The sequence below is a fragment of the Nicotiana tabacum genome, chromosome 6 (genome assembly GCF_000715075.1).
Source record: "Nicotiana tabacum cultivar K326 chromosome 6, ASM71507v2, whole genome shotgun sequence".
Taxonomy (NCBI): Eukaryota; Viridiplantae; Streptophyta; class Magnoliopsida; order Solanales; family Solanaceae; genus Nicotiana; species Nicotiana tabacum.
In genome coordinates, this window is record NC_134085.1 from 77,951,280 (window position 1) to 78,023,368 (window position 72,089).

At 38.9% G+C, this 72,089-nt stretch overlaps 2 protein-coding genes across 3 annotated transcripts; one reads left to right on the forward strand and one right to left on the reverse strand.

The window, feature by feature from the left end:
* Positions 1–323: 323 nt before the first annotated feature.
* On the forward strand, positions 324–6,630 carry LOC107779634 (uncharacterized). Its single transcript, XM_016600086.2, is given in 9 exon segments — positions 324–725; positions 1,329–1,813; positions 2,229–2,414; positions 2,490–2,588; positions 2,733–2,804; positions 2,922–3,035; positions 5,098–5,373; positions 5,486–5,851; positions 5,853–6,630. Coding segments are annotated over 9 exon segments (2,370 nt in total). The 5' UTR covers positions 324–499; the 3' UTR covers positions 6,399–6,630.
* Positions 6,631–7,106: 476 nt separating this feature from the next.
* On the reverse strand, positions 7,107–19,535 carry LOC107779635 (tubulin-folding cofactor E). 2 transcript variants are annotated; one of them, XM_016600090.2, is made up of 15 exons: positions 19,121–19,535; positions 17,940–18,110; positions 13,777–13,823; positions 12,645–12,791; positions 12,495–12,569; positions 10,891–10,907; positions 10,665–10,807; positions 10,520–10,581; positions 9,394–9,501; positions 9,278–9,312; positions 8,430–8,495; positions 7,876–7,967; positions 7,710–7,786; positions 7,552–7,629; positions 7,107–7,446 (listed from the first exon to the last, which is right to left on the reverse strand). In XM_016600090.2, the coding sequence occupies exons 1-15, from the start codon at positions 19,467–19,469 to the stop codon at positions 7,348–7,350; spliced, it is 1,566 nt and encodes a 521-aa protein (XP_016455576.1). In that variant the 5' UTR covers positions 19,470–19,535; the 3' UTR covers positions 7,107–7,347. The 2 variants fall into 2 exon arrangements, with proteins under 2 accessions (XP_016455576.1, XP_016455574.1); XM_016600088.2 differs by having other exon boundaries at positions 10,891–11,000; positions 19,121–19,533.
* Between the last annotated feature and the right edge of the window lie 52,554 nt (positions 19,536–72,089).

Consider the following 72,089-nt stretch of genomic DNA (forward strand, 5'->3'; position numbering starts at 1 on the left):
AATGTGAAGTATAATTGAAACTTCACTACTTATGTTGAACAACATACTCCATAATATGCTGGAGTATTTTTCGGATTTTAAATAGTGTTTTCGTTTGAATTTTTCAATTACTTTTGAAACTGTAACTATTTTTAAATAACTACTTGTAAGTCTGGCTATTTTTGAATTTCTCCCCTAATTTTTTGCTAGTTGAAACTATTTCTGGGTAAAAGCCATGGGCCTACTAAGAAAAAGCCCAAGTAACCCATTACGGATAGCCCAAATATCCTATCACCAACATGGGCTACAAACCCTAGTAACCCAACCCTAATCAATCTCGACGTACTGACAAAAAAGAAAAGAAAAAAATCTACCAACTTCCCCTGTATATAAAAATCTCATAGGCATATCTTTATTTTGCTGTCTCTTCTCTCTTCAACCAATTTTTTTTCGGATTGCACTTTTGCTACACAGTCTGATATAGTGAAAAGCATAGTCGTTAGATTTCGGATCAGAGAAAATGGCAGAGGAAGAAGTGATGGTGGAAGCAACAACAACAAGCGGCCCGGTTCCATCGGATCATCACAAGAGAAAGCTGGAAGATTTCGAACCTGAAGAAGTCGGGTCGGACCCGAAACCGGAAGCGGAGTCGGATTCCGTGCAAAAACCTCCTGCTGATGAGGAAGATGTTGATGGGTCTGAAGCTAAAAGACCTCGTTTGGAGGATAACAAAGCTAATGGATTAGGTATTAGAGCTAACCCTTGGTAGAATTTAGTTTGTTTTAAAGTTTTGCATTGTGATTTTTGTGCAGTTTCTTGGGTGTTTTTTGGTCGTTATTGGTTTTTTTTTTTTGCTTGTACAGAGATAAAGCTGATCATTTTGGTTTATTTTCTTATGTGGTTTGCTTTATGTCTTGCATTTCTTGGAGCCTTTCAGAGATTTATACGTTTAGAAAATATACAGAACTTCTACGACTTCTTATTTGCATTTTGCATATATGAGTTTAAATGGGATAACATGCTCACTGATTCATATAGCTGACCTCAACTTATTTGGGACTGAGGCGTAGGTCCTTATGATATTGTGGTGGAAAATTGTTTTGACGAACTACTTTTGATCTTTCTGGGAAATGCTTGAGAAAGGGAATTGTTTTTCGTGCTGCCCACTTGAAGTGGGCTGTGTAGAAAGAGTGGATATCTGTGTAGTGAATGTTTATAGTGAGTTGATATTTTATGGAAGAGTTCTCTTAGGGATTTGGAATTGTTGTAAAATGTGAGAAATATCAAAGACTGTGTATGGGAAGTCTGATGTGTTAAAGCTTGTTTCCATGTTTTTACTGTTTTTTCAGCAGCCCAAAATGGTTATGAGGAGAAGATAGAGGAAGAGCCGAAAGAAGATGACAATGTGCAGCCGTCAGAGGCTGAAAAGAATGATACTCACCCAGAGGTGTCTCAAGAAGTAGCCACGGAAGCTGCCGAATCAGTTAGGGAACAACCTGCTGATACTGATCAGAAAACAGGGGATGTTGAACATTCTGATGCTGAAAAAATTTCTGAGGCAGAGAAGAGTTCACAGGTAGATGAACCATCTAAAGGTGACATTCAGGAGCTTGATGTAGAGAAGAGTACACAGGTCGATGAGCCATCTAAAGGTGAAGGTGACATTGGGGAGCCTGATGCAGAGAAGAGTACACAGGTCGATGAGCCGTCTAAAGGTGACATTCAGGAGCCATCAGCTGAAGCGCCTGAAACAGAGGGTGTTCAGCTCGATCAAGAGCATCCAGCCTCTGATGATCAAACATTTACACGCAAAATGGAGGTCCCCAATAATAAGGTGATGAGAAGACGACATCTTGTTGAAAAATTTGTTTTATTAATTATGAAGTCTGAATTTATATTCTCCTAGTGGGGAGTAATCAGCTAGGCACGTGGAGAACTCCTGGCGTTTCGTAACATAAGCAGCCAGTTTAACAAGCTCTAAAGTATATCAATTGTGTGCTGAATTGAGTCACTTTCATGTGGGAAATGATTATTTCTTTTGATGTTAAAGAGTGCAGCAGAAATGGATATTTTCTGAGCTACACAAGGTGAAAATTTTAAATCAAGAAAACCTGGTGATAATATTTGGTTATGATTAAGTTGACCCTTGTAGAATTTGCAGTGGATATTATTTGGTCCTCCTGTGTGCTATTTCACCTTGTCCAGCATTTGACTTGAATCTTATAGAGTTCTATGTAAAACTGGTACAGGTTGGGGTTCTTATTGGAAAATCCGGGGATACTATTCGATACCTGCAATACAACTCGGGAGCTAAAATTCAGATAATGCGTGATGCTGATACAGATCCACATGCTGCAACCAGACCTGTCGAACTGATTGGAACATTAGAAAATATAAATAAAGCTGAAAAATTAATAAAGGATGTCATAGCTGAGGTATGTGGTTTGTCTTGTGACCATTTCCTTTTGTCATCTTCCCAACTTTTATGGTTCACAATGTTGGCTCTCTAGGCGGATGCGGGTGGTTCTCCTGCACTTGTGGCTAGAGGCTTTGGCACTGTGCAGGCTGTGGTTGGAGAACAGATCGAGATACAAGTTCCAAATGAGAAGGTTGTATTTGTTACTTGTTCCACTCTCTTTACCTTTCGTCCCTCCCCAATTCGACTGGGGACTTTGTGGGGGCAGAGGAGGTTATTATTTTTGATTCTTTAGTTTCCATGATTGACAAGGGCCTGTCTTCTCCTCTTGCTCTAGGTTGGTTTAATTATTGGAAAAGGTGGGGAAACTATCAAGAGTCTTCAGACAAGATCAGGGGCACGAATTCAGGTATTGATAACCCTATGATTTCTGTTGGCACATATTTTGTGCAAAGTAGTTTTACTATTAGAGGCAATCAATTCACTTGGTTAAATTATCAAAATTAATGCTCTACTATTTCCCTAGCTGGTTCCACTTCCTTCTGATGGAAAAGAATCTAAAGAAAGAACAGTGCGAGTGACTGGTGATAAAAAGCAAATTGATATGGCAAGAGAGATGATCAAAGAAGTCATGAGTCAGGTTTGTTTGGATGTTCTGCCTTATTCTTTAAGTGCGCTTGTGTGAGGTCCATTTAGGTGTATTCAATGCAGTTTAATATTTCAGATCAGTATTTCTGATATAAGCGTATTTCATTTCATTTTTGTTAATGGCCATTTCTTGAACACTTTTTCTATAAGTAACTGTTTCTTGAATACGCATAGTTGATACTGTGACATGCCTACAATCAGGTTTGAGCCTGGAATTTTGGACAGAAATGTATGTTTTAGGAACTATCAGTAAATTTCAGATGCAAATCTCGGACTTAAGTAACATAAAGCAATGTGTTCTTTATATAACATAGTATATTTTGAGCCCTCATGGCTTTACTTTAGTGGTAAGAGCCCAATGCATGACGTGTGAGTTAGGCGTATGTCACGAGCTCAAACCCTGATACCGGAAAAAGCCTAATGTTTAAGTTGAGAAGGGTAGATGATGGACGGCTGCCCTGAGTTTACTCAGTTATCAAAAAATAACTCAGTATAATTTGTTGATGTGCAACATCTGTTGAATTTGATGTATGTGTTATGGAAAATCGTGTAGAATGAAATTATGCCTCCTGTTTTCTGTTTAGCAGTTGATTTATTCTCGTATAAAATGACAATTTTACTAGTTCAATTAGAAGTTACATGTTAAGAATAAACGTATTTAGCTGATCTTCTGAAGTAATAGTATGGCTCTTACCAGTAGGAGGGTACCAACGAGTTTTTGGAACATTTGCATGTTTCTTAGTGTCACTAAGGGGGCATAAAGTTCTCTGCTTACAAGGGGTCAGTGTGAAAACTCTCTTAATGGTTTTACTTGAGGCACTTGTTTAGGTAGAATATGGTGCTGTACTACTGCCTTGCTATTCATTGTTTACAAGTTCCAGTTGGTGACTTTGCTAGATCTGAACTGCTGAAGGAATGTATTAATGTACTCTTAGGATTAAATTAATTGCCTATCTTGTAGTGGTTACTCTGTTATGTGTGGTGAGTAGGCGTTTTGCATGAGATGAAGAAAAATGTCACATGATGGGAGCTTGTTTCTTAGTGAACGTTCATAAAAGTTTGTGTGCCGGGTCAATTGAATACAGTTAAAGAGAATGTTGTGTTGAAATGGGATGTCGGTTGCCGTGATTTATATTTGTCAATGGGTGCCAATTTCGAATTGGTTGGCTTTAAAAATGCAGATTTGGATTTTGTCTTTGACATCACAGCATTGCGTTGGTGTAGCCATAGACAACTACTATTCACTCTCGACCACCGAAGAGAGGTATCAAGCATTAACCCTCGCCATTGCAGATGTTAATAGTTTTGGTAAGATTGCTTCGAGACTTAAAAACTAAAAATGATAATAATAGCAAGGTTATTATATTAGAAGAGTACTCTCTGGATACCATGCTCTATGCAAGACACCATGTTGCAGAATGCCATCACTAGTTAAATCATCTTTATTGAGTGTACTATATCCATGATGCAATCTGATCTCATAATATCTTAAACATAGGAGAACTGAATAGCCGGCCTTTTGACTTGCATTAACACGTGGTGTTTGGAAGTAGTATGACTACCATGGTATTACACAATTGAATGCAATAAAAAAGATGTTCTTTTATTCAAGACTGGATATTGATAGTTCTGCTTCTTATGTGCATGTATATTTTAAGATGCTTGATATGTATCAAGAAACATCAATTTCTTTTCCTTGATAGTGTTATGGGAGACTCATCTGATCCCATTTTGGCAGTTGTGTTTGATATTTTCTTGAAGCGTCATTAGATTGCTAATTCTGCTTTTATTCTTTACATTTTCATCAATGCTCTTGCTATCTACTATTCATGTTTTATTATAACTCAATGCAAGTACAATCTTTGGATCTGTGTATGTGTGTTTTCTTGCAGTTGTCACCCTGCTACAGTTCAAGCATCTACAAGTTTCATTTACTTCGTTTCCTGGCAGCTATTCCTGAGCTTGTCTTATTTTTATGCTTATATTTTCTGTTTAAATCTGCAATCATGTGCTAACTTCTCTAGATGTCTTTCTTTTTCACAATGGCGTGATAGCCTGTTGTAAGGCCATCAACACAATCTTCGGGTTATGGTCAGCAGGCATTTCGCCCACGTGGCGGAGCTGCTCCCCCACAATGGGGACCCCGAGGTGGTCATCCTGGGCAGTTTCCAGGTTATGATTACCATCAAAGAGGACAATATTCATCTCGCAGCCCACAATATCCACCTCCTGCTTATGGAAATTATCCTCCACAGCAAGCACCAAGAGGCGGATTTGGTCAGGGTTGGGAGCAAAGGCCTCCAGCCTCTATGCAGGGCCCTCAGTCACAGGTTAGTGTTTATAATTATTAATTGCACTATATAGCCAATGCCTCAGCATTTGCTTCCCTCTTTAAAATTCGTACTCATTCTTTCTGGTCCTTTAATGGGTCTGTCTTCTCAGGCAAACTACAGCTATGGGCAGGCACATGGTCCAGATTATGGCCAGTCATACCCTCATCATCAAGCACAGCATGGACAAGGCTATGGGCATGGATACACTGATGTAAAATATGATCACCAGATGGCACCACAGAATCAGTATGGAGGACATGGACCTTCTCAGCCGACATCTTACCCTCAAAGTGCTGCACATCCCAGCTATGGCACACATGAACAATATGGTAAACCTCCTTCATATGGTATGCATCCACAGGCTTCCCATTCGCAACCTTACAGCCATCCCAGGGCTAATCAACCTGGAGAAGTGCCATATCAGCAGGGTCCAGCTCCATCAACTCAAGGATATGGTGCTAGTATGCCGCAGCAGCAGCAGCAATCAGCAATACCCCTATGCATCTAGTGGGCAAATGCAACAAACTTACCCTGCATATGGATCCACCGTTACCGCCGATGGATACAATCACCCACAAGCTGCTCCAGCTTGTGGTCCTGGGTATCCTCAGCAGAGTGCCCAGCCTGTTCCTGGATATGGTCAGCCTGTACCACAACAACCTCCTGCTTATGCCCAAGCAGCCCCTGCTGGAGGTTACAGTTCCTACCCTTCACAGCCCGCTTACACTGAACAGCAGGCAACAAATAGTGCAGGCTATGGTTATCAGGCACCAGTTGACCAAACTTACAGTGGTGCTCAGGCTTCAACTACTTATAGCGCACCATATACTGGACAGCAAGCTTATGCTCAACCAGCTACAGTTCCTGCTGCAGCCCCGGCTCAGCCTGGTTATGATCAATCCATGGCTCAATCAGGTGGTTATGCAACTGTACCTGCTGCTGCTGGTTACGTGAAGAGTGTCTCGCCCCAGCCTGGTTATGCACAGTATGATGCTAATCAGATGTATGGTGCCCCAAGGTGAACTTGTTATCTGATGAAATTGTTTGAGGGAATGTGTTCTGGCGTTCTTGTTCACAACTAGGCTGTTAGTTCGTATTAGTTTGAATTTCAGATCATTTTCATGGCACATGGAATATTTTATTAGTGCAATGTGTACTTTGTTTTTGCTTTGTCAGCTTCATACACGCCTAATCATAAATGCTAAGAATTTATGTGAAGTCGGTATTTTCTGCTTCACAAACTTTTTGTAGGCATATGGAACTCTTGTGCTAGTTGTAGAAATGTATTTTCGAAGTCTTGCGTTGGTAGATTTTCAAATCTATTGTAGGTTGATTTCCTCGCCAGAGTGCAATTTCACCATATGATTGTGTGCAAAATTAAAAGAGTTTCTGTTGGTTGAAAACGAGTATTTGAAAGTTATATGTGCATGTACCTTCTTCAAGTCTAGCGTGCCATTATTTTTCCAAGGTAAGACAATTTTGGATCTTCCCTTGCGTGGAGGCAAAACGTGAGATTAAGTTGTCTTTGTAATTACGATAACTTTGTATCTAATTTACCCCCAGGAAAAAAAAAGGGAAATATATTAGTAGGAAGAAAACTGGTTTGATGTGTACAAAACTAGCATGGCACTGCAGATTTGACTCGCGTGAAGTCAGGTTAATCAAAAGAGATTCATTAAGTGCTAAAATTTTAGCGGTTCCAATTTGTAACTTTCTCAAATGCTCCCGTCTTTGTTGAAATAGGTTAAGTGTTTACTAATGATTGTGATTAACCAAATCTAGAATGTTGGAATGAAGGTAAAAATAGCACGGTATAACCAATTTTCGAACTGGTCATTCAAAAATAAAATAGCCACTATTTTGCTGCAACAGAGACTGGTCCAGCATAATATACTGGAGTTCGGTGCACCTATGTATGAACTCCAGCATATTATGTGACAATGACTGGACGTTCCAAGATTTCTTATGACATTAACAATCTTCATCCACAAGAATAGTTGATTCACTGCCAACTCCAAAGTCAATTAATGATGCCATATCATCATCAAGCAGTGTTGCGAATGGGGAACCCTGGGAAAGTCCAACAAGAAGATTCTAAACATAAAATTCTGAAAATCTTAAACACTGATAAATCATGACAACAGTGACTGATGTGACCATTATTAGCATACGTACCTCTTCCTGAAGAAATAACTTTGGCTTAATAGATTTTATCTTGAAGAAACTCTCACATAGGATTTTCAGCTTGCCCACCTGAATGGAGCAGAGATAAGTAGAAAGCTTTAGACCATAAAGCAATCAAATGCTTGTCTAGTAAAGGAAAAGGATCATACCGTAGTTGTCGCAGGCAGCTTTTTAGTCAATGGGGCCTTTTCACCAATTGACGCCGCAACACACTTCAGAGTAATAGCTGCAGAAGGCAAGCATGAGCGGTAAGAGCATTTTCATGAATCCGATTAGGATCTAAATTTGGCAAAGTTTAGAGGTGACAGTCAATACAAATGAGCCCTGATGCCATTTTTTGTGGACCCGTAGATCCACTTGCAGCCTTTTGATCCTCAATTCCGTGAAAAGATTTCAGCTCTGCAAATCTGCACCAATTAACACATACTTAGAGTGCTAGATAGGGCTTATAGTTAATACTCTGAGTTGCTTAAGAAACAGAAGGTGACTAAAGTAAATGTAGTATTCAGATAAAAAGGGCAGCCCGGTGCACTAAGCTCCCGCTATGCATGGGGTCCGGGGAAGGGCCGGACCTCAAGGGTCTATTGTACACAGCCTTACCCTACATTTTTGTAAGAGGCTATTTCCACGGCTTGAACCCATGAGTATTCAAATATAAGCGAGTAAATAGAAAACAGAGAATAGGTTGAGGTATTTATTTCCAATGTAGGTACTGCAAATTTTTCAAAACATCCTCTAAACAATCAGTACCAATGGCACAAGCTAACATTTGCCCAAGCCAAAGACAAAATATACCAAATATTGGCTTATATACTAGCCTCATAAAAAATATTTGAAGATATATGTAACGTACTAAATAAAATAAATACCTGGGGTGCAGCTTCTTAATTTCCTCTGCATTATCATGGCTTTTAGACATGACCAATCTGACATACCTGCAGAAGGATTTGAAAATCTATTTATCTGAACAATGACTGGACTAGAGTCTAGTAAAGTGTCTCAAGTTGGTGTATTTTTCGAAGAATCAATCAGCAACAACATAGACAACACTAGCCTCATCCAGCAATGCTTTGCAAATGGAAAAGGAAAAAAAAAAAGTTAACATCAGAATAACCAACAAATAATGTGTCTCAAGAGTTAGCGGAGTTTAAACAGAACATATGCCTAGACTTCTCAAAGAACAGCTGATGCAGGTTTAAGAGACATAGAGAATAAGAACTTTCATTTAGTTTTTGGCTTCTGTTTAGAAGTTTTCGTAATTCTCTTCAGTAAATATCTCAAATAAGGCTTACAATTTAATATGCACATAGACTGAACACATTTTCGGTATATTATGAGGACCCAGCAACATATTTCCCCCCCACCCCTCCGATAAAGAAGGGAACAAAAAAGGACAGAAAAAGAAAGAGGAACTAAAATAGGTGATTAAATTTACAAGTCCAGGTGCCACCTTTCCACTAATGATTTAACAAAATTTAGTTAAAGCATGGTTCTCAACAGTAAACCAGCTACATAATGGATTTAAGATTATTCATCAAACAATAGAAGTGAAGCTAAAGAAGATGATCTGAAACTAAGTTAAAGATAAGAAAACAGCCAGCGAGAAAGGTAACTAATTGAAGTCAGATTTCTAGAGGCATAGGTAAATAATAATATGATCTAGATGTAATCACTCCGAGTTCATTAGGACATGCTACATCAGAAAGAGAGAAAATACCGAATTTCAGAATCCTTCCTCTCTCGAGGACTAACCTGAAAGAAAAAGAAGGCATGAAAAACTTGAGCAACTTCAAATGCTTGCAAAAATGAATCAGTAGAATATGAAGAATTTACCTGGCTTCCGTTTAAAGTTTCAACTTTAGCAAGGCGAGCAATCAAAACAAACCGGGGCACACCACCTTTCCCTGGATCTGCTATAGGATTCTCAGAAAGCCTTATATCCTACCAAAAGTTTGACCAAATAACATGAATTTGAAACAAGATTCTTAAGCTTGTAGCGAGTTACATTTTCTAGGTGCTATACTTTTATAGCTAGCAGGCAAGTAATTTTTTAGATTACAGTTAGCAATCCCTTGGTTTTTAATGACATAAGAACTTCGGACAACAGAAGGCAATAGGACTTCATTTTCTTCCTTACGGGGTGATAAGAATTGCACATACCCACCCCCTTCTGACTATGTCACATTAGTTCTTCCCGTATGTTATATCAAGTAGACCAATGCAATGTTTTGAGCAGTTAGCGATATTTTTTTAGAAATTTCTTCATTTTATTTTTTTGACTATAGTTATTCTGATAAATACACACTCAAGATTCAACCGCATTCTTCAGGAAGAACGTTAAATGTTGGAGGGAGGTGAAACAAAAGCAACACAAACCATAACGTGGAAACACAGAACCCTTGCTCAAATTAGTGACAAAACGTACAGCTTAAACATCACTGTAAGCTTAGCATGCACTTAGCTCATTGCGACTTATTGATGGAAAAACTAATTTATTATGACAATCCAAGAACTTTCTCAAATATGATTATACAAAGGTCAGCTACAAATAAAGTAAAATAAAAACCACTCTGGCTTATAGTTCTCACAAACCCATAATAGATGCAAAGAGAACGATTTATCCCTCGAGTAAAATGCTAAGTTCTAAATTACAAAAACCATTTGGATACAAAGTGAGATCCAATAACAACCACATTAAGCCCACTACCATACCGGCAACGTATTCCGGAAGATAGAGAAAAGGACACACATGTAGTGGTTGCATAGTTTCATGATATGCATCTAATGTGTAACACCATAATAGTTAGATCACACATAAGAAGCTCCAACACAAAAATTAGATCCAAACACCAGTTTATTACATCCGAAAGTTTTTCCTATAATAACAAATCTTTATCCAGTTAATTCATGAAAAATTCGTGATCAAATCAAATGGTCTGTACTATAAGAAAAATCTTACCAACAAATTAGGGAAAAAATTAAGAGAATCAATAGAAGCAAGATCTTCAATTTTGTTCCCACCTGTAAATGTAACACAAACTACCAGTTATATCTCAATTAAATATCCAGGATTAAGGTTAGTTCTCAGAGAGTTGTAGTATTACCCACAAGAAGGCAACGGAGATTCTGGAAAGGCCTAAAGCTTTCCCCAAGAAGTTCATGACCGTTGGGTGGTTCAGAAGATGAATTATGATCAGGGTACCAGATACGGCCGACACAGTTGTTATTCAAAAAGAGCTGTTCCAATCTGAATGCAAGACGACAAACTAAAATCTCAATGAGATGCAACATAAAAATAATGTGTTTGAAGAGGACATTAATTTGCAGCACCTTTTTAACTGTGACAGCTTCAAGATTTCATCCCAAGCGACTATAAAGTTATTCTCCAAATTGAGAAGACAAAGATAATCAAATCCATGAACAATATCTGAAGATAATGGCTAGAAAAGGAATAAAAATTTATAAGCAAAGATTCAGTGAATAATTTATAGATCATATATGAAGAGATGCATCCTTGTACTTCATATGGGAAACTCATTTATTACTCTCTTGGTTACAGACGTAATAGTAGTACAATAACTAATTGTTCTTGATGTCAGTTACTAGGAAATGAAGTGCGATCATTGATGAACACATTACTCAGAGGAGAGAGCTAATAGGAACTTTCAAACAGTATATATGCCTTTCATCTGAAAGTTTCAAATTTTGCTCTTGTAATTCTGGAACCGATACTTGTCTAGACATAATCTGTTAAATTGGTTTCAATCCGGTTAATGTTCTCCACCCTAATGGGTGAAGGCAGTAGCAAATTTCATTGCCCCAGTTTTCAGGTGGAAAACAGAACTAGAAAAATACTTGCTATCACCATGCAGAATCTCATAAAAAAAAAACTAAGTGATCAATGCGAGATATATGGGTTTTACTTTTCAACTTTTGAAGAAATGGCATAAAAAACCTAAATTGGCATTCTATTTCTATTTGGTTTTGTATCCAAAATCATCTTGTGACCATCGCTAAGAGCAGCTCCCCGAAATCCTCTAATGGCCAGCAGTCATCCTCTATCTCGCATATGATCTATGCCCCCGTTGGAAAATGATGATGATCCAGGTACAAAAGCAAAAGTAAAGGTTGGAGTCACAACAAAGTATCTGCCAGATAAGATGAATCCCCATGCAAACTCACGGGCTTCAAATCGCAACTTTTTTTTCAATAGTTCCTTTAGTTTTTGTAATAGCTTCTCTAGCATGATTAAACATAAATCGACAAAATTTGAAGGATTTTTACTGGCTACTGAGTATACACTAGTTTGCTTTGTTATGTGACAAGTTTTTCCGGTCTAACAGCTTATTTGGATGGTTGTTACCTATTGTACTGTATTGTATTATTATTTTAAATATGATGTTTGTTTTGGTTGTTACTTAGATTTTATTGTATCGTATCGTTAAATTCGTTGTTATATGACAATGAAAAGTGCTACTTTATGTAACAGCTGATTTGGTGTGGTTGTTACCTTATTTTTCTCTCATCTTGCCCTTCCTTCTTATTAAATAATCCTAATTTATCCTTTACCCTACCTTTTTATATAATAATTCTACCTTGTACCCTACTTTTTCTTTGTAATATTACAAGTTTATTCTTCATATGTGTGTGACATCATGAAACGACGACAAATGATACAATCTATTCAAACATTGTATTCATCAAAACAATACAGTACAATATAACATCATACAATGCTATACATTATGAAATGATATCTAACAACCATCCAAACAAGATGTAAGAGCGAGAGCACAAAAGATACAAAGAAGATGAAAATATAATGTCATAACACAGCTATTTATCTTCACTAAACAAGAATTAATAGAACTTGTGGATAATAACATAGAAATTTGAGATTCAGCTGCAAATAACTCTAATAAGGGAAAACACACCGCTATTTCTCTCAGTTTGTTTCCCATCAGATGAAGCTCTTCAACAAGAGGGAGAGAGTCTTTAAGCATTTCAACCTGCCAAATGAAATACATCACACTCAATAAATGATTAAGTTACATGGAAGAAGACAGCAATAGGTCCACTCTCACCTGTTTCCAGCTTATACCAGTGTGATTCAAAACCAAAACTTTGATGTGGTTTAGCAGGGGCATCCCACTTATATCGTGAGACATGATGTTGTATGATAAATTCAGAGTTATGAGAGCCGGTAACTCTTTACAGATTGCAGCAATTTCCTGCGAGGATATGCTTGCTCAGATAAACAGTATTTGATGCATGGAGAGAGAATGCACTGGTATCACAGTTCTGCATACTACGATGCACAAAAATGAAATACAGTCATGCAATCAATGATATGACTAGACTTTTCGACATCGATTCTCTACATTCTGCAGTCCAACTAGGTATTATGACCAATAAGCTGGACTCAAATGCTTTGTTGAGACTAGGTCAAAGAAGAATTGTCCCTTTTAGAGTTGAAAATCCAACATATCTAATGAAGTACAATCTGAATCGAAAGGTTTTATGGAAAAGGAAATCAGCATGGCCTCAATCATCCCCTCTCCTTCCATGTTGATATCTAAACTTCCTCCAACCAACCTCCAATTCACATGACAAATTTTCAGTCTAATGTTTGAGACACTTACAATCCAACAGACCTTTGAAACTATTCAGACTTCAGATGCAACTAATCATTTCAGATTTAAACCACGATCTGATATTCTTTTTGAGAATGGTAACATATTTCTGTGTATATATGTAGACATCAGCACAAAGTTTGTGCCGGAAACCAAAATGTGGGTGTTACATAAAAAAATGGAACATTAAAAAAAAACATTCCTTGCTCTTCTTACAAGGAACCTAATATCTTTAGACTTGCCTCAGGATCATCTATGTGTTCCGACTTACACCAAAAATTGAATAGAAGAATACAATTCCCCTTAATTTTCTGTAAAGAACTACTTGTGTCTTCAAACACCTTTTTAGCTAGTTCACCATTTTTACTACTTATCAGAAAAGTTTGCCTTCTTTGAAAAGTATGTCAGGTGGTCAAATTAACTTCTTAATCCACATCACAAATAAAAATCACCACAAAATTGGATACAGTGAAAACCAAAACGTCGGGTAAACAGTCAACAAGTAGAGAATGCTTCATAGAGAGGATCTGATTACAATCAAACAGAATATGATCTGACTTCATTCAGAGAAGCAATGCATTACCCTCCAGTCAGAAAGCAGGTTTCCAGTCAAATCAAGCTCCTTTAACCCTGCAACAATGGCATGCACAATTCAGGCAACATTTTGCTTCCTGTCCGAAAGCTCACAGGGTTGAATAATAACATTGAAACAACTAACACGTAAGCATTTGCTAGAAGATAAAAAGCAACAAAAACAACAACTAAAACAGCAAAATAAAAGAAGAACCATGAGATCTTTAACAAGTTAGGTTGGCTATGAATCCTTAATATCCATTTGCTCCATTTGGACACAATGCACTCCAATACTCAAAAACTTGTCTTTAAGACAAATTAACGGTTCTCTAACACTAGAGTTTCTCGATATTTTATATTGATATACTGATATATCTATATCATATTAAAAGTGGGAAGCCCATAACTAAAAAGTTGAATTACATAACTGCCCTTCTAAATCACTTAAATATCCTATATTATTACTTATTTAATTCAATAATAATGTATTAACATAAATATTTAAAAGTATCAAAGAAGAAAATCGAATATTTGAAAGGTTGTGTTCCTTCTTCTTTGTGATCAGCTTACTTTTGAATTCATTCAACCATTGGCTACCTTTCAAAACAAAGCCTATTCATTTAAAGGCTTTAAACTTGCATCAAATATGGTACACCAACGAATGAATAGTCATTCCCTTCAAAATATTCCGCCAGTTCTTTCTTCGTTAGATATACAAAGAATTATTCATTCTTCTTAACCTTCTACCAATTCTTTTTTTTTTTTGATGAAGTAACTTTCTACCAATTCGTTTTCACGGTCAATTCTTCTAAGATTTCTTCTTTCTATTGGGTTGAGTTTCATTATAGTACATTCTAATTCCAAATATGATTCTTCAATCTATGTGTATTTTTGTCTGATTCTGATAATATGATGTTTTCTATAAATTTTTTTGGTACTTTTTTTTTTTGTAATCAATTTGTGTATGGAATAGTGATTTAGAACTTGAAAATTTGGGTTAGTGGAAATTTGAGAAAAGTGCGTTTGTAGATGTTGCAAGCATTGTTTTACTAATATTCAATGGATGTGTGTCAAGGAAAGCATAGAATACTATTTTTCTACTTAAGGCGAAGTACTTTTCTATTAGTTTGTCTGATAGTTGCATTAATTGCCTCGATGTGTGATAATGAACAACATGCACAAGGTATGACATCAGCATAGATATTACATGGAGGGTTTAGTGTTCTTTTTCTTAGTCGAAATATACTTTTCCATATTGAGCTCTAGATGCAACAACTTCATTTATTCTACAGCATTTATCTCCTTCTTAAAACTAAGGTTAATAAAAAGATAGTCTAACACTCTTGGCCTTATTAACTGTAATATATTTTTGCACTATTACAATTTGATTAAAAAAAAGGAAAAAGCAAGAGTTAACATATATATTTGAATATTTGACCAGAGGACTACCTATGGCTTTCCTCATTTGTATGGACGATATGTCCCAGGTTCACTATTTTGGAAGATTAGATCCATTTACACGATGACATATAACACTCGATGGATAGAGATTCAAGATGAATTTTTCAAAGTTCAACTAGTCCAAACTTGGTGACTCAAGTTTAATTTTTAAAGCAGAGTTGCATGATCTTAAGGACTAAATTTTCAAGAAAGAAATATTTTGGCATGTTGCAGAGGACATGGTTTTTAAATTGAATTTTTCAAGGGAGGCAAAGGAACATACATCAGGAATATCATCTATCAGAAATTATTGGTACACTTTATTACATGTGTATACCTCATAAAAATAAAATTAGTAAAAAAGAAACATGTATCTAATTAAAAATTTAATTGTTCATCTTCGTAGGTTCAGAATCTTCATACTGACCTCGACAAACAAGTCCGTACACATTGATTGTTTACAGAAAGTTGTATTATTCTTTCATGCATATTTATTTACTCAATTTTTTTTAATAAGGTAAAGATTTCATTAAATAAGTACCAAGATGGTACACAAAAGTACATGAAAGAAGGCTTGAGAATAGCCAGTTACAATACTTTCCAAGCATCTCAATAAAGCCCAAATATTGATCTACATTCTCCAAAATAATGTTCTTACACCAGAAATACAAATTATGCAGACAATTATTCTTAATTCTAGAGATATGTTTTCTTTGTCCTTCAAAGCATCGCTTGTTTCTTTCCAGCCATAAAGTCCAAAATTTTATTTTAATACTCAGACATACACGTCCAACGCACGTGCCAAAAAATTAGTAATTCTAAACACTCCTGGCAACACCGCACCTAATTTAAGTGTACTAACATGCTAACCCTTAATCCCGATTAGCTGGTGTAGCCTGTATGGATCTTTTGTTTCATTATGCTACGTTTTTCCTTAAAACCACATGGAATTTAGAGATTGTAAGTCTTTTGAATCTTAGGATGAAAATCCTAATATAAATAGTATGCAGGAGATGTGTAAGTATTTTACAACTCAAGAGGACAAAATAAACTTGTTAGTCGGCTTTCTTGCTTTCAGTTCAATAGGTCATGTTCAATTTCAGAAGTATTGAATGTATTTGCGATTTTCACACCGTTATGGACTTCTTCTAAGGTAGGCTGTAGACTTAACAACTTCAAAATATGTAAGGCAAATAACTACCCAGGGAAGCAAGACTACTTACCTCAATATTGCAACCATAACCTGAATATGTTTGGTTGCATTCCCATCTTCAGATAATAAAACAAGAAAAGTTCAATGTAACATAAGTTTCTTGGTCATATTGCTTAAGTTTTCAGCCATTTGGCGCTCTGTAGTCTTTCCTTCGAAATTGCTTTAAAGCCATGTTCGACTAATTCCCAAACCTTTATATCACTAATACCTGCTTCCATGGATACCTAAAACCCCAAACATAACTGATCAGCATGAGACAGTCCTAGTTCTTTCAACCGTTCAACTCTCTACTGTCTTATCCTTGATCACCCAACCCAACCTTTAGCCTTAGCAGGACTCACTTCATTCATCTGCAATGTTCTCATATATTTTTAAAGATTGATCCTGGATCTTAAAGAACACATGCACTTGAGGAAAAAGAATGACAAAAGTATGGAAATTAATCAAATAATGATACTCTGCAAATGAATATTACTCAACTACAAATGCAAAAACAAGCTTTCTTGTCCTCTCAAGGTGCCATCTTCAGTTATTGAGGGATAGAAGAAACAAATACGAGATCCTAAGTTCAAATTTCATCTACAGGACTCAGTGTGAACAAATCAGCTCTAACCTTGGTGCATAGGTTTACTCGACATCTATGCTTGTACATTGTAGCAAGCTTGGATGTTGTAGAAAGCCCTCGATGGATTAGTATATGTGAGCGCAAGCTGGTCCGGCTAATCACCGTCATGTAAATAAAAAGAACCCAACTACTATCATCTATTACTTCGTTCACCCCAATCAAACATCGACATTTCATCTTTGTTCCATCCCAAAAATGTCCATTTTCCTAAAGAAAATTTCACAATACCTTACATAATAGTCTTCCTGAGTCACAAGGTAGGGGTAAGGTCTGCGTACACATTACCCTCCCCAGATCCCACAGGGTGGGATAATACTGGATATGTTGTTGTTGTTTACATAATAGTCAAGGATGTGTTGGTCCATCTTCTACATTTCTCAAAGTTCTTTATCCCTTTTCTATCCTTAGATTCTGCGGCATATATTCAAGAATATGCAATTTCAACTCTCATTCTTTAAACATGGAACTACTTTCCCACATATATATTGATATTGACACATCACACTTTGCAGCAATTCTTCTTTTTAATGATTGTATCAATCAAACATGGACACTCAATTTGGACAACTTGTAAGTAAGAAGCTTTCTAGAAGATGGACAGCCAACTATAAATGTGAAAGTTAACAGGAGACAACTTCAGAAAATAAAAAATTACAAACTCATCATCTTCTTTCCTGGCCAAACTTTAATAAATCGGTAATCAAACTACTGAGCTAGGATACAACAGAAGATAAGAAATTTCATAATCTACCTCATAATTAAAGTCAAATACTTCAGTTAACAGAAAATGAAAGTAAAGCACAAGAAGGAGAATGACACATCAAAACTTTAATATATGAAGGAACAATCATGTACAGTTAGGAAAAACTAGGCAAGTGGAGAAGCCCATAATTACTTGGTATAGTGGTATTGATATGCCCTTGGGGTCCAGCTGAGCTAACCCCAAAATAAGCAAGTGATGCACTTGTCAACTCCTCAAACCGACTCAGCCTGTTTTCAATTTTATCTTTACCCAGTAACTGAATAGATACCCGTTTGTTTGTCGCAGAAAGAACATACATCTCATCTGAAACATTATGCAAAGGAAAAGATTAAAGAAGTATATAACTGTTCAAGGAATGATGTCTTTGTTCCACAAGCTAGGAAATAATTGCAAAATTAGGATAAAAGATGGAGCCAAATAGAACCCATCATTGAACATCCCAAGAAACGAACAACCCATGCTTCATTTAGCAGGTACAATCGAGATAGCACCAGAGTCCTATGGTTTCTGAAACACACAATGCTGTTGGCTGGCTTTTTCACTTTGACGGAGCTATTTTAGTTGTTTATTCAGATTTCGTATTATTTACTTAACATGGTTAAATCACATATCTTTCAGCTCATAAGTTCTATTTTGCCAAAAGGCTAGTCTTAAAGCATCTTACTTTTTTTTTTTTATAAGAAATGCATTTTATTTACTAAAAATAACCAGGAAGATAAAATAAAATACACACGTGAAACACATTGATAACAAAGAACACAATAAAGTTAGTGCCCGTTTGATTTCAAGCATAAAGGGTGATAATACCCGTACAAATTCAGCATTACTTATACATTGTTTGGTCGTCATTTTTGTTGCTAACATAAATAAGTACATGTATAAGTTATGCAGGAATCTATGTATTCATTTATTCGGGATAGAAAGTGGAATAAGAATACGTTGATTAGTAATACATGGATTAAAGCAACTAAATGACCAAAGCACAATCCATTACCCATATATTTAAACTATACATTGTATAAGAAGTAATACCCATATAATAATCAATGCCTTACAATCCTTGCAATTTTTTATCCCTATATTACAATCTCTGCATTATTGTTCCCTGCGTAACTTGTCTCTAAAGTCTAAACCAAACGACCCCTACCATACTACTACAATTCCATTTTCATCAAGCACCAAAACAAATCACCCTCTAGAGAAAGCAAGAGTCTTTTGCACCCAGGTAAAATATATTGAATAAAAAAAAAGACTTTTCAATATCACTAAGCACAAGAAACCACCAAAAACTGACAACAATTATCAACTATTACCTTCTTCTTCTTTAGTGGATTCTCCATGATATCTAATCTCAAGGGCCTTCAAGAGTGGTATCCCGGAGCTAAGATTGTGAGGTCGAACAAACGACGCCGTTTTTGGGCCTTGAGCTTCGAAATAGCGAACCCCATTATGTGATCCATCGTGCTTGCCATATCCATTGTCCCAATCAACACCGACCCACTTTCCCTCATAGCCTTCTACTGCTCCCACGTACTTTACTGTTCCAATCCGACGAGTATCTCCGACGAAATGGACCCTTTGACCCACCAAGAGCTCGGACAAGTCTGACCCAGATTTGGATCCACTTGAAATGGGGTTTTCAGTGCCCACTGAACTCTGCATTTTTCGCACGAAAGCTCTTTTGAGTACTAAAGAGGTGATTTAAAGCAGAAAAGGAGAGGTTAGTTTTACTCTGTTTATTAAATTAAATTAAATAATCTTGTTATTCTTAACAAAAAATAAATTTGTTTATAAAATCAAAACATTTGTAGTCTGAATTCTAGTGAAATCAAAATATGTATTAAAAACTAACGTTGCTGGTTAGCCTAATAGCCTTTTTCTTTTTCGTTTTTCCCTTTTAAAGTTTCTAGAGTCAGGTTTGCCAATTTTTAATAGTATCAATTACTCTCCATTTTCATTTATGTGAACCTTTTGGGGACAACAAGAGATAAAATAACTAATTTTTGGTATAAATTCGTACCTGAAATTTTAAATTTTTGAAACAAAAACTTGCATATTTAAAACCTACATAAAAATATTATAAGTTACAATAGTTAACAATTCAAAATATTTAAAGAGTATTATAAAAAAATATGTCAAAAACTTTTTATTTGACTCCTCAAATAATAACATGTTCACATAAAATGAAACATCATGAATAATATTTTAAATGTTGTTAAGAAAATTGTAAAAAAAAAAAAAAAAAAAGGCAAAAATATTGATAATTTTACTATTGTAGTATGTTTACAAAAGTTTAAGAGATTTTGGGCAAAATTTGATATTGACCACTATCAATAAGGTTTACAAATATATTAAGATAGAGAAGACATCTACTACTCTTTTCGATCAAGTTTAAATTATCTATTTTATACTTTGAAAAATTATTTTCAACCGCATTAGTGAACAATGAACTTTAGAGCAACAAAAAAAGAAAAAAAAGCTCTCGAAATCATCTTTACACTTCATTTGTTCTTTGCATAGCCAAATCCCATGGCACATGCCTGTCACGACCCGGATTTTCCATTTTCGGAAGTCGTGATGAGGTCTACTAGTGAAAGCTAGGCAAACCAACTATTCCGATTAATTTACCCTTTTTATTTTTAACCTCTTAACAATTTCAAGTCAATGTATCATAAACAACGGAAAATAATAATGCGGAAGAAAGAAATTTAACAATTTAAGCTAATACCAATGTGAATCTATAAACATAAACCACCCAGAACTGGTGTTACAATCTCACGGACTATCTAAGATAAACTAAAAATAGGGTCTGAACAAGAAAGTACATGTCTGTCTCTAAAATAGAAAGAATAGAAAGAACTAGAGAAGATAGGGACGCCAAGGCCTGCGGACGCCTGCAAGACTATCTCGGATCTCCGATGGACTGAAGGCAACAACCCCTAGTTAAGGTTCCTATCCTCCAGTACCGGAATCTACACAAAAGAGCGCAGAGTATAGTATTAGCACAACCGACCCCATGTGCTGGTAAGTGTCGAGCCTAACCTCGACGAAGTAGTGACAAGGCTAGGACACAACAATTAACATAACCTGCAGTTAAATGTACCCAGCAGAATAACAGTAATAGAAGCAATTCAAAAGTAACGGGGGAAGGGTAACATGCTATGGGGAAAATACCAACATAATGAATCACAGTAATAATGGAATAAGACAATTAAGGTACTTGAACCGAAACAACAAGAAATCATAACAAACAGGCAATAAGTGCACGGTATCACCATTCGTACTTTTACTCTCAGTGCTCACCAATGCAATCAAGTAATGAAAATGTGCACGGCATCACCCTTCGTGCTTTATCTCTCTTCCTCACCATGTAAATATTAGAAATGTGCATGGCATCACCCTTCGTGTTTTATCTCTCTTCCTCACCATATGCATCAATATCAATGAAAACGTACACGGCATCACCCTTCGTGCTTTATCATTCTTTCCTCACCAAATGCATAAATATGAATGTGCACGGCATCACCCTTCGTGCTTTACTCTCTTTCCTCACCCAAACAATAGCAACAACAATATCCCGGCAAGGGAATCAACAACAAAAATAAACACATCCCGGCAAGAGAACCAACAGTAAGAAATAAATACGTCCCAGCAAGGGAATCAACTATAACCAAACCGGTACCAACATTTAACTTCACAAATGAAACCTCAACTGGAGCCCCAATGCTCAACAATAAACAAATACCACGAAGATAATCATAACTCTTGCCCAACACGGAGAATCAACAATTTAGGCATTTGTAGTACTTATTAAGAAACACAACAATTACAATTTAAGACTCACGAGCATGCTTGACAATGACGTATAGATACTTGTCACCACACATATACGTCGTACACTACACTAGCATATAGCAAATAAAGCACAATACTTATTCCCTCAAGCTAAGGGTAGGCCAAACACTTACCTCGAACTTTCACGGCCAACTCAAGCCTCAAACACCGCTTTTCCTTTAGAATTCGCCTCCAATTTACTTGTATCTAGCCCAAATTAATTTAACAACATCAATAAATGCAAAAGAATTCATACCCAATGCTTAATTATAGGTTTTCTATCATTTTTCCCAAAAAGTCAAAAATCGACCCCGGGCCCGCTTGGTCAAAACTCGAGGTTCGGACCAAAATCCGATCACACATTCATCCACGAGCCCGAATATGCAATTAGCTTCTGTCACGCCCCCCTTTTCCTCGTGGAAGCGGGTTCATGACATTTAGGAGGACAACTCGTTCCCTTTCGGGAATTGGGTTTGAATTGAAGAGTCGCTACCTAATGATTTGAGTGCATTAGGACTCTAAGAAGAATTTGATTTAGGAAACCAGAGATTGGGTAAGGACTTGAAATTATCCCGAGTGGAAGGTGTTAGGCACCCCTCAGGATCCACTAGTATGGTTCCCGGCCAGTCTATGGTTGTGACTTTAAGTGTAAATAACATGAAGGCGAGTAAGACTTCAAATAAGAAGGGATTTGCATATAAGGGTTACAAATAGATGAAATCAAAAGAAAACCAAAGAAAAGCTGAATTTTGAGAAAATAGTTGGAAATTTGAAAGTAAACAATGAGATAAACAAGTAAAGGAAAGGGGGTCCTAGGTTTATAAATAATATGGATCACCCCACACAACATCCGGTAATCACCTCTCAATGAGGGGCTACACGAGATGTTATCGCGTGGTCATCATATCCATATCTACCCTTTCTCCCCCCGTTAAGGTATTAAAACGCGGAATAGTCTCGTTTACTTATTGCATGCTATTACCCGGCCCAATCTTATCAGCCCCAGAGGTACTTGGGACTACTAATCCTAAAAGGGAGGAAAAGTTGGCTTATTTGTGGTTTCAAAGATAAAAAATGCTAGGACGACAACCAAAAACATGTATAACAAGTATGGGGAGGCACATAAACAAATAAGGCTCAAACAGACCTCCTTAAATCAAAGAAAACATATAGTTTAGCATGTCTTGCACGTACTGATTAAGGTCAGATTAAACTTAAAGGGTTGAGGCAGACTGATTTATTACATATTTCAGATAAGAAATCCGAATTAAGCCTGTCTGTTGATTGTAATTAACAAAAATCTGATTCAGTTTACAAGTTTACTTTATGGCTTGCCTAAGTGTTAGACGAAACCTATAGGCATGATATCTACTGGTCTAAAAAAAGAAGTATGCTGATTTTAGGAAAAGAAATTGTCAGTCAATCAGGAAAGGCTAGTTTTGGTAAAAGAGCATAAGTTCCGCAGACGTTAGGCATCATTGTTACTGATTTTAGACTTATAAGCAAGTGAAACGATTCAGGTTTGGTTGATAATTCCTAGGCATGCTTTCTAGGCGTTGTTGATTTTAAACGTTTTTACGGACGTAGTAAGAGTGCAGAAAACCCTATAGGCATGACATCTAAATGTTGTACTTCATTAAACCTATGAACACATTTACCTAGTGACAGATGTATATGCAAAATTCAGAATGGCCTATAGACATGTTTTCTAGATGCATAGGCAGGATTCAGGTTTCGAGTAATTACAGACATGGTAACATATGAAAGTGCAGAATTCTATAGACATGGCATCTACATGAAGGTGCAGAGGTTCTTATAACCATGATATCTATATGTGAATGTGCAGAACTCCTTATAGGCGTGGTATCTACGTATGAAAGTGCAGAACTCCTATAGGCATCATGTCTATATGAATGCAGAATCATGTAAACCTATAAACAGGATATATACAGATGAGAGTGCAGAAATATGTAAACATATAGGCAGGATATCTACCCTTTGCACACAGTTACCCCTCCCTCTTTTCACTAGCCATCCCCAATAGTTTATTACAAAGTTATTACAGCCCAGAATGAAATAAGAAAAATACATCAGAAATTGAAAAATCACAACCAAGGAGAGCCTGATTCAGACTTCCTGTCTGAAGCATGAAGTAAACCAACTCCAAAGATCAAGATCCAAAGCCTTCCTCTCATTTGGAGGTGTCAGAGTTCCCTAAGAGCCTCAAATGGACTCCGGGCAGTGCTCATACCCAAATGCATTGCAGGATTAAGTCATAGTGCAGTGTGGAAGGTCCAGCCCTCAAGTGTCCAAGTTCAAAGGGAACTCAAGGTCCCAAGGCAAGGCTCACAGGAGGGGGGCAGAACTTAGAAGCTAAGAGTGAGTGCAAGTGCAGATGGGGAATTATGAAAGGGGAAAGGAGAAGGAAATAACTTAAAACCAGTGCACATAGGGGTATAGGGGAGTGGGGAATTTGCAGGAAGAGCAGGCAAAGGGGCATACCCAGCAATAAGACTTACTGGCATGCCCTCCAGCCTACTTAGAGGTTAAGACCTCAAGGGTTCAAAACTCAGTTCATGGACAACAATTCTTGTTGCCATGCCCTAAGTCTCGACTTACAAACACATAAGGGTAATGGGATAGGGATCAAGTGTTCACAAAAAAAGGCAAACAGTAGCACATAGACATATTAAGTTAGATGCTAAACTTATAAAGTAGACGTGGATACAAAGACTTCAAGTAAATACATTGGGGTGATGCTGAAAATTAAGTTAGGACATACCAGTTTCAAAGGGACAAGTAAAGAAGAAAACAGTAGTCTTGTAAAAGCCAAAGTGCAGACAAGAAGTAGGAACACTCTAAGTATGAATTCAGAAGAGGTTGTGAGCTTGTGAAGTCTGAAGTGTATAGTGGTGAAAAGGGGTCGTTCCTTTTATAGTGTAGAAAGTAAGCAGAAATAAGGTAAGAAAATAGTTTGAAGACTGATTGTCAATCAATTACACAAGGTTTTTCTTAATTAAGAGATTCAGATTCAAACGGGTAAAACTAATTAAGGAAAGAAGGTAGTCAAACACTTTGTGCAAAGTAGTAAATTAGAGGCAAATACATAAAGGTTATTTAAGGACAGGGTCTTGACAATACACGGTTTATGCCAATAAGGCAAGAGAATCAGTTAACAGCCAGGAAATCATAGATCAAAGATTTAGTATGAATGAACCAAGTCAGAAAGGTGGAAAAGGTTTTAACTTAAGGAAAATCAGTAACAATCAATTAGACCTATTAAAAAGGAATTCTGAATCAATCACTAGTTTGAAAACCTCTTTGAAGAAAGAATCATCACACATATAAAAAGCATACAGACACATTTAAACATGAAAGAGCTTTGTCATGCCCCTGCAAAATCAGTAGAAAGCCCAGTGTAGGAGAGTTTTAGAAAAAGTTCAGAATTGTACGAAAACAAATATGTCCAAACTCAGTTCGGACTCAAAATCAGTCATGAAAGAGTTAAGGGTTCTAAAAATATAAAACCCTAGTTCACATAATCAAACCTCGGTAGAATCCCCAAATTCTAGGGTTTCCACCTTGAATCAAATACAGAGATAAGGAGGCAATTAGTCTAAACAGGCTTAGGGATTTCTTTCAGAAACTCATGAGAAAGCACGCAAACACAATAGAAGATTCAAAGCAAGCAGAGTGAAGAAACTAATTCGAATTATGATGAGAGAACAACTGATAGTAGAAGCAACAATAGAGGAAAACATGCTTAAGCAGGTCTTTAGAAGAAATTTTAAACAAGGTAAAATAGTAAGAACACTTAAGAACATGGTAAAAGGAAGCAATACGCAAAGCATATCAGATCGTAGTGGAAGAAAATAGCAGAGCATAGTGAAAAGCATACAGGCACATAGTGTAGAAACACAGTAGAAGAACATGCGTGGTAAAAGAAGAACATAAGAACACAGTAGAGACAAACATACACAAAGGAAAAGGAAAAGAAAAGTCAGAGAAACACCTTAAGCATTTTCAGAAAACCCTAAATCAGAAAAAGTGATTTTGAAAGTAATTTTTGAAAAAACAGTTGGGGAAATTGTTTGAAAACTCAAGTAGAGCATAGATACATAATAGATCTAAAAAGATCGGAGAAAACCTCGAAGAGTTAGAGTTTTAGAAGAGCCCTAGAAATGAGAAAGGCTTGGGAAAAGGTCCGATCTGAGTCGGAGAAGTCAGAACCAAGCTCAAAACACCATTGTACGCTGGAGCAATGCCGGAGATGGCCGTAGAACCTTGAATCGGCGGATATCTCAGCAAAAACCTTTGAGGTCAGACCTCGAATCTTCAAGTATCAAGTGTATAAGAGCAAAGGGAGGTGAGTTTAAGACTCCCATGGCCTGAGAGGCCATGGATTCCAGTGGTTTCAAGGTTTGAAGACGGTGAAAGGGGCTAGGGTTAGGGAATGTTCGAGAGAGTCTGAGAGAGGAGAGGATTTCAGAGGCGGCGGGTTAGGTGAAAATGATTTTATGGTTGGGTGTTTGTGAATTAAAAAAAAGGAAAGGAATGATTATGGCTATTGATCAAAATGATCAACGGCCTGGATCAAAAGGGGAGGCCGGGCGGGTTAGATTAGTTGGGTCAGCGGTGGGTTAAATTTAAATTGGGCCGGTCAATTTGGGATTTGAAATTGGGTTAATTGGGGGGTTGATTTAGGCTATAATTGAAATGAAATAGGGCTAGCATTTAAATAACCACTTTCTCCCTTTTATTTTATAAAAAATAGTAAAATAATTTCCAAAAATAAATTAAAGGTACTAACTTAATTAATAATATATAAATGTTAAATTAAAAATACTGGAACCAATTTCATAAGTATAAAATGCAATTAAATCTTAAAATAGGCTAAAATTGCAATTATATGCAATTTAGCCTTAAAAATACTAAATAAATTTGTAAAAATGTGCAAAAATTATCTTAGCTATATTTTGGTATAAATATGAGAATAAAATACATTAATCACTAAAATGATAATTTGAGGAACAATTATTGGTTTTTGTACTGTTAAAATAGGGCAATAAGTTGATTTAAAAATCTTTAAAAATTAGGAAAATACTAAAACATTTGGGCATACTTGAAAGTATTTTGCATATATAAAATATACATGAAAAAATTGGGTATCAACAACTTCGAAATCCGACCCCAAAACGAGGTCTAGATTCCAATTATTCAAAAAGCCCTAATTCTACCCAAAACCTCTAATTGTACCATGGAAGAACAATATTTAAGCCTAAAAATCTAATGGGTGTTGATGGAAAATGAAGGAGATGGGTTTAGGAACACATACCTATGATTTGGTGTTGATTTTGCTCTTCAAAAATCACCTAGGTTCTGATTTTGAGGGAGGAGATGTGAAAATATGGCTTATTCCCGTTTCTGCTACTATTTAAAAGAGTTGGGCGATAGTGTTCATCGCGTTCACCTGAGCACTGTCGCGTTCGCGAAGAGCTGGCAGTGGTAGACTTACGCGATCGCGGGAGAAGCTTCGCGTTCGTGAAGGCTTAGCCCAGCCTGGCCTTCGCGTTCGCGTAGTTCTCCTAGGTTCCATGACCAGCCCACCCTAAAGCTACGCGTTCGCGTAGAGCAACCCCCCCCCCCCCCAATGCTCCGCGTTTGCGACCTGGTTCTCACGTTCGCATAGGGCAAATTCAACCCCCAGCCCAATTCCCCTTCGCGATCGCTATGAACAAAATGTTTGTGCACCAGAAGCAGCAAAACCTATAACTTTCCTAAGTGTAAAAACATCTCGTGGCCTATCCAAAACTCACCCGAGCCCTCGGAGCTCCAAACCAAACATGCACACAACCCTAAAAATATCATACGGACTTACTCGTGCGATCAAATCGCCAAAATAATACCTCGAATTACGAGTTTAGCATCAAAATCAAAGAAAAATCTCCATAACTCTTAAGTTCAAATTTTTAACAACCGAGGGTCCGATTCACGTCATATGAAGTCCGTTTCTTACCAAATTTTACAAGCACAACTAAAATACCATATAAGACCTGTACCGAGCTCCGGAACTAAAAAATACGGGCCTGATACCATCAAATTCAAATATATTTAAGTTTCAAAAAACTCTTATAATTTCAGTTAAACAATTTTCTTCAAAAATTCATTTCTCGGGCTTAGGACCTCAGAATTCAATTTCTGGCATACGTCTGAGTCCCATATTTTTCTACAGACCCTCCAGGACCATCAAATTATGGGTCCGGATCCGTTTACCCAAAATGTTGACCAAAGTCAACTTAAATTTAATTTTAAAGGCAAAATTAGGATTTTTATCAAATTTCCACATAAAAGCGTTCCGGATATACGTCGGGACCATGCACGCGAATCGAGGTGAGATAAAAGGAGGTTTTTAAGGCCTCGGAACATAGAATTGACTTGTAAATTAAGTGATTATGTCATCACATCCTTCGCCTCTAAAACAACCGTTCGTCCTCGAACGGATATAGAAAAGAAGTACCTGATTCGGGGAAAAGATGGGGATATCAGCTCCGCATATCGGACTCGAACTCCCAGGTAGCTGCCTTGGTAGGTTGACCTCTCCACTGAACACGAACTGAAGGGAACTTCTTCGATCTTAACTGACGGACCTACTGGTCTAGAATAGCTACCGGCTCCTCCTCATAGGTCAGTTCCTTGTCCAACTGGACAGTACTGAAGTCTAACACGTGAGATGGATCGCCGTGATACTTCTGAAGCATGGACATATGAAACACTGGGTACACAACTGATAAACTCGGCGGCAACGCAAGTCTGTAAGCCACCTCTCCCACTCGATCAAGAATCTCAAAAGGACCAATGAACCTAGGGCTTAGCTTGCCCTTCTTACCAAATCTCATCACGCCCTTCTTGGGCGACACCCGGAGCAACACTCGCTCTCCGACCATGAATACCACATCACGAACCTTGCGATCGGCATAACTCTTCTACCTGGACTGAGCGGTACAAAGTCTATCCTGAATGATCTTCACCTTATCCAAGGCATCCTGAACTAAATTTGTACCCAACAACCGAGCCTCTCCCAACTCAAACCACCCAACCGGCGACCGACATCGCCTACCATATAATGCCTCATAGGGAGCCATCTGAATGCTCGACTGATAATTGTTGTTGTAGGCAAACTCTTCTAATGGAAAGAACTGATTCCAAGAAGCTCTAAAGTCAATAACACATGCTCGGAGCATATCCTCCAAAATCTGAATAGTACGCTCGGACTATCCGTCCGTCTGAGGATGAAATGTTGTGCTCAACTCAACCTGCGTAACCAACTCACGCTGTATTGCCCTCTAAAAATGTGAGATAAACTGTGTACCCCGATCAGAATGATAGACACGGGCACGCCATGAAGACGAACAATCTCCCGGATATAGATCTCAGCCAACCGCTCCGAGGAATAGGAAACTGCCACAAGAATGAAATGCGCTGACTTGGTCAGCCTATCAATAATAACCCATATTGCATCGAACTTCCTCTGAGTCCATGGGAGTCCAACAACAAAGTCCATAATGATCCGTTTCCACTTCCACTCAGGAATCTCAATCTTCTGAAACAAACCACCAGGTCTCTGATGCTCGTACTTTACCTGCTGACAATTCAAACACCCAAGCTACATAGGCAACAATGTCCTTCTTCATCCTCCTCCGCCAATAATGCTACCGCAAATCCTGATACATCTTAGCGGCATCCGGATGAATAGAATATCGGGAACTATGAGCCTCCTCTAGAATTAGCTCACGAATTCCATCCACATTAGGCACACAAATACGACCCTGCATCCTTAGAACTTCATCATCTCCAACTGTAACCTGCTTGGCACCTTCGTGCCATACTGTGTCTCTAAGGACAAGCTAATAAGGATCATTATACTGCCGATCTCGGATACGCTCAAATAATGAAGAACGAGCGACAGTGCAAGCTAACACACGGATGGGCTCAGAAACATCCAACCTCACGAACTGATTGGCTAAAGCCTGAACATCCAAAGCAAGGGGCCTCTCATCGACCGGAATATACGCAAGACTTCCCATACTGGCTGACTTCCTACTCAAAGCATCGTCCACTACATTAGCCTTTCCCAGATGATACAAGATAGTGATATCATAGTCTTTCAACAACTCCAACCACCTCCTCCGCCTCAAATTTAGCTCCTTCTGCTTGAACAAGTATTGCAAACTCTTGTGATCTATGAACACCTCACATCACACGCCATACAAATAATGCCTCCAAATCTTCAGCGCGTGAAAAATGGCTGCTAAATCCAAATCATGAACTAGATAATTTTTCTCGTAGATCTTCAACTGTCGCGAAGCATATGCAATAACCTTGCCATTCTACATCAACACCGTGCCAAGTACAATACACGATGCATCACAATACATTGTATATGGCCCTGAACCTATGGGCAAAACCAACACCGACATCGTAGTCAAAGCTGTCTTGAGCTTCTAAAAGCTCGCCTCACACTCGTTCGACCACCTGAACTGGGCACTCTTTTGGGTCAACCTGGTCATCGGGAATACAATAGATGAAAACCCTTCCACAAACTAGCGGTAATAGCCCGCCAAACCCAAGAAACTCCAGATCTCTATAGCTGATGTGGGTCTAAGCCACTCCTTGACTACCGCAATCTTCTTAGGATCCACCTGAATACCCTCTGCTGATACAACATGACCCAAGAATACAACCGAACTCAACCAAAACTCACACTTCGAAAACTTAGCATACAACTGACTATTCCTTAGAGTCTGAAGAATGACTCGAAGATGTTATTCGTGCTCCTCTCGGTTGCAGGAATAAATCAAAATATCATCAATAAAGACAATCATGAAGGAATCCAAATAAGGCTTGAACACTCGGTTCATCAAATCCATGAAAGTTGCCGGGGCATTTATCGACCTGAATGACATCACTAAGAACTCATAATGCCCATACCGAGTGCGAAAAGTTGTCTTAGGGACATCGGATGCCCTAATCCTCAACTGATGGTAGCCAGATCTCAGATCAATCTTCGAAAATACCTTGGCACCCTGAAGCTGATCAAACAAATCATCAATCCTTGGTAATGGATACTTGTTCTTGATGGTGACTTTGTTCAACTGTCGTAATCTATACACATCCTCATCGACCCATCCTTCTTCTTAACAAACAACACTGAGCGCACCCCAAGGCGAGACACTCGGTCTAATAAAGCCTTTATCCAACAAGTTCTGCAACTATTCTTTCAATTCTTTCAACTCTAGCGGGGCCAACGATATGGCAGAATAGAAATGGGCTGAGTGCCCGGAGCCAAATCAATGCAAAAGTTAATATCCCTGTCGGGTGGCATCCCCGGTAGGTTTGAAGGAAATACCTATGGAAACTCACGAACAATGGGCACAGAATCCATAGAAGGAACCTCAACACTAGAATCACGAACATACGCTAAATAGGCCAAACATCCCTTATCAACCATACGCCGAACCTTCATATATCAGATAACCCTGCTGGTATAATGACCAGAAGTCCCTCTCCACTCCAAACGAGGCAACCCCGGTAATGCTAAGGTCATAGTCTTGGCATGACAATCCAATATAGCATGATATGGCCATCCCCAGAATGACATCGAAATCCACCATGTCGAGAAATAGAAGATCTACATGGGTCTCAAGACCCCCAATAACGACCACGCAAGCACGATAAACATGATCTACCATATCACCCACCGGTATTGACACATATACAGGAGCACTCAAAGAATCACGAGGCACAACCAGATAAGGGGCAAAATAAGATGATACATAAGAATATGTGGACCCTAGATCAAATAGAACTGAGGCATCTCTACTGCACACTGAAATCGTACCTGTGATAACTATATCGGAGGCCTCAGCCTCAGGTCTGCTGGCATAGCATAACATCGGGGCTGGGCCCCACTCTGAACTGCATCCCTAGGATGGCCTCCTGCCTGTCTGACCTCCACCTCTAGCTGCCTGACCTCCATCTCTAGTGGCATGGCCTCCACCTCTAACACCTCTACCCCTACCTCTAGCTGGCTGAGCGGGCGGTGGAACACCCGGTGCTGGAACCATAGCACGAGAACCCTGGTGCTGAGAACTGCTCGAGGCTCGAGGGCAAAACCTAGCAATGTGCCTCGTATCACCACAAGTATAGCAAGACTTGGGATGCTGAGACTGTTGACCCTGAAACTGACCTTGACAGCCTAGATAACCACCCTGAAAACTCTAGAGCGGAGGTGCACTGATAGGAGCTGGTGGTGCACTGTAGGGCAATTGATTAGAATATTGCATATGAGAACCACAACCACTTGGAGCATCGTGAGAAACCTGAAGTGCTGACTGAAATGGCCTAGGAGGGTGGCCTCTACCAAAAGAATCCCTACCTCCAGACGAGGAATCACTGAATCTGCTAGAATGACGAGGCCTCTTATCAGACCCCTGACCGCTCCTTGAGCTAAAACCATCTCAACCCGCCTGGCCACATTGGCCGCATCTTGGAAAGAAATCTCGCTACCTGTCTCCTTAGCCATCTGCAGTCTAATAGGCTGAGTGAGTCCCTTGATAAACCTTCTCACCCTCTCTCTCGGTGGGGAGTATCACAAGAGCATGACTAACCAAATTAATAAACCTCGTCTCGTACTGGGTGATAGTCACAGAACCCTACTGGAGACACTCGAACCGCCTGCGATACTCGTCTCTCTGAGTGACCGGAAGAAACTTCTCAAGAAATAGTTACGAGAACTGGTCCCAAGTGAGAGCTGGTGATCCAAATACTCTGGCCAAACAATAATCTCTCCACCATTTCTTGGCAGAACCTAACAGACGGAAAGCAGCAAAGTCGACCCCATTGGTCTCCACTATCCCCATGTTCCGAAGAACCTCATGACAGTTGTCTAAGTAATCCTGGGGATCCTCTGAAGATGTACCACCATAAGTAGTAGTGAACAACTTGGTGAACCTGTTCAACCTTCATAAAGCATCGGCAGACATAGCTGCTCCATCACCGGTCTGAGCTACTACACCCAGCTGAACTGCTCCAACTGGCTGAGCTGCTAGATTTTGAAACTGGGGAGCCATCTGCTCCGTAATACAGGTAGCGAGAGTCTATACTCCTCCCCCAGCCTAAGAGACGGATGGTGCTACAGGAAGTAAGCCCGTCTGAGTGACACTCTCCATAAGGCTCACTAAATGGACCAGAGCATCCTAGAGTACTGGGGTAGTAATGAACCCCTCTAAGACCTGAGCTGGGCCTACCGGAACTGCCTGGGCCGGAACCTCATCATCAAACTCTACCTGAGGCTCCGCCGCTGGTGCTGCTTCTCTGGGCTGAGCTTTGCCCCTGCCTCGGCCCCTACCACGTCCTCGGCCTCGTCCTCTACACCTCGTAGATGCTGCCGCTGGGGGCTCGGGCTGCTGATCAGCGGATGAAGAAGCGCGTATTCTTACCATCTATGAAAGAACAAAGTAAAAGTTCAATTAGAATTGAGAAACCAAATCGCACGACAGAGAAGAATAGAAGTGAAACTATTCCTAACTCTATAGCCTCTAGGGATAAGCACATACGTCTCCGTACCGATTCCTTAGACTCTACCAAGCTTGTCCGTGAATTGTGAGACCTACGCAACCTAGAGCTCTGATACCAACTTGTCACGATCTGGATTTCCCACCCTTAGGAGTCATGATAGTTCCTACTAGTGAAAGCTAGGCAAGCCAACTATTCCGATTAATTTACCCTTTTTATTTTTAACCTCTTAACAATTTCAAGTCAACATATCATAAACAACGAAAAATAATAATGCAAAGAAAGAAATTTAACAATTTAAGCTAATACCAATATGAATCCATAAACATAAACCACCTAGAATTGGTGTCACAATCTCACGAACTATCTAAGATAAACTACAAATAGGGTCTGAACAAGAAAGTACATGTCTGTCTCTGAAATAGAAAGAATAGAAAGAACTAGATAGGATAGGGATGCCAAGGCCTGTGGACACCTGCAAGACTACCTCGGGTCTCCGATGGACTGAAGGCAACAACCCCCAACTAAGGTCCATATGCTCTAGTACCGAGATCTACACAAAAGAGCGCAGAGTATAGTATCACCACAACCGACCCCATGTGCTGGTAAATGTCGAGCTTAACCTCGGCAAAGTAGTGATGAGGCTAGGACACAACAATTAACATAACCTGCAGTTAAACAGTACTGTCGCGCCCCCTTTTTCTCGCAAAATCGGGTTTGTGACATTTGGGAGGACAACTCGTTCCCTTTTGAGAATTGGTTTGAATTGAAGAGTCGCCACCTAATGATTAAAGTACATTAGGACACTATGAGGGGTTTGTTTTGAGTAACCAGAGATTGGGTAAGGTCTTGAAATTATCCTAAGGGGAAGGTGTTAGGCACCCCTCAAGATCCACTAGTGTGGTTCCCGGCCAAACTATTATTGTGACTTAAGTGCAAATAACACATAGGCAACTAAAGGCTTCAAATAAGAGGGGATTTTCACATAATGGTTACAAATAAACAAAAGTAAGAAAAAGGAACTAAAAGAGTTGATTTTCTTAAAAGAAATGGTATTAAAAAAAAGATTTAAAAGAAACAAAGAAAACAAAGGAAAAGGGGGTCCTAGGTTTATTAATAATATGGATCACTCCACACAACATCCGGTAATTACTCCTCAGTGAGGGGCTACACATGATGTTATCGCGTGGTCATCATATCCATGTCTACCTTAAAGTGCGGAATGGTCTCGTTTACTTATTGCATGCTATTACTCGCCCCAATCCTATCAGCCCCGGAGGCAATTGGGACTACTAATCCTAGAGGGAGGAGGTATTGGGCTTATTTGTGGTTTCAAAAGGTAAAATACTAAGGTGACACAAAACACATATAACAAGTTTGGGGAAGCATATAAACAAATAAAAGGGCTCAAACAAACCTCCTTTAAACCAAAGAAAGCACATAATATAGCATGACTTGCATGTACTATTTAGGGTCTGATTAAAACTTAAACGGTGGAGGCAGATTGATTTATTACATAGTTCAGATAAGAAGCCCGAATCACGCCTGCCTGCTGGTTGTAGTTAATAAAATCTGATTCAGTTTATAAACTGTCCTATGGCTTACCTAAGTGTTAGACAAAAACCTATAGGCATGATATCTATTGATTTCAGAAAAGATGAAGTATACTGATTTTAGAAAAGGTTGTCAGTTATTCAGGAAAGACGAGTTTTGACAAAAGATCATAAATTCTGCAGACATTAGACATTGTTGTTACTAGTTTAGACTTATAAGCGAGTGAAACGTTTCAGACTTGGTTGATAGTTCCTATAGGCATGCTTTCTATGCATTGCTGATTTTAAAAAAAAACCTTTTGGACATAATAAGAATGCAGAAACCCTATAAGCATGACATCTAATTGTAGTTGATTTTCAAAACCTATAGACATATTCTCTACATGCATATGCAGAAGTCACGATATCTACATGAAAGTGCAGGGTCCTTATAGTCATGGTATCTAAATGAGAATGCTGAAGTTCCTATAGACATGGTAACTAAAGGAGAATGTAGAAAATCTTATAGACATGGCGACTAAATGAGAATGCAGAAATCTTATAGGCATGGTAGCTATATGAAAAATGCAGAAATCTTATAGGCATGGTAGCTATATGAAAAAATGCAGAAATCTTATAGGCATGGTAGCTATATGAAAAATGCAGAAATCTTATAGGCATGGTAGACCCTTTTTTACATGCATGGTTATCCTTCCCTTTTCACTAACCATCCCCAAAAGTTATTAAAAGTTATTATAGTCCAAATAAAATAAAGAAAAATACATCAGAAATTGAAATTACAACCAAGGAGAGCCTGATTCAGACTTCCTGTCTGAAGTATGAAGTAAACCTACTCCAAAGATCATGTTTCAAAGCCTTTCTCCCACTTGGGTGTGTCAGAATTCCCTAAGAGTTTCATAAGAACTTCGGGCAATGCTTACACCCAAATATATCACCATATTAAGCCAAAATGCAGTGTGGAAGGGCCAGCCCTCAGGTGTCCAAGTTCAGAGGGAACTCAAGGTCCCAATGCAAGGCTCACAAGAGGGGGGCAGAACTTAGGAACTAAGAGAGAGTGTAAGTGCATAATTCTAAAAAGGGGAAAGGGAAAGGGAAACAACACACACATGGATATAAGGAATGGGGAGTTGCAAGAGGTAAAAAGCAGGCTAGTGGGCATAACCCAACAATGGGAGATGCTGGCACACCCATAAGCCTACTGGAACACATTGTTTAGAAGTTAGGATCCCCTAAGGGATCAAGTTCAATCCATAGACAATAACTAGTATATTGCCATGTTTTAAATTGTAACTCGAAGCACATAAAGGGAAATAAGGAATAGGGATTCATAGCAGAAACAAGCAAAAGGGAATCAACATGCTAGTTTAAGTATTTAACTCTACAGAAGTAGTAAAGTAGATATAGATGCAGAAAGTTGTAAGTAAACACATTGTGGGGATGCTGAAATTTGAAATTAGGACATACCAGTTTCAAAGAAACAAGTAGAGAAAAATGCAGTAGTCTGGTAAAAACCTCAATGAAGATAAGAAGAGAGAGTTCTATTATGTGAGTAAGAGTTTCAAAGAGATTGTGTATTGTGAAGTCTGAAGTGTAGTGAAGAAAGGTCGTGCCCTTTTATAGTGTAAAAACTAAGTAGAAGAACATACAAGAACGGAGTGTAAAAACTCAGTAGAAGAACATACAAGAATGGAGTGTAAAAACTCAGTAAAAGAACATACAAGAATGGGGTGTAAAAACTCAGTAGAAGAACATAAAAGGTAGAAGGAAAACATAGAACAAAGTAGAGGCAAATACACATAAAAGAAAAGGAAAAGAAAGTCAGAGAAACACTTGAGCATTTTCAGAAAACCCTAGATCGGAAACGAAGCGGTTTTGAAAGTAATTTTTGAAAGAAAAGTTAGGGAAATCGTTAGAAAACTCAAGGAGAGCACATATACATAATGGATCTAAGGAAATCGGAGAAAACCTCGAAGGGTTAGGGTTTCAAAAGAACCCTAGAAGTGAGATAGGCTTTGAAAGGTCACCGATCTAAGTCAGAGCGGTCGGAATCAGGCTCAAACCACCATGGTACGCCAGAGTAAAGCCGGAGATGGCCGTGGAACCTTGAATCGATAGAGGTCTGGGTGCAAACATTCGAGGTCAGGCCTCGAATCTTCAGGTATCAGGCGCGTGGGAGTAAGAGAAGGTGAGAATAAGACTCCCATAACCTAAGAAGCCATGGATTCCAGTGGGTTTCAAGGTGGAGGTGGTGGTAAGAGGCGGTTAGGATTTGGGAATGTTCGAGAGAGTTTGAGAGTTCAGAGGCGGCTAATTAGTTGAACTGATTTAGGGTTAAGGGGTATTAGTAAATTAAAAAGGGAAATGAGGGTTTGTGGTCGTTGATCATTTTGATCAACGACCTGGATTTAATGGGGGGTCGGACAGGTTAAACTTAATTGGATCAGGGACGGGTAGTTTAGGAATTGGGCCGGTCCATTTGAAATTGAAATTGGGGTTAATTGGGGGGTCGATTTGGGCTAAAATTTAAATAGGCAAGGCTAGTATTTAAATAGCCACTTTTTCCCTTTTTATTTTATAAAAAATAGTAAAATGATTTCTGGAAATAAATTAAAGATACTAAATCGATTAATAATATGTAAATATTAAATTAAAAATACTGAAATCAAATTTGTAATTATAAACACAATTAAATCTTAAAATAGGCTAAAAATTGCAATTATATGCAATTTTACTTTAAAATGCTAAATAAATTTGTAAAAAATGTGCAAAAATTGCCTTAGCTATATTTTGGTAAAATATGAGAATTCTATAAAGGAGTTACCAAAAATGATAATTTGGGAAATAATTATTGGTTTTTTCTGATAAAATAAAGCGATAAATTGATTTAAAAATCTTTTAAAACTTTGAAAAATAATAAAACACTCGGACATGCTTATATATGCATATGTATGCTATTTTGAAAGTATTTTGCATATGAAAAATATATAGGGAAAAAATTGGGTATCACCAGCTGCCCCTCTTTACCCGGGAAGGGAAAAAACTTGGACATGCTTATATATGATGGCCAATTTTGACCGAACAGAATGGTTTGAAGAATTTGACTGAGATCTGGCTCCTGAGATGCCTACATATCTCTGGTCGTACAGGAATCATGCCATATGTAGTCTAGGATCCGTCGGAGGAATATGCCGATGGAGATTTTCCAAGACGGACGCAATATTTGGGTTAGGATGGATGGTTGACGTCTAATAGGGCTGCGGGAATTGGAGCGTGATTGCTCCTGCTGAGACGGCCGTTGCTTGCCGGTTTACCTGCAAATGAACCATATGTTGTGCGGAAATTTAAACTTGATGCAAGTTACCGCCGGACCATGAAATGTTGTCTTTGGACGGTTAGGATGACATCCTCAGACCATGACGTCCTGGGCCATGAAGCGTATAATAAGGATTCGCATGCCATGAAATGGTGCTCTCGGGCTATGAGAATGATGCCTCCGAACTATGATGCCTTTGAATAATGATATGCAAAAGATAAGAGGGGTCCTCAGGCCGTGGCATGGCATTCTCGGGCTATGAAAATGGTGCCTCCGAACAATGACGCCTTCGAATGATTTGGCGATCTTTCAGCCTATGAGATGCAGTAGGTGGCGATCTTTCATCCAGTGCAAATGTAAATAAGGTGGCGATCTTTCAGCCAGTGCAAATGTAAATAAGGTGGAGATCTTTTAGCCAATGCAAATGTAAATAAGGTGGCGATCTTTCATCCATGCAAGATGTAAATAAAGTGGCGATCTTTCAGCCGATGCAAGGTATAAATGCAGTGGCGATCTTTCAACCAATGCAAGATGTAAATAAAGTGGCAATCTTTTAGCCGATGCAAGATGTAAATGAAGTGGCGATCTTTCGGCTGATGCAAGATGTAAATAAAGTGGCGATCTTTCATCCGATGCAAGATGTAAATGAAGTGGCAATCTTTCAGCCATGCAAGATGTAAATGAAGTGGCGATCTTTCAGCCATGCAAGATGGAGGTAGAGCTTAACCTCGGAAGGCAGAATGGTAGCCTTATGCAATGCAAATAATGAAGATGGAGGTAGAGCTTAACGTCAGAAGGCAGAATGGTAGCCTTATGCAATGCAGAGAATGCAGATGGAGGTAGAGCTTAACCTCGAAAGACAGAATGGTAGCCTTATGCAATGCAGAGAATGCAGATGGAGGTAGAGCTTAACCTCGGAAGGCAGAATGGTAGCCTTATGCAATGCAGAGAATGTAGATGGAGGTAGATCTTAACATCGGAAGGCAGAATGGTAGCCTTATGCAATGCAGAGAATGCAGATGGAGGTAGAGCTTAACCTCGGAAGGCAGAATGGTAGCCTTATGCAGGAAGTAAAAATGGCAATAGAGTTTTCTTACCTGATAGCGGATTGCGATATCGTAATTGTTGGGGATATTAGGCCTGCTGGGGACACTGTTGTGCGGATAGCAGTTGCGAGCAAGTGCAATGGTTCGGAGAGTTGTATTCCTGAACTTTGTGAGTGAGCGTATAGTATATTTGATGATTTTGCAACTCAAGCGCCTGCATCCAAAGAAAAATTGTGAGTTTGTAAAGGGGGAAAGGTTAGTTCGTATCCCCGCGGGCTTTGCTTGACCTGCTCGGCTTTGATCCAGCGATACCGTATATATCACTGGGGTGGCGTTGCTAAACAAGGCAATTTTAGTAATAAACATGCATGATTTAGTAAAAGCATAAAATAAGTACATAATTAAGAATAGTTTTCTTTAGATGAACCGACGACTGCGACGTGGTTCAAGACATTGCAACTTCTCTTGCTCCGGAATTTTGAGGGTCCTCCTCAAAATTCTGTCCCAGTTTACTGGGTTGTTGCTTCTGACGGCTGTTAATGATAAATGGCTGGAATCGACTTCAGAATTTTGAGGGTCCTCCTCAAAATTCTGCCCCAATTTTCAATAGCGGGGGAGATGGAAATTTTATTGAATTGTGACCGAACCCATAGGGCTACCTATGTATCCCCTCTTAAACGGGAATCAGGTAAGGCGTAGTTCAAATTATATCATATAAGGAAAGCATAAAGATTACACATAGTATCGCTTGACTGCATCTCAATTGATCGGCTTTGGCCAAACTTCTCCGTCCATTTCTGCAAGTATGAGGGCTCCTCCTGTCAGAACCCGGTGAACCATGTACGGACCCTGCCAGTTGAGAGAGAATTTTCCTTTGGCTTCATCTTGATGCGGAAAAATTTTCTTTAACACAAGTTGCCCCGATGTGAATTGTGTCGGCTTGACTCTTTTGTTGAAGGCTCTGGACATTCTGTTCTGATAGAGCTGACTGTGGCAAACTGCATTCATTCTCTTTCCGTCTATAAGAGCTAGTTGCTCGTAACGACTCTTCACCCATTCTGCATCTTCAAGCTTTGCTTCCTGTATGATCCTTAAGGAAGGAATTTTTACCTCAGCGGGAATGACTGCCTCTGTACTGTAGAGTAACATATAAGGGGTTGCTCCTGTCGATGTGCGGACTGTGGTGCGGTATCCCAATAAAGCAAACGATAGCTTCTCGTGCCACTACTTATGCTTCTCTATCATTTTCCTTAGTATCTTCTTGATATTCTTGTTGGCGGCCTCTACGGCTCCATTCATCTGAGGTCTGTAGGCTGTAGAATTCTTGTGTTTGATATTGAAGGTTTTACACATGGATTTCATCAAATCACTGTTGAGGTTGGAGCCATTATCAGTAATGATTGACTTTGGAATTCCTAACTGACACATGATACGGTCGCGGACGAAATCCACCACGACTTTCTTAGTCACTGCCTTGTAAGATGTTGCTTCAACCCATTTGGTGAAATAATCAATCGCTACTAGGATAAACCTGTGCCCGTTTGATGTAGCGGGTTCGATTGGTCCGATAACATCCATTCCCCAGGCGCCGAACGGCTATGGCGAGCTTGTTGCATTAAGCTCATTTGGAGGCACATTTATCATGTCTACATGTATCTGGCAGCGGTGACACTTTCGGACATACTGGATGCAGTCTGTTTCCATAGTTATCCAAAAGTAACCAGTTCAGAGTATTTTCTTTGCTAAAACAAAGACATTCATATGTGGACCGCATGTCCCTGCATGAATTTCCTCTAATAGCCTGGATGCTTCCTTTGCGTTGACACACCTTAGTAATCCCAAATTAGGAGTCCTCATGTACATGATTCCTCTGATGTGAAAGAAATTGTTGGATAATCTCCGAAGCGTGCACTTCTTGTCACACCTCTTTTTTCCGTCCCCGCGAGGGGTGAAAGAGTTTTTTCCAATTAAAGGACAATCGAAACGAGATTTGTTTGTTTATTTCAGAGTCGCCACTTGGGAGATTTAGGGTGTCCCAAGTCACCAATTTAATCCCGAATCGAGGAAAAGAATGACTCCATATTACAGTCCGCGAACCAGAAATCCGGATAAGGAATTCTGTTAACCCGGGAGAAGGTGTTAGGCATTCCCGAGTTCTGTGGTTCTAGCACGGTCGCTCAACTGTCATATTCGGCTTATTTATTTGATTTTATACAATTATGCGTTCATGTGCAAGTTTTAACTCTTTAACGCTTTTATTATTATATTTTAAAAGAATATGAACATCGTTTAAAAACATGTCTTTGGATTGCGTCACATGAAATGCACCCGCGATCCGGAACGCATTTTTATTCAATGTTTAGGGATTTGGATTTGAGTCGCATAAATGCGCGCCCGAGTTTAAGAAGGTAAGATTATTAAAATGCGCGCCTAAAGCAATTAGCGTATTATTATTTCTGGGTAAGGCCGTGGAATTTTGCTAAAACGGCTCATCCCGAAGTCTAAGTAATTTTAATTAAACATTTATCGAGGGCCCCGCAATTTGTGTGATTTATTGGGCGAGGCTCATCTCATTTATTTTAAAAGGATAATCCTAAAGTGCCTACATTTTTTCTATTAAAATTGTCTCTACAAAATGATAGAGAAAAAGGTCTTAATTTATTTACATGCTTGAGTTGTTATATTTGGGTTTCGAATATGATTCATAAATTCTAAAAATGATGCAAGCGGGGCAATCTGTTGCCAATGCGGGCCCAGGCTCAATGTGTATGGCATAAACTGGACCTGGGCCATCTTATTCACATGTTACTACCTAGTTACATTATACTAGGCATGTTCACAGTTTGTCAAATTAAAAAAAAACTTAGCAATCTAATTTTAATTCTAAACCATTTACATGCTGAAATTAACCAATAGTATTTAACTAAACAACATTCCTACAAGTTCCTAAATGGTCTATTCGTTTGATGAACTAACGTGCTTTTTAAGATATGGTAATCATCCAACAATAACGAATTAACTAGATGGAGTTACTACACCATTTATTTATTTTTAGGCAATATATAGATAGTTCGTCTATTAAGCTATCGTCAGATGTTCCACTATATATATTAACAGCTACATGATTCTGATTAGAGTAAGCTAAATAATTTATATATACAAATAAAATTCAGAATATAATTAAAATAAATTTAGAACTTCAACTCTTCATTTTTGTATTCATGCTTCATTTTTCAGTTTACAATAATCAGCGTGTCAGTTGTGTACCTGATATTGGAAGCAAAAGAAAAGGGAGATCAGCAGAAATTCAGTAGCATACAACAACAACGACACCCAACATCCAGCAACGAGAAACCAGTGACGGATTTTAAAACTCAAGATAAAAATCCAGAAACACCAACAACAATCAACGGACAGAAGCCAAGGGAATCTTTTCAGATTTGAAAGACTAATTAATGTTCAACCCTTAATTTCTGAATTCGTATATCAGAATATTTAAATTGTATATCGGGTGTATACTACTCTCTCTTTTGATTTCCAGAATGTTTTTCTTTTTATTTTCTGAAGTCTTAATCTTTCAGATTTTTTTTTCTCTCTCTTTAATATCCAACCCTTTTTTTTCTATCTCTCCTTCTTCTCTTCTTTCTGTCCTTTTTTTTTCTGTCCCTTTTTCTTCTGTTTTTTCAAAAATCTGATCAAGTCCCCTATTTATTACCATATTTCAGCATTTTTAAACATAAAACCCACTATCTTCCCACTCATCCCCTTTTAATCCCACTACCTAATGTTTTGTCCCCCATTATATTAAACAAATATATCAACCCCACCCCATTACATCTTGTCCCCCATGCTTAACATAAAGAATTACATTATTCCCCCACTAATTTATGTCTTGCCCCCCATTATATTAAACAATTATATCAAATGTTTAATTCCGAAAATACCCCCCGACCTTACTACAATTACTATTTTACCCCTGAACGTACTGCAATTTACCAAACTACCCCCATCAGCTATAACCAATTCACCTAATCAATTTCAACCAAAATACATCAAATATGACCAATTTCTAAACAAATTTCAACAACAAATTCAAACTAAATGATGAACAACAAAGAAACAACTAAAATTATTTTGATTGAACAATATTTTTAACAACAAACAAACCTACTTTTAGATTCAATCAACAACAACAACAAACAAGTATATTCAGATTTCTAAATTCAATAATCATTTGAACTTAAAATTAAATCTAACAACATTACAACCAACAATTTCTATATTAAAACTAAACAAGATCATGAAGCAAACTGAAGAAATAATCAAAAATGATAATCAACAAACAAGAAGATCAAAATTATACTAATTTCGGATTCAAGAACAATCAAACAAAGTATGGACATAAATGAAAAGATTCAACAACAATAACAAGCAAGTTTTATTCAAATTCGAATTAAACTCAAATTAAGCTTAAACAAAACAAATAAACATATTCAAATCACTAAACTTCAAATAATCAATTGATCTTTTTAAATTAAATCCAACAAAATTATAACAAAGATACATGATTCAAACTAAATAAAAAAAATTAAAAACCAAAACATAAACTCACATTAAATCACTGAATTAAAAACGAACTTCAAACAAAATGAACATGAATTAAACAACAAAACATGACGGATCCAAATGATTAAACCAACATATTTCCATATTACAACTAAATTCTTTTAAACAAATAAAAACAAACCGAAGAAGAAACAACATTAAAATTAAACTAACAACATTAATTAAATTTCAATTTGAATCTAACAACATTAAAATTAAACTAACAATTTTCACATGAACAAACTAAAAATTTAACAAAACGATGAACAACGAACAAAACAAGAATCAAACATTTACCGATTTTAGATTCGAGAAATATCAAAACAAAATACGGACAAAAATAAAACTTAAACCAACTAACCGGATCAGAACGACGATGAACTCGAACGAAAACAAATCTACCCGGAAACAATTATCGCACCAAAATAACTTGACGCCGAAGACAACCACGAACGGACGATCGAAGAAGATGGTCGTTTGGTGTCGTTTGAAGACGAAGCAGTGGCGGTGAGGATGAGGCAAAACAGTAGCAACTGCTACTACTGAACATGGAGCTCGACGAGGCAGCTGGAGGTCGACTGGGCAGTGTCGAGATGGGTCATTCGACTGAAGGAGACGACGACGAAGTAGCAGAAGGAGCAGCAAACGCAGCAGTGGCGTAGCAGCATCATCGATGGGCAACAACAGACACAGCAGCGGCGGAGCAGCAGCAGCAGACGCAGCAGCGGCGGAGCAGCAGCAGCGACGGGCAACAGCAGACGCAGCAACCATGACGACTGTGTGTGGCTGCGTTGCTTGGCGTAGATGGTGGTGGTTTGGTGTAGAAGTGAAGAAGAAGATGAAGACGAGGCAGCCATGGGAGCTTGACAAGCTTGTCAATGGCGGATAGGGGCGGAGGTTGTTGGACGAAGAAGAAGGAGCAGCCAGGGTGGTCGACGAGCAGCTCTGCGTGTGTGAGTGTGTGTGTGTCGACAAGGAAAAGCCATGGACGAGCTTGAGGGGGCATCCATGAATGAGCTTGGAGAAAATGGAGAGGAAGAAAGAGGGGGGGGGGGCGGGTAGCTTTAGGTGTTAGGGTTTTTGGAGAGAAAAAATGAAAAAAATGGGAAGATAGGGGTGTTGGGTCTTTGGGGTTATGGACTGGGTCGACCCGGTTTGATATGGACCAGGTCGTAGGGAAGGTTGGGTATTTTTTGGGCCTGAAGAAGAGGCCCAATTCCGATTTTCTTTATATTTTTTGCTCTATTTTCTTCTACTTTCTAATTAATAAAACTAAAATTCTAAATTAAGTTATAAACTAAATTAACTTATAAAAAATACTAATTAATTCCAAATAACTATTATCGCACATTTAAATAGCAATTAACGATAAAATCGCACAATTTAGACGTTAAATGCTAAAAATGCAACGTACATTATTTTTTTATGATTTTCTCATTTTTGTAAAACAAACTTAAATAAATACTAAATGAAAATGCGACATATTTTATATTTTTATTAATTTAAACAAATAAACATGCACAGACAAAAATACAAATAATTATACAAAAATACCACAAAAATTCAAAAATTGCACACCAAGGAAAAATCGTTTTATTTTTGAATTTTTTTGGGAGTAATTCTTTCATAGGGAAAAAATCACGTGCTTACACTTCTGAGTAGCGTTTGCGAGTTCTGGGTATTCTCCTTTTGCCAAGTATTCCTTGATATCATGAAACCAAGGCTTTCCATCTGCTTCTTCTTTGACATGAGCACAGTAAGCGGGCTGATCATGGATCTTTACCGGAATGGGATCAATGAAATTCTTGTTTGGATGTTGTATCATGGATGATAGGGTAGCCAGTGCAACGACGAATTCATTCTGGACCCTGGGAACATGCTGGAATTCTATCTTTGTGAACCTCTTTCTCAACTCCTGTACATGATGCAGATAAGGGAGTCTCTTGGCGTTCTTGGTCGCCCATTCTTCTCGGACCTGATGTATAAGCAAGTATGAATCCCCAATTACTAGCAACTCTTGGATGTTCATGTCAATGGCCATCTTGAGCCCTAAGATGCAGGCTTCGTACTCGGCCATGTTGTTGGTGCACGGGAACTTGAGCTTGGCAGATACTAGATAATGCTGACCGATTTCTGATACTAGGACTGCTCCTATGCCAACTCCTTTAAAATTTGCTGCTCCATCGAAAAACATTCTCCAACCGTCATAGGATTCTACAATGTCTTCTCCTATGAATGATATCTCTTCATCAGGAAAATATGTTTTCAGGGGTTTGTATTCTCCGTCCACGGGATTTTCAACAAGGTGATCTGCTAGTGCCTGTCCTTTGATTGCTTTCTGAGTCACGTAGACAATGTCAAATTCACTCAACAGGATTTGCCACTTGGCCAGCTTGCCAGTGGGCATGAGATTCTGAAAGATGTACTTCAAGGGATCCATTCTTGATATGAGATATGTAGTATAGGCACAGAAGTAGTGCCTCAACTTCTGAGCTACCCAAGTCAAAACATAACAGGTGCGCTCTAACAGAGAATACCAAGCCTCGTACAGGGTGAACTTCTTACTGAGGTAATAGATGGCCTGCTCCTTCCTCCCCGTTTCATCATGCTTCCCTAGAACACAACCGAACACTCCATCCAATACTGCAATGTAGAGTAATAGAGGTCTACTCGGCTCAGGCGGAACTAAGATTGGTGGTGTTGATAGGTATTCCTTGATTATGTCGAAAACTTTTTGGCAATCATCAGTCCATGTGGTAGCGGCGTCCTTCTTCAACATCTTAAAGATTGGCTCACAGATGACCGTAGATTGTGCTATGAACTGGCTGATATAGTTAAGTCTTCCTAGGAAGCTCATTACGTCCTTCTTGTTCTTTGGCAGTGGCAGTTCTTGAATAGCTTTGACCTTAGATGGATCCAGTTCTATCCCTCGGTGACTCACAATGAACCCAAGTAGTTTTCCGGCAGGAACCCCAAATGCACATTTCGCGGGATTTAGTTTCAGGTTGTATATTCTCAGTCTGTTGAAGAACTTCCTCAAATCTTCCATATGGTCAGTGGCTTTCTTGGACTTTATGATAATATCATTTACATATACCTCAATCTCCTTGTGTATCATATCATGGAAGATAGTAGTCATGGCCCTCATATAGGTGGCCCCTGCATTCTTTAACCCGAATGACATCATCTTGTAGAAGTACATCCCCCACAGTGTAATGAAATCCGTTTTCTCAGCATCTTCTTCGTCCATCCAAATCTAATGATATCCAGCGAAGCAATCTACAAATGATTACAACTCATGCTTGGCGCAATTGTCGATCAGGATGTGTATGTTCGGCAAGGGGAAGTCGTCCTTTGGACTGGCCCGATTGAGATCTCGGTAGTCGACACAGACTCTGACCTTCCCATCCTTCTTCAGCACCAGCACAATATTGGCTAACCATGTCGGATATTCTACTACCCTAAGGACCTTAGCTTTGACCTGCTTAGTGATTTCTTCCTTGATTTTCAGGCTCATGTCGGGTTTAAACTTTCTGAGCTTCTGTTTTACCGGTCGACATGTCGGATCAGTTGGCAGTTTATGGGCCACAATAGATGTGCTCAAACCAGTCATGTCATCATATAACCAGGCGAATATGTCCTCATATTCCTTCATAAGTTTTGTGTATTCTTCCTTTTCTGACGGTGACAAATGAACGCTGATCCGAGTTTCTTTGATATTTTCTACATCTCCCAGGTTAACAATCTCGGTCTCGTCCAGGTTGGACTTAGGTCTGTTCTCAAAATTTTCAACCTCTTTAACAATCTCTTCCGGTATATCATCTTCCTCTGAATCTATGTCTGTTTGTTGCGTTGTCTCATTGCATGTCACAACCATTGGTTCATCAAGATAGGTAATAGTAATGCTGTATATGTAAAGTAATGAGAGAAAATAAGAGTAAGATTTGTAAGGAAACCGAAATGCTTTGATAAATTTCATAACTGTTTTGAACATTGGAAGATCTTATTGCAAAAATTCAAAAATGCGAAAGGAAAATCAACTAGTAAAAATAAAAGACAGTGCATGATGCTTTGTTCAACCTTGATACCCCGAGGCTTTCCGAGCTATGGTGGTTCTGATGGTCCAATTGTTGAGGCGTGCTACTCGGCTTACGGCCTGTATGGAAGGGCCTTCCTCCCCCTCCTCCTCGAAAATGACACAACAATCCATGTCATCTTCTTCTAGGAACAAATTCCTCACTGCTGGCAGTGCTTCCTCTTCTTCCAACCCATAGATAACATTGGCCGGCTGGAAAGTCTGCTCCAAATGTGGTATTGGCTACTCCAGCGGGTAGTATGGGCCGCGCCATGGTGGAGACCAGTTGTTGAATTCCTTCCAAGTATACTCGTATCCCAAACCGAAAGTGGTGCCATGTTTCTTTAGTTTGATCGGCTTGGCGATTCCTTGGAGGTTCTTGCCAAGTCCCTTGCCAGGCTCATATCCGCTCCAATTCAATATGCTTTCACTTTTGTTGTCCCACCATTTGTATTTGTCAACAGCGTTGACTCACTCGATGTGGTGATAGGTTTCCCTGCCTATCTTTATCCTTCATCCAATCGCTGGGATGGTTTGGCAAATGTATATGGTATTGCTACCGTTACCGTGAATGATCACGTCTTGGTGGTTCCACTTAAATTTCACCGCCTGATGTAGTGTTGACACTACGGCCCCAGCAGTATGAATCCACGGCCGTCCCAACAGCAAGTTGTAAGATGCCGACACGTCTATAACCTGAAAATCAATGTCGAACCAAGTAGGCCCCATTTGCAAACACAGGTTGATTTCCCCAATGGTGAATCTTTGGGAACCGTCGAAAGCTTTGACGTTGATGGCCCCGTCCTTGATCTCATTGAGACCCTTTCCCAATGTTTTGAGTGTTACCAACGGACAAATATTGAGGCTGGACCCTCCATCAATCAGGACCCTAGTGATAAAATAATCTTAGCATTCCACGACGATGTGTAACGCTTTTTTGTGACTCAACCCCTTCTGGTGGCAGCTCATCTTCATGAAAAGTGATCTTGTGACTATCCAATACCTTCCCTACCATGTTTGCCATTTCTCCTCCGGTGATGTTGCTTGGTACATATGCCTCACTCAGCACCTTCAACAAGGCATTCTTATGTACGTCGGAACTTTGCAACAAAGCTAGGATAGAAATTTGTGCCGGTATTTTGTTCAGCTGATCAATGACTGAGTATTCCTTGGATTGTATCTTTCTCCAAAGATCATCGAGCCCGGTTTCAGTGATGGTCGGCCGACCAGAGGCCTGCTTACTCATCTAAGCTAAATGCTCCGGAGTATAAACCCTACCGGTTCTTGTCATACGCTGTGCCGCAACTGTTTCCCCTAATTTAGCTTTCCCTTTCCTTCTCGCCTCGGCTGTGTAATCCCAAGGTATGGAATTTTTATGGAACGGTGTTATGACCGACATTGTTACTAGAATGGGCACCTTTACTCTTAACGGAGCATGTATTTTGGAGGGTAAAACCGCAACTTCAAATGGTGCGGGTGCATTTGCTAGAGACCCAAACTCGACCTCAATTGGTGTTGGCGTCTTTGTGGGGGGTGGTGCTTCAAAATCAAATGGTACAGACATGTTTACCTCGGCATCCCTAGAAGGCTGAGTCTGGACTACAATCGGATTGATAGTGACTATTGGCTTCTTTGGTTCATCACCTTCTGTGATTAAATCGATCGATCCTTTGGGATCCCAATCATCCTCTATTTCAATCATGTGAACACCTCCACCCTTATGGTCTGGTAGAGGGTTGTTGTGGACGTTTGGAGTAGGCTCCTTTGCTACAATGATCTTGTTATCAATCAAAGTCTGGATCTTGTCTTTCAGAGAGCGACATTCATCAATGGTATGCCCTTTCATGCTGGAATGGTATGCACAAGATTTATTTGGATTGACCCATTGAGAAGGGTTTTCAGGGGTTATAGCAGGGATAAGGGTGACATAACCAGCAGCTTTGAGCCTTTCGTACAGTTGGTCAATCGGTTCAGCGATGGCGGTATACTGTTTGGGGGTTCTACGGTCAAAATTTGGTCGAGGTCTAGGAAAGTTTTGACGTGTGGGAGGTGATTGATAGTGGGATGGCTGAGCATTGTAGGCTTGGTAGACATGTGCGAGTTGAGAATATCTGGGTGAAGTAGGTTGATCTGTGAGTGGAGGTATCGAATAGGCTTGGTATTTGATAGGGGATTTGGCTCTTTGTGCAACCATTATGGCGCCTACGCCCCTTTTCTTGGACGTACCACCAGACTGTAAAGCCTTATTGGTTGCTTTATAAGCTTCAAAGTTTGTAACCATACCACTTTTGATGCCTTCCTTGATCCTTTCCCCTAGCTTGATGATGTCGGAAAATTTCTGGCTCTCAATCAACATCAGCCTTTCATAGTACTGCGGGTCTTGAGCCCGCACGAAAAACTTATTCATTTGTTCTTCTTCTAAAGCAGGTCTGACCTTAGCAGCTTCTGATCCCCAGGGAGTGGCATACTCGCAGAATGTTTCTGTGGGCTTCTTCTTTAAGTTCTGAATGTAGAATATATCTGGTGTATTTTCTGTGTTGAACCTGAACCTGTTCATAAAGTCGGACACCATACTCACCCAGTTCGACCATTTCTTCGGGTCTTGGCTAATGTACCAAGACAGAGCATCTCCCTTCAGACTCCTCATGAAAAGCTTCATGCGAATCCTTTCGTCTTTCCCTCCTCCGACCAGCTTGTCGCAGTATGTTCTCAAGTGGACTTTCAGATCTCCTATACCATCAGACATTTTGAACTTAGGAGGTTTGTACCCCTCGGGCAGTTTGACATCCGGTTGTATGTAAAGATCTTCGTAGTTCAACCCTTCAATCCCCTTACTTCCTTCGACACCCTGAATTCGACTAGTCAATTTCTTGAGTTTCGCAACCAGGTTCCTAATGAGTGAGTCTTTATCATCAAACTCGGGTGTGCTTGAGACAGGTTGGGTGGAGTGTGGCATGGTTTCCACATAGATGGGGGTGTTATGGTGGAAATAGTCATTTGTGGAATTCAGAGGTTCTGGGATGAGCAGTGGAGTATTGCTGGATGTGTGGCATGTACTGCAGTAGTGGTGAGGAGCGGGATGGTTTTGTGGTTTTGGGATGTTTTGTGGAGGTGTGGGGTTCTGAGCATTTGGAAAATTGATATCTGGAGTGGTGAGGGAAGTTTGCCAGATTCCGAACCTGATCAAGTTCCTCCTGAAATCTCACCAGTTTCTGCTCGAGTTGGGATGCACTTTCTTTGGAGACCTGAGCACCATGAGAGACCTCTACCCGTTCAGTTGAGTTTTCCTTTCTGGTGTTGTTCAAATCTTCCATCTTTCCTTTGTTCCTGCTTCTGATAGGATTAGGAAGAGGAGTGGGTGGAGGGCCCTTTGATCTTATGGAATATGATGACGATTCCAGAGTGCACGAACTAACCTTTGGGGAGGGGAATAAATAAAAAAAGTAAAACAAAAAGGTAACAAGTCAGTGGGGATTATAAGAAAATGTTGCGATATTTAAACACATAGTGAAAGAATGTAAATCGCGTCCTAATTTGGGAGCCTCATTATGCCCGAGGTAGGCCTAGCGACAAATTGATTTGGAGAACTTAGAACGCTAAATGCCTCATTTTATTGATAAAAGTAGACGAATCCTAAAACGATTCTAAATAACAAGGAATAAAATGTCACTAGTGGCCATTGGCCTTATTACATTTCATAAAGTAAAAGAAAACTCCTATCTATTTGGTCCTAGAAGGACCTTCCCCAGACTCGGCATCTTTGGCTCCATCGAACAGCTTCACCAGCTCGCGAAGTCCCAGCAGCAGGTAGGCTTTGGCCAGGTGTCCACCCTTATTTCCTTCAGCATTCTGGCAGTCCTCGATCCTCTTGAGAAACTTCCTTTCCAGTTCCACTAAACCTCATTCCAAGTATCCTAATCGTTGTTGGAGCTGACTGCCATGTCTTTCCACTCTTCAATCAGTTTTTGGTGGGCTTCTTGAATCTCACGGTGCTCACTTTCATATTCCTGAATCCTCTTGTGTAGTTGGTTGTATTTGACCTGTGCTTCAGCCCTTTTATCGATGATTCTGTGACCTCGAACAAACCCGGGTTGGCCCAAACCATTGTGATTATCCTCCAGCCAGCCTGAATAGTATGGGGTGCATCCGATATGGTATCTGTCTGGTTCGATAGTATCTCTTCCCATGATGATCTTGCAATGCCACATATGCTGAGTTTGGCACTTATAAGGACTGTCATCAGCTTGGAAGTTATCCCGGAAGTGACTCATCTTGTCGACCCTTGGTATAACCTGCTTCCTACCAGCCTGTCTCATAACTCGGAGAGGGACATAAGGGTAGGTTCCTCTCAAACCGATCAGTATCAGAAATGGTGCGTCCCTGGATCGGGCAATGAACTCTTTAGTAGGGAAGCACTCGAACATCCATTGTATTTGATCCTCAGTTAGATTTTCAAACAACTCTACCCACCCCTTGGCATCTTCTGGCTGAGCAAACATGTTGGGCATGTAGTTCATTTGCCTTGGTTGATGGAAGGCTATATGATCGTCCCAGTCTCTACGCTGAATCTCTTGCCGATATTCACCCCTTTGAAGATGCTCCATGAGCCAGAGCCGGAGTAGCAAGTTGCAGCCCTCGAAGTGTTGGGCTCCTTGTTGACACTTTTCCAAGGCTCGGTATATCTCTACGATGATCATAGGCACTATGCTAAATGGTTGTCCACCAATTCCCTCCATCAAAGTTTTGGTGACCATGGCTAGTCTGGTGTGGATCCTTGCTTTCTTCATTGGAAACACTATCATCCCCAAGAAGCAGAACATGAAGACAAAGACCCTTCGGTGAATATGCCCCAACGATGTCAGGGCGAACTCATCCTAATATGTACGGTAGGATTTGCTGTGACCGTATCTCTTGTACAAATAATCAAAGTAGGACTCCTTCAAATATGTCAAGTCTAGATTATTCTTTAGGCCCATCATTTTGAGAAAACCTCTACCCTTACGATTTTCCGGAATTAACAAACACGGGGTCTCCCATGGTACACCAGCCAATCCTCTTATTTCCTCTAGCAAGGGTGTCATCTCAATCTCTCCTAAGCGAAACACAGACCTATCATAATCCCAGAATAAAGTAGCAGCTTCTATGATTTTATTGTTGGGTTCGACCTCCAGGAGGGAAGGTAGATTTCCTAGGTATTTCCGGACAAGAGTCTGATCACTGGAATGAAGATCCTCCCACCAGCTTAGCAACCTTGGGTGGATGTTTGTGACCATGCCGAATCTGGGGACTTCGTGCCTCATGTTTCTGCAAGACAAAAGGTTTAGGCCCTTATCCCCACAAGACTCGACTATTAAATACCAATAATTGGCATAAAAGCATTTAGTTCTCCAAATAAATACACAAAACGTGATAGTGTCCGTTTTGGTTTTTTTGGAAACCCAGTGGACGTTAGATAAGGCAATCTTAAAGAGTCATTATGCAGACAACATAATTGACTCGGCTAGGTTTGACCATGATGCATGCACAGTTAAACAGAATAAGGTTTCTATGGGGATTTTAGACTGGTACCCTTGAGCGGACAACTCAAGAGGGAAAGGCACGGAACCGTCGACTACACCGTTGATCGACTGGTTTTACCGCAAAGACGCCTTTGCCGGATTTAAAGGGTGATAATATCGGAAAAGCGCAACCACTCATTATAAGCGTTGTTATGGTATTTGTTTGGCACGAGTGGAATATGATGTTGAAAACATGCTTATGCAATAATTAAAACAAGTTGTCACGTATTTGCACGTTCATAAAGTAATAATTACAATAATTTAAAATAGTAACAAATGAGTGCAGTAAAGGAAAGCAGTGAAAGAAACAAGGGAAAGAAACAAGAGGCAAGTTAGTTTTCGCAGTAGAAGAGGGAATTAAATGTTTAAAGGTATTAAACAAATAAAGCACATAAGAAATGTAAAGTCACAGTAATAGCTTGAAATGGTAAAAGCCTAAAAGTCATCCCCAGCAGAGTCGCCACGCTGTCGCGCCCCCTTTTTCTCGCGAAATCGAGTTTGTGACATTTGGGAGGACAACTCGTTCACTTTCGGGAATTGGGTTTGAATTGAAGAGTCGCCACCTAATGATTAAAGTGCATTAGGACACTAGGAGGGGTTTGTTTTGAGTAACCATAGGTTGGGTAAGGGTTTGAAATTATCCCAAGGGGAAGGTGTTAGGCACCCCTCAGGATCCACTAGTGTGGTTCCCGGCCAAACTATTGTTGTGACTTAAGTGCAAATAACACATAGGCAAATAAAGGCTTCAATTAAGATGGGATTTTCACGTAATGGTTATAAATAAACAAAAGTAAGAAAAAGGAACTAAAAGAGTTGATTTTCTTAAAAGAAATATTTAAAAAAAGATTTAAAAGGAATAAAGAAAACAGAGGAAGGGGGGGTCCTAGGTTTATTAATAATATGGATCACCCCACATAACATCTGGTAATCACTCCTCAGTGAGGGGCTACACGTGATGTTATTGCGTGGTCATCATATCCATGTCTACCCTTTCCCACCCCGTTAAGGTATTAAAACGCGAAATGGTCTCGTTTACTTATTGCATGCTATTACCCCCCCAATCCTATCAGCCCCGGAGGCACTTGGGACTACTAATCCTAGAGGGAGGAGGTATTGGGATTATTTGTGGTTTCAAAAGGTAAAATACTAAGGCAACAAACAAAACACATATAACAAATTTGGGGAAGCATATAAACAAATAAAATGGCTCAAACAGACCTCATTTAAACCAAAGAAAGCACATAATGTAGCATGACTTGCATGTACTGTTTAGGGTCTGATTAAAACTTAAATGGTGGAGGCAGATTGATTTATTACATAGTTCAGATAAGAAGCCCGAATCAGGCCTGCCTGCTAGTTGTAGTTAATAAAATCTGATTCAGTTTATAAACTATCCTCTGGCTTACCTAAGTGTTAGACGAAAACCTATATGCATGATATCTACTGATTTCAGAAAAGATGAAGTATACTGATTTTAGAAAAGGTTGTCAGTTATTCAGGAAAGACGAGTTTTGACAAAAGATCATAAATTCTGCAGACATTAGACATTGTTGTTACTGGTTTTAGACTTATAAGCGAGTGAAACGTTTCAGACTTAGTTAATAGTTCCTAAGGCATGCTTTCTATGCGTTGCTGATTTTTAAAAAAAAACTTTTGGACATAATAAGAATGCAGAAACCCTATAGGCATGACATCTAATTGTAGTTGATTTTCAAAACCTATATACATATTCTCTACATGCATATGCAGAAGTCACGATATCTACATGAAAGTGCAGGGTCCCTATAGTCATGGTATCTAAATGAGAATGCTGAAGTTCCTATAGACATGGTAACTAAATGAGAATGCAGAAAATCTTATAGACATGGCGACTAAATGAGAATGCAGAAATCTTATAGGCATGGTAGCTATATGAAAAATGCAAAAATCTTATAGGCATGGTAGCTATATGAAAAATGCAGGAATCTTATAGGCAAGTTATCTACCCTTTTTTACATGCATGGTTACCCTTCCCTTTTCACTAACCATCCCCAAAAGTTATTACAAGTTATTACAGTCCAAATAAAATAAAGAAAAATACATCAGAAATTGACAATTACAACCAAGGAGAGCCTGATTCAGACTTCCTGTCTGAAGTATGAAGTAAACCAACTCCAAAGATCATGTTTCAAAGCCTTTCTCCCACTTGGGTGTGTCAGAGTTCCCTAAGAGTTTCATAAGAACTCCGGGCAGTGCTTACACCCAAATATATCACCATATTAAGCCAAAGTGCAGTGTGGAAGGGCCAGCCCTCAGGTGTCCAAGTTCAGAGGGAACTCAAGGTCCCAGGGCAAGGCTCACAAGAGGGGGGCAGAACTTAGGAACTAAGAGAGAGTGTAAGTGCAAAATTCTAAAAGGGGGAAAGGGAAAGGGAAACAACACACACAGGGATATAAAGAATGGGGAGTTGCAAGAGGTAAAAAGCAGGCTAGTGGGCATAACCCAACAATGGGAGATGCTGGCACACCCATAAGCCTACTAGAACACATTGTTTAGAAGTTAGGATCCCCTAAGGGATCAAGTTCAATCCATAGACAATAACTTGTATATTTTCATGTTTTAAACTGTAACTCAAAGAACATAAAGGGAAATAGGGAATAGGGATTCATAGCAGAAACAAGCAAAAGGGAATCAACATACTAGTTTAAGTATTTAACTCTACAGAAGTAGTAAAGTAGACATAGATGCAGAAAGCTGTAAGTAAACACATTGTGGGGATGCTGAAATTTAAAATTAGGACATACCAGTTTCAAAGAAACAAGTAGAGAAAAATGCAGCAGTCTGGTAAAAACCTCAATGCAGACAAGAAGAGAGAGTTCTATTATGTGAGTAAGAGTTCAGAAGAGATTGTGTATTGTGAAGTCTGAAGTGTAGTGAAGAAAGGTCGTGCCCTTTTATGGTGTAAAAACCAAGTAGAAATAAGGTAAGAAATAATTGAAGAGCTGATTATCAATCAATTATACAGGACTCCCTTTAGTTAAGAGATTCAGATTCAAACGGGTATAAACCAATTAAGGAAAGAAATTAATCAAACACTTTGTGCAAATAAGGTAAGAAGATCAATTAACAACCAGTAAATCAAAAGGGTCTGAGATTTTGTATGAATGAACCGAGTCTAAAGATGGGAAAGGTTTTTAACTTAAGGGAAATCAGCAAACAATGGAAAGGGAATCAATTAGACCCATATTCAGAGGGAAGTAGGAACTAATCACAAATTCAAAAGCTACTTTAAAGGGGAAGTTTATCATATATAAGGAGCATGCGAACATGTTAAGCATGAAGGAAGACTGTAGTGTCATTGTAAAGTCAGTAGAAAATCCAGTATAGAAAAGTTTAGCAGAAGGTCAGAGTCATATGAAAGCAAGGAATGGGTCTGAAAGAGTTAGGGGTTTTGAAATAAGCCCTAAGTTCAATCAAATCACATAATTAAGCTTGGCGGAACCCCCAAATTCTAGGGTTTCCACATTAAATCAAGTACAGAGATGAGAAGGCAAGTAGTTGAAACAGGCTTAGAGGTTTCAGAGTTGAAACCTCTTGCATGCTTCTTTCATCAACAGAAACTCATGACAAAAACATGATAGCAAAGTAACATGCGGAACACAGTAGAAGCACTCAAAAGAAAAACACTGATAGGAACAGTAAAAGAAACATGCTTAAGAGATTTTTCAGAAGAAACTTAAACATGGCTTAATAGAAGGAAAATAAGAAAACTTAAGAACTTAGCAGGAAAATACAGTAGGAGAAACATGCTGGAACATAGTAGAAGACAAAAAAAAATAAGAACACAGTAGAAAAACATATGAGAGCATAGTATGGAAAACATGGTAGAAGAACATACAAGCATGGAGTATATAAAACTCAGTAAAAGAATATACAAGAACGGAGTGTAAAAACTCAGTAGAAGAACATACAAGAATGGAGTATAATAACTCAGTAAAAGAACATACAAGAACGGGGTGTAAAAACTCAGTAGAAGAACATACAAGGTAGAAGGAAAACATAGAACAAAATAGAGGCAAATACACACATTTTGATGTTCGAGTTAGGGTTTGGGAATGTTCGAGAGAGTTTGAGAGTTCAGAGGCGGCTGGTTAGATGAACTGATTTAGGGTTAAGGGGTTAGTAGATTAAAAAAGGAAAGAGGGGTTTGTGGCCGTTGACCATTTTGATCAACGGCTTGGATTTAATGGGGGGCCGGACGGGTTAAACTTAATTGGATCAGGGGCGGGTAGTTTAGGAATTGGGCCGGTCCATTTGAAATTGAAATTGGGGTTAATTAGGGGTCGATTCGGGCTAAAATTTAAATAGGCAGGGCTAGTATTTAAATAGCTACTTTTTTTCTTTTTATTTTATAAAAAATAGTAAAATAATTTCTGGAAACAAATTAAAGATACTAAATCGATTAATAATACGTAAATATTAAATTAAAAATACTGGAATCAAATTTGTAATTATAAACACAATTAAATCTTAAAATAGGCTAAAAATTGCTAAATAAATTTGTAAAAAATGTGCAAAAATTACCTTAGCTATATTTTGGTATAAATATGAGAATTCAATAAAGGAGTTACCAAAAATGATAATTTGAGAAATAATTATTGGTTTTTTCTGATAAAATAAGGCGATAAATCGATTTAAAATTCTTTTAAAAATTGAAAAAATAATAAAACACTTGGACTTGCTTATATATGCATACGTATGCTATTTGAAAATATTTTTCATATGAAAAATATATAGGGAAAAATTTGGGTATCAACAAGTACCTAGCAGAATAACAGTAATATAAGCAATACAAAAGTAACGGGGGAAGGGTAACATGCTATGGGGAAAATACCAACAAAATGAATCACAGTAATAGTGGAATAAGACAATTAAGATACTTGAACCGAAACAACAAGAAATCATAACAAACAGGCAATAAGTGCACGACATCACCATTCGTGCTTTTACTCTCAGTCCTCACAATGTAATCAAGTAATGAAAATGTGCACGGCAACATCTTCGTGCTTTATCTCTCTTCCTCACCATGTAAATATTAGAAATCTGCACGGTATCACCCTTCGTGCTTTATCTCTCTTCCTCACCATATGCATCAATATCAATGAAAACGTACATGGCATCACCCTTCGTGCTTTATCACTCTTTCCTCACCAAATGCATAAATATGAATGTGCACGGCATTACCCTTCGTGCTTTATCTCTCTTTCCTCACCCAAACAATAGCAACAACAATATCCCAGCAAGGGAATCAACAACAAGAATAAACACATCCCGGCAAGGGAATCAACTATAACAAAACTGGTACCAACAATTAACTTCACAAATGAAACCTCAACTGGAGCCAATGCTCAACAATAAACAAATACCACGAAGATAATCATAAGTCTTACCCAACACAGAGAATCAACAATTTAGACATTTGTAGTACTTATTAAGAAACATAACGATTACAATTTAAGACTCACATGCATGCTTGACAACGACGTATAGATACTCGTCAGCACACCTATACGTTCGTACACTACATTAGCACATAGCAAATAAAGCACAATACCTATTCCCTCAAGCTAAGGTTAGACCAAACACTTACCTCGAACTTCCACGGCCAACTCAAGCCTCAAACACCGTTTTTCCTTTAGAATTTGCCTCCAATTTATTTGTATCTAGCCCAAATTAATTTAACAACATCAATAAATGCTAAAGAATTCATACCCAATGCTTAATTATAGGTTTTCTATCATTTTTCCCAAAAAGTCAAAAATCGATCCTGGACCGCTTGGTCAAACTCGAGGTTCGGACCAAAACCCGATCACCCATTCACCCACGAGCCCGAATTTGCAATTAGCTTCGAAATCCGACCCCAAAATGAGGTCTAAATTCCAATTATTCAAAAAAACCTAATTCTACCAAAAACCCCTAATTCTACCATGGAAGAACAATATTTAGGCCTAGAAATCTAATGGGTGTTGATGAAAAATGAAGGAGATGGGTTTAGGAACACATACCTATGATTTGGTGTTGATTTTTCTCTTCAAAAATCGTCTAGGTTCTGATTTTGGAGGGAAGATGTGAAAATTTGGCTTATTCCCTTTTCTGCTACTGTTTAAAAGAGGTGGGCGACAGTGTTAATCACGTTCGCGTGAGCACTATCGCATTCGCGAAGAGCTACCAGTGGTGAACTTACGCGATCGTGGGAGAAGCTTCGCGTTCGCGAAGGCTTAGCCCAGCCTGGCCTTCGCGTTCACGATAGAGGGGTCGCGTTCGCGTAGTTCTCCCTACATTCCATGACCAGCCCACCCTAAAGTTACGCGTTCGCGGTTGACTGGTCGTGTTCGCGTAGAGCAAATCCCCCAATGCTCCGCGTTCGCGACCTGGTTCTCGCATTCGCATAGGGAAAATTCCACCCCAACCCGGTTTCCCTTCGCGATCACTATAGTTACTACGCGATCGCGATGCACAAAATGTATGTGCACCAGAAGCAGCAAAACCTGCAACTTTCCTAAGTGTAAAAACATCCCGTGGCCTATCCAAAACTCACCCGAACCCTCGGGACTCCAAATCAAACATGCACACAACCCTAAAAACATCATACGTACTTACTCGTCCGATGAAATCGCCAAAATAATGCCTCGAACTATGAGTTTAGATCAAAATCAAAGAAAAATCTCCATAACTCTTAAGTTAAATTTTTAACAACCAGGGTCCGATTCACGTCATATGAAGTCCGTTTCTTACCAAATTTTACAGGCACAACTTAAATACCATATAAGACCTGTACTGGGCTCCGAAACTAAAATACGAGCCTGATACCATCAAATTCAAACACATTTAAATTTTCAAAAACTCTTATAATTTCAGTTAAATGATTTTCTTCAAAAATTTATTTCTCGGGCTTGGGACCTCGAAATTCAATTTCGGGCATATGTTCGAGTCCCACATTTTTCTATGGACCCTCCGGGACTGTTAAATCACGGGTCCGGGTCCGTTTATTTAAAATATTGACCGAAGTCAACTTAAATTCAATTTTAAAAGTAAAATTAGCATTTTTATCAAATTTTCACATAAAAGCATTCCGGATATACGCCCGAACCGCACACACAAATCGCGGTGAGATAAAAGAAGGGTTTTACGGCCTCAGAACACAGAATTAACTTGTAAATCAAGTGATGACCTTTTGGGTCATCACAATGCCTTACCCAATTTATAGTGCTCCTTTTTTTTGTAACTAACTTATTTTTATTAATCAACAATTAAGTATTACATAATCATAGCTAAACTACCTCAGCTAGCTATACAACTAACCAAACCAAAGAAAACTCCCATCATTCTTCTTAGTAGCATAAGACTTCACATCTAGAAGATAAGCTGTTATAAAAAAAAATTTAATGCATGGATAAATTGGCAAACGTCACAGTCTGATAGGTAAAGGCAGGGGCGGATTTACATGAACTCAAGCGGTATCACGTGACACCGCTTCATCAAAATTTTTTACTACATATATATATATATATATATATAAATTAGTTCACAAAAGCGTGTATTACACGTGTATCCCATGCTATTTAGTACAACTATTTTAAAGCAATATGTATATTCTTAGAATAAGCATGCAATGAGTTACACAAATTTTGAAGAAAAAAAAATGTAAGCTCAAAACTAATTTATGGTGAGTCTACTATGCTTCAACAACACATACTTTATACATGAATATGAGGAACATAGGCTATGGTTGCAAGTGCTACCCGTCTTAAACTTTGTGCCTTATGTTTAAGAAATTGTAACTTCCTCTTTTTTATAGTCGCGTACATGTCAAGAAGTTATTTTTGAATGAAAGTAGAATTTTGTAGAAGCCGTAGAGAAATTCGATCAACATATGCATTCATTAGGATGGCTAGAAAAATCAACGTCAATTTATGGTGTACAACTGCATAAAAATAGTAGTTAACTGCAATATAAATAGATAATAATTGTTGAAATCAATAAATTTGACTCACACTTATAAATTATAGTTGCACATACATGTACCCTTTGTCTGATTCAAATTTTTGAGCTCTTTCATCTATGAATTTGATAGAAAAATGTTAGTTGAATTGCATAAATGTAATAGTATCAATAATTTTAACACTCCAATCACATATCAAATGTTGATGGTTTGATATTTTTATATTTTTATTAGTCGCACTTCATGAAAAATTTAACATTTTTATAGATCAGAGAATGATTCACACAAATCAATTTTTCGATGAGAATTTAAATATTATCCCATAAGTTTTCGAGTAAAAATTTTCATATTGAAGAAATAATAAAAGATGATAATTTTTTTTGAATAAAATATATAACAACATCACAATAGTAGGAACCACAAATGTATTGTACGTGCTCAAATTTGTCACCATAAATACTTTATTGTGCACCTTTATATAGTATAATGAGGAATGTCAAAAAAAAGCTATAATGCAAAAATATTGTTGCTCTTGAAGGTGAAAGAAATAAACAATCAAAGTTGAATAACTAAGAAAATTAAACATACAAATTTGGCATGCGACAAAGTCACCAAAAATGAAAATCAAAATCAAAGAAGCAAATACTAATAGCACTACGATAAAAAAGAAAGGAAAAAAAAAGAATTGTATTATCTATTATGACATATTGTCTCACAAGAAGGATATAGTTATGAAGAATACTTAAACAGTACATACACCATCATCATTAACATCAAAATTAAATTTTAATGCAGATAATGAATTTAACATTCATACTAAATAATAAGGTATTGGAATTAGGACAAACAAATCATTTGATGTGTTTTCTATTCGGAGTAACTGATCTACGACTACATGGAACGTAATAAGAATTTAACGTACCGTGAAAATACCAATTAATCTGCAATAAACATATTCTGCAATGTTTGTTGCGAAGTCTACATTTGCAGCAAAATTTTGCCTTGACAATATTAATACTAAATAATTCGCAACAAACATTGACAACAGTTAATTAGCTATGATCCAAAAAGGACCCAAGCAAAGTTTACAATTGCATCATAAGCTATTGAATATAACATGACAATATAAAAGTTTTGTACAGTCCTAAAAAAAATTCATATTAATTTATCATGCTCCGGACTTTCTAGAGGATTTTTCACATTAGTGTCATGTTTAACTTTAGAACTTTTCAACAATCACATAATCAAGAATAATAAGTTGCTAACTATGATCTAAAAAGGACTGAAAAGAAGTCAATAGTTGTACCATAAATAATTGAAACATATATACCTTGCAGATACAGGTGCGTGGAGATACTCTTTTGAAAAAAAGAAAATTCTTGCAGAAAGTATTCAAAAAGGATAATGGGACAAAGATACCTTATACACAGATAAAAAGTTTGGTTTTGTGCCGCTTATATTTTCGTTTATAATGTAATAGCTTTTATTTTGGTCGAAAAAATTCTTCCACACTTGAACGCCATTGTTGAAAAGAGTAGTTTGTATTTTTGTTCCCTGTGTTAAGACGGACAAGCAATAGACTCACCATAGGAGGCAGTATATTGAACGGTGAATATAAGAAACTATAAAAATAAAATTACCTGTTCATCAACGAATATTAGCTGCCAACGTACATCTTCGCCGTTCTCATTTTTGTATTCTTTTATTGAGCCTCGTCGAATGACCAAAACTTTAATTACCCATTTTGCAGCATATTTCTCCAACTTGCTTATAAGTATGCACAACTTTCCCAGATCTTCTTCGTTTGCCATTGTAAATTATCCTATAGTAGTTGTGAGCACGTGATTTTTGTTTCGCACGACAATCGCTCCAAAAGGAAGTAAAAAATAATAATTGGCCCTGCTGTACAAATTTTGGATTTCTGTGCGGCACCTTGTTAATTTATTTGTGACTTCGGCCCATTTTTATTTATTTACTTTATTAAAACAAAATTCAAAAAATATATATGTGTCCTGCATAATTCGAACCGTAATCCGGTCGTTAAATAGAAAATCATGAATAGGCATCTTCGTCCGTGATTTTATTTTTTGTTCAACTTTACCTGTTTTGAAATATTTTAGTGTGCAAATAATTGTATTGAGTGTGTATTTAATTTTAATTTGATTTTTGGTTTAGTTTTGTTTTAAAGAAAGGACCCCTTCCCTTCCGGACTTAAAATTGGCCCAAACAAACAGCCCAAAACCCAGGCCTGCCCGGTCCAACACCACCTGATACCCAGGACATCCAAACGACGACGTTTTAGCCCAGTGTGATCTGGGCCGTTGATCTCAGATTGATCAACGGCCAAGATCAATCCCCCGTAACCCACCAACAAACCCGACCCGTCTCACCCGGACCGACCCCAAACCTTTATCCTTGAAACGACGTCGTCCCTGTTTAGCCAAAGGATCCTGGCCCTTCATCTCATCTCATCCAACAGCCAGGATCCATTTGCTCACTAACTATATAAACTCCTAACACTACCCTGCCCCCCCCATCCAAACCCCAGCCTTCATCGTCTTCACCATAATCCCCAAACCCTAGAGCCGCCCCTGTACCCCTCACCATGAAAACCGGCGGCACGGACGTCGGTGACCTCGCCCCTAACACCATAGAACCCCCATGCCATCCTGAACCCAAATCTACCAACCACACACTTCGAATCCTATCCTACCTTCTCGAATCTTCATTTGAAGATTCGAGTCGGAACCTAATCTACACCGATCTGCCTTAAAATCATACCAGACACCCCCCAGACCCCCTCGTGACCAAACCATACTTGGTTTGGTCTGAATATAACCAGGGAAGCACGAATATTAGATCTGAGTTTCGAAACCACAAGGTCCCTCGTCACTGGTTCAAACCGGTTCAAACCGAAGAGGTTAAGGTCTGATGGACTTTAATCAAAGTGTTTCTCATTTGAGAAACACTTCGATTAAAGTCCATTCAGCCTTAAGAAAAGTTTGTCCAAATCCGAGTTCAAATTGTTAACTTTTCAAGTTTTAAGGTAAGTCTGCTTTCTTTCCTTTATTTGTTTTAGTCCGTGTGATTGTTTAAAAGTCTGTTCATATTTGTTTTGATTTTATCAACTTTTGTTTGTCCACTTCACTTAAACCTCTGTGTTTGTCTAAATCCCCCCTCCTATTCTGATAAGGCATGTGTATTGGTTGTGTTTCGAGTTTGGACTGACTAGCTAACTCCTCGAGTGCATTTCTGCTTAGTCAGTATAATTCAAACCATGTATCGATACTGTTTAAATGTTTGATTTTTGGCTACGATTGTGTATGTTAATGCTAATATAGTCGAGTCGACATGTGTCGTCAATTAGTTTCAACTGTCCGAACAATAACAAATCAACTTGCTTCTGTTGAACATTTGCCTGAATCAATTAAGAACCAAGTCCTGTTACTTATAGTCGTGAATATGATTTCAGAAACCTAAGGCTTGGTCTGTAACTGAAATCTGAGTTGGTGGCATGTGCACTTGTGCACAGCATGTGCATTGTGCACAGCCTGTTTTCCTGCATAAAAGGGTTTTCAATTTCAAATGGTTTGACAGCATATGCTGTCAGATATATTCTAATGCCCATACTTGCTTTTAGTTAATAAAATGGAAAAGTTGAATCTGCCAGGGAATGTGAATGGGGTTTAATATTTAATTAGCTAAAGTTGGAATTGAAAATGGAAGGCACATGGGAGGGGTACTGGGATATTCTAAAACAGGCTGTTAAAAAGGGTTAGTGTTTAGGCTTATAAAGAGGAGGACCTGGGATATACAGAGGGGGACTGAACCTGGAAGGAAAAAGAAAAAAAGAAGGAGACTGTGAGGAATTCTTTGAAAGAGAAAGGAAGATATACAGACACTGGACGTTGAAAGCTGAAATACATACAAATAGATATACACAGAGAAAGGATAGGGCTGATTTTAGGAAAACATAGATAGAGAGAGGTGAAGAGATAGAAGGTATACAACCAACAATCAGAAACTTTTTCCTCCTATTATTATTGGGTTTCAGTGGTTCAAATTGTTCAAATCAGTTCTGATTCTTGGAAAGTCCAGTTTGTGTCTATTAATCGAGTGTTTTTCATTGGTTTACTACTGGTTTGGTCTGTCTGGAGTTCTGATTCTACTCCACTGGGTGTGGCTGTTATTTGGCTTTTGCTTTCTATTGGCCATAGTCGCAATTCTGCACTCGAGCCTGTTTCTTGCTGTATTGCTTTGCCTGCTGCTATTCTGCCCTGTTGCTACTGATAGTGCTGTGATTGCTGCTGCATTCTGTTATCATTGTACTCTACTGATTGCCCTCTTCTTCAATTGCAAATATTCCCAGGTACACAACCTTTGAACCATGTATTGTTGAAAGTTTGAAGTTGAAGCAGATAATAGAGAAATGAATATCAGTTTATATTATAGCATTGGTGTAAAAGATAGTTCGAATGTTAGTTGGGCCTGTATTTTTACTGCAAACTGCAAATATTCTGTATAAACTAGCATACATTCTGTTCAAAGTGAACTGTTAGATAGCATGGCTCAACAGTAATGACAGTATGACTTAGACAGCATGTTTGATTTAGTATACATTCAGTTCAGTATAACACTTGTTTGGTTTAGTTATGACTGTATAACATAGAGCCATGGTAAGCACTTGTATGTATTTTACACAGACCTCTGAATTGACAAATCTATGGTATTAAGTCCGGGATAAATGTATCCCAAACAAACCCTCATGCAGTCACATTAAGAGTTGGCCATGAAGGCCAGCTTTTCCTGTCAGATTATGTGCTCCAATATAAGTTCGATATCGGGTTTCGGTATAGATTCTTTGTTTCGAAATAATGTGATGATTGTTGGGAGAAACTAATAGTCATTTCGAGTTCATTTAGTAGTAATTTTCCTAATAAACAGCCGATTTCGTTTATCAATTTCAAATAGGTTAGAGTGCTAAAATGGAACTTGGAGGTCGTTAAACATAACTCAATATATGTTGTTAGTTTGTTGCAATCTCACTTAGCAAATTAATAAGCGTATTCACTCGATGAAGACAAAGCATGAGGCAACTCTCACCTCATGAACAATCAATCAGGTAATCAAACAAGTTTAGGTTCGGCAAACATAATAAGGATTCAGTCTGTATTTGTTCAAACAAGTAAAGTTTGGCATCGCCTTTCTCTTTAAAGATAAACGCAGTAGAAATGTAGCCGCTGTAGGGTGCCCTTCTAAAAAAAATGAGACGAGCCTCGCCGAATAAAAATGCAAATTGCGGGGCCCTCAATAATTGATCATGGTAAATACTTAGAATTTGGGACAGACTGTTTAGTGAATTCCACTGCCTTCCCCAAAGACAATAATGCGTTCAGATTTCTTTAGGCGCGACTTTTAAGTAAATTATATTCTTAAAAATCGGGTGCACATTGATGTGACCCAAATCCAAGTCTCAACAGAGTCAAAAATGTGTTAACAACTACGGGTGCATTGATTGTGACGTGGTTCGAGATGCATTTTCACGACGTTGCAATTCTATAAAATAAATGATAATAATAAAAGCGGTTTAAACTCAATAAAAGCACATAGGTCACAACATGTATTTAAATCAGATATTTAACCATTATAACAATTTAAGCGACCGTGCTAGAACCACGGGATTCGAGGATGCCTAACACCTTCCCTCGGGTCAACAGAATTCCTTACTTAGAATTTCTGGTTCGCAGACTTCATTTGGAAAAGTCAAAAATTTCCTCGATTTGGGATTCAAGATAAACCGGTGACTTGGGACACCAAAAGCCAAACCTTTCCCAAGTGGCGACTCTGAATTAAATAAATAATCCCATTTCGAATATTGTCACTTAAATTGGAAAAAACTCCACCCGCGCATTTAACCCTTCGGGGAGGGCGCGCAAAAAGGAGGTGTGACAGCTCTGGCGACTCTGCTGGGGAATTATGACCCAGAACCACTGGTTCAGGGTCCAAGAATTCGAGCTTAGAATAATTGTTATATCTGGCTTATTATCTGATCTTTATTACATGTTTTGCATAAAAGTGCTAAATGTTGTCTTTTACCGCTTTTGATATTATCTGAACTGTATATATAAACTGTGCCGAAACCTTTCTTTTCTTACCTCCGGGGAGAAGCTCGCTGGTCGAGACTCCCTATTCTGTTAGTGTCAATACCTGAAATAAGAAAGAGGTCGGACAAGTTACAAAGCCGGACGATCTCGCGGGTCCCCGGTACGTAGCCCCCTCCTCGACTCGAGTTGTCCGCTCGGGTACACAGTCTAGAGCAAATACCAAGGTTTAAACCTAGTATAACGAAACTTCATGCCGGATCCCTAGTAGGAACGCTTATTTGCATCATATTGCATTTGACTTAGGGGACTCAGCACAGGGGTTGGGTCCGTCTAGGACAGGCAACCTGAAATGGAAAAGACCATCATGCTGCATTCCTATCTGTGTTGTGCATTTATTTGCTTCGGTTCCGCATGTCGACCGGTTCTTAAAAAAAAGGGAAAATAGCAGCGTAGGGGAGATAATTACTTATTTTTGGAAAATAAAACCAATGTCCAAGTAGTGTCAAAACCTCGCCGGAATTTTTCTAAAAAAAAACTGTTTTGTTTATTGAGAGTTGTTAAAAACAAATATATATAAAAAAATTTCTTTTATCACTTTCAAAAATAAAAAAAAAAGAAGAAAAGGTATTTATTTTAAAAGTAAAAAAAAACAAAAAAAAAAACAAAAAAAAATCGAAAATTCATAATTTAAAAAATGTGTTGTTTCTTTTGTAGTACCCCTTTTACGAATTCATACTAATAGTCCAAATTTTTTCTAAAAAAAATATAAAATAAAAATATATATATAAAAAAATAGTTCCTTTAATCTTTATCTCTTTTCAAAAACAAAAAAAAAAAATATAAAAAATACGTATTCCTGATTTCTAGGTTTATTCGATTTTTCCTATTTTTACGATATTCCCGAACTACGCCGGTTTGATTTTCACCGGATGTGAGATACGTAGGCAACCCTCGTCGGGTTCAACCCCCATTTTGCTAAAATAGCCAAAATCAAAAAATATGTTTCAAATTTTTAAAGAGTCATAAATAAGTCAGGTGATGCTGTTTTGTCATAAATAGCCGAATGTTCCCGAAAGGGACGCCGGAAGGCTAACTTTGCATAAGCAGCCACCTTTGGGTCATTTTTAAGGTTTAGTCCAGTTGACCCACACAACCTTAAAATCTTCGTCCCCTAGGCGTTGAAAGGTCGTGTTAGCAATATTGAGTTTCCTAATTTTTTTAAAAAAAAAACGAAAAAAAAAAAAGTCGTAAATGAATAGGGTGACGCTGTTTTGACATGAATAGCCGAATGTTCCCGAAAGGGACGCCGGAAGGCTGACTTTGCATAAATGGCCACTTTTGGGTTTTGTTTAGCATTTTTAGACCCACACAGCCTTAAAATCTTCGTCCCCGAAGTGCTTAAAGGCCGTGTTCAAAGCTTGGTCCCCTCTGTAAAATATTTTGAGTCAGTCATTTTTGTTAAAATCACCTTAATAAATGTGCAGGATGAGCACGATGCAAAATGAATATTTTTCAATAATGACCAAAATCCCTGTCAAGTTACGGCTATGGTGGAATGATCTAGGTGTTGAAGGGCAAAATGAGGTTAAGAAATATCTGAAAGGTCTTGTGGGTCTGTTGGAAATCCAGCCTCGGGGAGATATCATAAGAGCTTTGGTTACCTATTGGGACCCGGCGCACAATGTTTTCCATTTCTCTGACTTTGAGCTCACCCCAACTTTGGAAGAAATGGCCGGATACATCGGGAATACTGAACTTCCTTTGAGGGAAAAATACTTGGTCGCCCCGAGAGTCGTCACGGTACATCGGTTCCTGGATTCATTGAAAATACCTAGAACAGTCCACAACCCGGATCTAGCAGCCGGATTCTGTACCCCCATGCTTCATATATGATAGGTACGGTCACGAGGGGGGATTCAATAATCCAATCAACAAACTGTGCAGCAAAGGAGTTCGGCAGAAGTGGGACGAGCACAGACGGGTAGCATTCATGATGATGTTCCTGGGCCTTCTGGTATTTCCCAGGAAAGATGGAAACATTGATTTGAAGATATCTGGGGTAGTCAGCACTTTACTCACGCAAAGCGACAGTACTCTCGCGCCGATGGTGGTATCTGACATCTTTCGAGCTCTTACAGTTTGTAAAGCCGGGGGAAATTTCTTCGAAGGTTGTAACTTGCTCCTACAGCTATGGATAACCGAGCACCTCTGCCATCATTCCGAGATTTTGAGCCATGGTTCCCCGGAAAAGACCCGCATAGAAGAATCTTACACGAGAACCAAAGGGATCATTTTGCCCAAAGGAGTCCTGGCATGGACCTCGTTCTTTCAAGCTCTTACTGCCAGCCAAATACAATGGACGTTGGGATGGTTGCCTGTTGATGAGATCTTATATATGTCGGCGGCTAAAACTCATTTCTTGCTGATGGGGCTTAAGAACATTCAACCTTACGCACCCGGCCGAGTTTTGAGACAGTTCGGAAGATACCAGACAGTACCTCATGAGGAAGATTTTAGCACTCAAGCAGTTGAGATAAGTCCTAACGGACAGTTCCCAGAAGCAAAGATTCGCCAAATCTGGAATGAGGGCCAATATCTGAAATCAGATACTTGCGTGCGGGATCGAGCCAAAGGAGAAACGACGCCTGGTTACCTTGCATGGTATAGGAGGGAACTCGAGCATGAAAGGCCAGCTAAAAGACACCACATCCGGAATTTCACCGAGTCATCGCAAAGGCATCGGGATTGGTTAGCAAAGGAAAGAGGCTATTGTGCCGAAATCAGCAGGTTAAAACAACAAGTAGAAGGCATGAAATACGAGCACAACGTGCAAATTGCTACCGATCTGGGAGAGCGGAACAGGTTAATTCAAGAAAATGAAATGCTCAGAACCCAGATCAAACAAATAAGATTGGATGCAGATAGACAACCAAGGCGTCGATCGGACGAGCAGCTGATAAAAGGGCTAAAAGGTGAAATCAGGGAATGGCGAGATGGTTTGGAGAAATCTGAAAACATCATAGTAGAGCTCAGGACACAGTGGGATACAAGAGCAGATAAGCATCGCAGGTACCTGATTCAATTGGAAAGCGACCATGAGAAGACTGTTGCTAAGATAAAGAGAGAGATGGCTGCACTTGAGATCAAAGCAGCTAATCAGGCCAAGGATTTTTAAATTGAGAGCAGATACTGGTACGACTCAATAGCCCAGATGAAGTTGGAAGTACGGCGACTGAAGCATCAGCATGTACAAGATGCTCAAGTCTTCAAGATATGCAGCGATCAGATAAAACACCTGCTCGTAGAGAAGAAGCAAACCAGAGATAGGATCAAGGCCATTGCCCATGCCATCACCAGACGATGCCTACAATGTGAGAACATGTCCAGCGTTACCGTCCTCTCGGCAGTAATGGGTTATGTCAAGCAGACTATGCACGAGCTGGAGCAACTTGAGAGGGATCTCACGCCTAGGATCGCGGCGAGGCCGAACGATGCCCCGCGAACACCAATTTTCAAAACCATAATGCACTCATAAGTCAAGCCTGTATCTTAGTGTCTTCTGTTTGTTTTTCCATCAGGGTGATTTTTAGTCTATTTTTGAGTCTAGGTTTTTTTTTTTTCAAAGTTTGATTTTGGCAGAATGTAGTTTGTATTAGACTGCTTCAATAATAAAGAGTTTGCTTCTTTCACGTTCATTTGTGTTTTTCGAACTACGTAATGATCTGATTCACGTAGGCATCGTGATACGTAGGCAATCCTCATCGGATCCGGTCGCATTTCTTTTACTGCAAAATAAATAAAATAAATAAAGAAAAACGAAAGAGAAAAAGAAAAGAAAAGAAAAAAAGGGGGAAAAACTAATAAGAGAAAAATGCCGGAATGACGCATGCTCTCGTAGCAAACATATAGTAATCCACTTAACTGTATAGGTGCATCATGCCCAACGTGAGATTAACTATCTATTATTTACTACAAAATTAACCGTGCGTTTGTCATTGAGCATTTTCCCAGGGTTTTTGAAAAGACGGTTGGTTTGGTGAAAGTCTGGCCTCGCACTCATACTTCACGAGGTCAAGGAGAAGTATTCAACTACCTGTTGTTAGGGCAAGAAGCAGTACTCACACTTACTTCACCAGGTCAAAAGGAAGTGTGGAAATGTCTTCAGAAATTCCATTGCAAACGACCCCTGTTTCTGAGGAGAGCTCAATCTCAGCCGTCCTCACACCAGAATCCGCAACTGCGGAGGAAAATAGAATCCTACGGCTCCGCATGTTGGAAATACTAGACGACTGGAACAACGGGAAAGAGCCGCCAAGTGTCGTCCCCGGATTCCCTGAATTATTCTCCAGGTCAAGTGGATCGTCCAATGTCCCCATAAATTATCCTGCTACTCCATTTGGGTACCCAGCCACCTCCGCCTTCTCTGCTGGATCACCTTCTGAGCCTCATCCCCGAATGTCGGCCACTGATGCAAGCATGAACATCTTTACTGCATCGCCTTGCCCGGTTACGGCACAACCTACCACATACAATCCAAGCTTTGACTCATCATCTTTTACATTCCAAGCCCCATCGTTCTCAATGGAACCAACTAGGTTCGCTACCAATATTAATCCTTTACCGCCTCAGTGCGAGCTTG

What these genes read in the sequence shown, in the direction of transcription:
- LOC107779635 (XM_016600088.2), bottom strand. Translation starts at nt 19,469, where the DNA reads ATGCAGAGTTCAGTGGGCACTGAAAACCCCATTTCAAGTGGATCCAAA. An exon ending in ACAAACTGAGAGAAATAGCG is followed by an intron (nt 11,001 to 12,494) that starts GTGTGTTTTCCC and finishes TTCCTTTTCTAG; the next exon opens with CCATTATCTTCAGATATTGT. An exon ending in TCTCCGTTGCCTTCTTGTGG is followed by an intron (nt 10,582 to 10,664) that starts GTAATACTACAA and finishes TTACATTTACAG; the next exon opens with GTGGGAACAAAATTGAAGAT.